At 50.0% G+C, this 62,947-nt stretch overlaps 1 protein-coding gene across 2 annotated transcripts; it reads left to right on the top strand.

Annotated features, from left to right (window-relative positions):
* Positions 1–7,649: 7,649 nt before the first annotated feature.
* Positions 7,650–31,617, top strand: TENT5C (terminal nucleotidyltransferase 5C). Of its 2 annotated transcripts, none has more exons than XM_068270996.1 (2): positions 7,650–7,810; positions 26,891–31,617. In XM_068270996.1, exon 2 carries the CDS (start codon positions 26,918–26,920, stop codon positions 28,094–28,096), a length of 1,179 nt encoding a protein of 392 aa, XP_068127097.1. In that variant the 5' UTR covers positions 7,650–7,810; positions 26,891–26,917; the 3' UTR covers positions 28,097–31,617. The 2 variants fall into 2 exon arrangements, with proteins under 2 accessions (XP_068127097.1, XP_068127098.1); XM_068270997.1 differs by lacking the exon at positions 7,650–7,810 and adding an exon at positions 16,928–17,005.
* The last annotated feature ends 31,330 nt before the right edge of the window (positions 31,618–62,947 follow it).

Below are 62,947 nucleotides of genomic sequence, written 5' to 3'. Positions count from 1 at the left end.
GGCAGGGATTGCTATGTATAGAGTGCTTGGGAGTAATCAGTAACAAGCTGCTCCCCATCCCCTTCTTGTACCTCTGACACTGTAGTTGCCATTGGCAGGGATTGCTATGTATAGAGTGCTTGGGGGTAATCAGTAACAAGCTGCTCCCCATCCCCTTCTTGCACCTCTGACACTGTAGTTGCCATTGGCAGGGATTGCTATGTATAGAGTGCTTGGGGGTAATCAGTAACAAGCTGCTCCCCATCCCCTTCTTGCACCTCTGACACTGTAGTTGCCATTGGCAGGGATTGCTATGTATAGAGTGCTTGGGGGTAATCAGTAACAAGCTGCTCCCCATCCCCTTCTTGTACCTCTGACACTGTAGTTGCCATTGGCAGGGATTGCTATGTATAGAGTGCTTGGGGGTAATCAGTAACAAGCTGTTCCCCATCCCCTTCTTGCACCTCTGACACTGTAGTTGCCATTGGCAGGGATTGCTATGTATAGAGTGCTTGGGGGTAATCAGTAACAAGCTGCTCCCCATCCCCTTCTTGCACCTCTGACACTGTAGTTGCCATTGGCAGGGATTGCTATGTATAGAGTGCTTGGGGGTAATCAGTAACAAGCTGCTCCCCATCCCCTTCTTGCACCTCTGACACTGTAGTTGCCATTGGCAGGGATTGCTATGTATAGAGTGCTTGGGGGTAATCAGTAACAAGCTGCTCCCCATCCCCTTCTTGCACCTCTGACACTGTAGTTGCCATTGGCAGGGATTGCTATGTATAGAGTGCTTGGGGGTAATCAGTAACAAGCTTCTCCCCATTCCCTTCTTGCACCTCTGACACTGTAGTTGCCATTGGCAGGGATTGCTATGTATAGAGTGCTTGGGGGTAATCAGTAACAAGCTGCTCCCCATCCCCTTCTTGCACCTCTGACACTGTAGTTGCCATTGGCAGGGATTGCTATGTATAGAGTGCTTGGGGGGTAATCATTAACAAGCTGCTCCCCATCCCCTCCTTGCACCTCTGACACTGTAGTTGCCATTGGCAGGGATTGCTATGTATAGAGTGCTTGGGGGTAATCAGTAACAAGCTGCTCCCCATCCCCTCCTTGCACCTCTGACACTGTAGTTGCCATTGGCAGGGATTGCTATGTATAGAGTGCTTGGGGGTAATCAGTAACAAGCTGCTCCCCATCCCCTTCTTGTACCTCTGACACTGTAGTTGCCATTGGCAGGGATTGCTATGTATAGAGTGCTTGGGGGTAATCAGTAACAAGCTGCTCCCCATCCCCTCCTTGCACCTCTGACACTGTAGTTACCATTGGCAGGGATTGCTATGTATAGAGTGCTTGGGGGTAATCAGTAACAAGCTGCTCCCCATCCCCTCCTTGCACCTCTGACACTGTAGTTGCCATTGGCAGGGATTGCTATGTATAGAGTGCTTGGGGGTAATCAGTAACAAGCTGTTCCCATCCCCTCCTTGCACCTCTGACACTGTAGTTGCCATTGGCAGGGATTGCTATGTATAGAGTGCTTGGGGGTAATCAGTAACAAGCTGTTCCCATCCCCTTCTTGTACCTCTGACACTGTAGTTGCCATTGGCAGGGATTGCTATGTATAGAGTGCTTGGGGGTAATCAGTAACAAGCTGCTCCCCATCCCCTTCTTGTACCTCTGACACTGTAGTTGCCATTGGCAGGGATTGCTATGTATAGAGTGCTTGGGGGTAATCAGTAACAAGCTATTTCCCATCCCCTTCTTGCGCCTCTGACACTGTAGTTGCCATTGGCAGGTTTTGGTGCGCCGTATCAGTTGTTATGTATAGAGTGCTTGGGGGGCCCAATTGTAAAACTTGCATCGGGGCCCAAAGCTCCTTAGCTATGCCACTGGTCCCCTGTAGCCTGTGAGGTGCCTCTGCGTCCTCTGGGCTCCCTCCATTCTCCCGCTGGCGGCTCCGTAAGCTGCGTGGCATGGCGGCACTGCTAAGGGGGGGGCTGGAGGAATCCCCAGGTAAGTGCAGCATGGCATTTTTTTTGTTGTGTTCACTTTAAAGCAGACCTCCAGTGTACATTACACACTCAACAGGTCCTCTTCTCCTATAAAGTTATAAATACCTCCCAGGCCTGCTTCTTGTGAACCAATCCCAGAGCTCTGCGTCCGCCGCTTTCTGGCGTGTAGCCCCGCCCCCTGCTGAAAAATGCTGCGATTTTTTTCTCTATGTCGAGTACAGAAAACCCCATGGCGGTTTTCAGCAAGGGGCGGGGCTAGGCGCCAGAATTCGGCAGAGGCGGAGTTCTGGGACTGATTCATGTGAAGATAACCGGCAGGTAATTATAACTTTATAGGATGAATATGTACACTGGAGGTTTGCTTTATTTACTATTTATTTATTGTATTTATAAATCACCAACATATTACGCAGGGCTGGACATTAGTTTAGGTTACAGACAATATTTAGGGGTGACATACAGCAATATGACAATACAGGAATACATGCAGACCAGATCACACAGCACAGTATTAGTACCAGGTAATGCTTAGTCAGTCACTGGAGGGAAGCATGGAGATCACACAGCACAGTATGAGTACAAGGTAATGCTTAGTCACTGGATGGAGCATGGAGATCACACAGCACAGTATGAGTACAAGGTAATGCTTAGTCACTGGATGGAGCATGGAGATCACACAGCACAGTATGAGTACAAGGTAATGCTTAGTCACTGGAGGGGAGCATGGAGATCACACAGTGCAGTATGAGTACAAGGTAATGCTTAGTCACTGGATGGGAGCATGGAGATCACACAGCACAGTATGAGTACAAGGTAATGCTTAGTCACTGGATGGGAGCATGGAGATCACGCAGCACAGTATGAGTACAAGGTAATGCTTAGTCACTGGAGGGGAGCATGGAGATCACACAGCACAGTATGAGTACAAGGTAATGCTTAGTCACTGGATGGGAGCATGGAGATCACACAGCACAGTATGAGTACAAGGTAATGCTTAGTCACTGGATGGAGCATGGAGATCACACAGCACAGTATGAGTACAAGGTAATGCTTAGTCACTGGAGGGGAGCATGGAGATCACACAGCACAGTATGAGTACAAGGTAATGCTTAGTCACTGGAGGGGAGCATGGAGATCACACAGCACAGTATGAGTACAAGGTAATGCTTAGTCACTGGATGGGAGCATGGAGATTACACAGCACAGTATGGGTACAAGGTAATGCTTAGTCACTGGATGGGAGCATGGAGATCACACAGCACAGTATGTGTACCAGGTAATACTTAGTCACTGGAGGGGAGCATGGAGATCACACAGCACAGTATGAGTACAAGGTAATGCTTAGTCACTGGATGGGAGCATGGAGATCACGCAGCACAGTATGAGTACAAGGTAATGCTTAGTCACTGGAGGGGAGCATGGAGATCACACAGCACAGTATGAGTACAAGGTAATGCTTAGTCACTGGATGGGAGCATGGAGATTACACAGCACAGTATGGGTACAAGGTAATGCTTAGTCACTGGATGGGAGCATGGAGATCACACAGCACAGTATGTGTACCAGGTAATACTTAGTCACTGGAGGGGAGCATGGAGATCACACAGCACAGTATGAGTACAAGGTAATGCTTAGTCACTGGATGGGAGCATGGAGATCACACAGCACAGTATGAGTACAAGGTAATGCTTAGTCACTGGATGGAGCATGGAGATCACACAGCACAGTATGAGTACCAGGTAATGCTTAGTCAGTCACTGGATGGAGCATGGAGATCACACAACACAGTATGAGTACAAGGTAATGCTTAGTCACTGGATGGAGCATGGAGATCACACAGCACAGTATAAGTACAAGGTAATGCTTAGTCACTGGATGGAGCATGGAGATCACACAGCACAGTATGAGTACAAGGTAATGCTTAGTCACTGGATGGAGCATGGAGATCACACAGCACAGTAGGAGTACAAGGTAATGCTTAGTCACTGGATGGAGAATGGAGATCACACAGCACAGTATGAGTACAAGGCAATGCTTAGTCACTGGATGGGAGCATGGAGATCACACAGCACAGTATGAGTACAAGGTAATGCTTAGTCACTGGATGGAGCATGGAGATCACACAGCACAGTATGAGTACAAGGCAATGCTTAGTCACTGGATGGAGCATGGAGATCACACAGCACAGTATGAGTACAAGGTAATGCTTAGTCACTGGAGGGGAGCATGGAGATCACACAGCACAGTATGAGTACAAGGTAATGCTTAGTCAGTCACTGGATGGAGCATGGAGATCACACAGCACAGTATGAGTACAAGGTAATGCTTAGTCACTGGATGGAGCATGGAGATCACACAGCACAGTATGAGTACAAGGTAATGCTTAGTCACTGGATGGGAGCATGGAGATCACACAGCACAGTATGCGTACAAGGTAATGCTTAGTCAGTCACTGGATGGAGCATGGAGATTAGGCAAGTTAGGTTCACTCAGATCCATAGGATGGGTGCACAGTAATGGAGGTGCATGATCAGGTAGGACACAAAAGGAGGAGGACCCTGCCCAAAGGCTTACAATCTAGAGGGAGAGGTAAGGACACGAAAGGTAGGGGACCAGAGTTCAGCTGCGGGTTTAGAGCACTTGTGAGAGGTAGTAGGCAAGAGTGAAAAGGTGAGTTTTGAGGGCTTTCTTGAAGATGTTGAAGGAGGGGGCTGCCCTAATGGGTGAAGGTAGGGAGTTCCGTAGTTTTGGAGCAGCTTTTGAGAAGTCCTGGAAGCGTGCATGGGACTGGGTGATGCGGGGGGCGGTTAGGCGAAGTTCATTGGAAGAGCGGAGTAAGCGGCTAGGTGTGTACCTCTGAGTAAGATCGGAAATGTAGGTTGGACAGGTTTTGTGGACAGATTTGTAGGTCAGACACAGTATCTTGAATCTGATTCTGGACTGGATAGGAAGCCAGTGGAGGGATTCATAGAGGGGATCCGCCGTGGTGGAGCGATGGGAGCAGTAGATAATTCTGGCTGCTGCATTCATGATGGACTGCAGTGGGGCTGTTCGCGTCATAGGGAGACCAGACAGCAGGGCATTGCAGTAGTCAAGGCGGGAAATTATGAGGGCATGGATGAGGAGTTTGGTGGTGGCAGAGGTCAGGAAAGGGCGAATCTTACAGATGTTACGAAGGTGGAAGTTGCAGGACTTTGTTGTGAGGTTTTGGATGTGGGGAGTGAAGGAGAGTGCGGAGTCCAGGGTGACACCCAGACAGCAGGCATGAGAGGTAGGGTGAATGGTAGTGTGGTTACCAGTGACATGCACATCTGGGAGGGTCAGTTTCAGTTGGTCCATTGTGTGGGAAATGGACTGAATTTGAGCTATAGGTGTGACCTGAGGCTGATTGTGGTGAGAAATGCTGCCTCACCCTTCCTGGACGTGAGCAGGCAGGAGGAGGTTGCTGAGGATGCAAATCAAAAAATCCAAAGAAGCTTTATTGGACCAAACACATTTAGCATTGCCAAAGCAAAATATTAGCATTAGCATAGTGTGTGTGTGTGTGTGGGGGGGGGGGGGGGGGAGAGGATAAGGGAAGGGTATAGGGGGTTGGGATATACAGTCCATATGGGTGTGGAGGATATAAGGGGCAGTGTGTGTGTGGGGGGATGTCTGGACTGCACCTGCTGATGTCAACTTTTTCTGTACAAAACTTTTCTCGCTCTTTCGGCTCTATTCACAAAGAGCCAAAATTTCTGCAAAATTTAACAGCTAAATTTCCACCAGCAGTAAACTCCGCATTTTTTCCACATTCACTAATATTTTCCACATGTTTTCCGCATGCGGGGAAAAAGATGCGGAAACAGCCATTATTCATGCGGGAATCATGCGGTAAAAAGGTCGCATGAAAAAGTGTTTAAAAATAAATAAATTTAAATCCAGCAAGCACAGCCCTTAAGCCTCCAGACTTAAAGTCAATGGGATGCGGAATATATCACCTACTACTTGTAGGTGATAAAAAAAAACGGTAAATAACGCCGAAATGATGCTCCTGAACAGTTTTGACAATTGATTTTTTATTGCGGAAAATACCGACTTTTGTCGAAATTTTTCCACATGAATCCCGCACTTTTACCACACTTCTTCCACATGCGGAAAAAACATGCGGAACATTTTAAGAAAGTCAACTTGACGGTGTTTTGCAAACTTCCCGCATGTACTTTACCGCATGCGGGAAGTCTTTGCGAATAGAGCCCAATTTGGGCTCTATTCATAAAACATTTGTGGCGAAAAAACTCCTGGAGGGAAAATACCGCAGCGGTATTTTAGACTTCTGGGTGGTAATTCATAAAAATCTTGCCAGCTGCGATGCAAGTGCGGAGATCTCCCGCTGAAAGCTGGCGGTAAGCTGTCGGAAGGCATGCGGAAACACTTACGCCGGCAGAGTCCCTCCGTGCACTGCTCTCTCTGGGAGGTCTGTCCCATTAGCTTGTATGTAATCCGCAGGCTTCTCGCTACATCAGAGGAAGCGGTATTTCCCGTCAACATACCGCTTCCTCTAAACTTTATGAATGGCCATTTTGTTACTTTTTTCTAGATAAATCTAGAAAAACACTGGAGAAGGCGGAAATTTCTCGCTCTGCTGGGGGATTGTAGATTTTCATGCGGGAACAGCTTTTATGAATGCCCACTTTGCTAAATGGACGGGAAAATCCGCTGTTTTGAGCAGAAAACTTGCGGTAAAGTTTTATGAATAGAGCCCGGTGGGCTCTATTCATAAAAAAGATGTGGCGAGAAAACTCCTGGAGGTAAAATACCGCAGCGGTATTTTACACTTCTGGGTGGTCATTCAAAAAAATCTTGAAAGCTGCGATGCAAGGGCGGAGATCTCCCGCTGAAAGCTGGCGGTAAGCTGTCGGAAGGCATGCGGAAACACTTCAGCCGGCAGAGTCCCTCCGTGCACTGCTCTCTCTGGGAGGTCTGTCCCATTCACTTGTATGTAATCCGCAGAATCAGAGGAAGCGGTATTTCCCGTCCACATACCGCTTCCTCTAATCTTTATGAATGGCCATTTTGTTACTTTTTTCTAGATAAATCTAGAAAAACACTGGAGAAGGCGGAAATTTCTCGCTCTGCTGGGGGATTGTAGATTTTCATGCGGGAACAGCTTTTATGAATGCCCACTTTGCTAAATGGTCGGGAAAATCCGCTGTTTTGAGCGGAAAACTTGCGGTAAGGTTTTATGAATAGAGCCCACAGAAGTGTAAAATACCGCTGCGGTATTTTACCTCCAGGAGTTTTTTCGCCACATCTTTTTTATGAATAGAGCCCAAAGTGGGAAAAAGTTACAATTTTTCTAACATAAAAAAAACCCTGAGCCTGAGCTACTTATTCCTGACAGCCTCCGGCCCCGCCTCCTTCACGCAGGCCACGCCCACTGTGTACCCGTCTCCCGGCAACCATTGACGGCGGCGGCGGAGGGATCTAGCGGAGTGTCTCTGTAAAGTAGTCCGCGGATGGCGGGGGGGGCGTGGCGCAGCGCGGGGAGGAGAGGGGCGGGGCGGAGGCCAGGGATCCCTGGGCGTTGGGGGAGGAGTATGAGGACAGGGGGCGGGGCGGAGGCGGAGGGATCCGGGGTGACGAGGCTGAGGAGGGATATAACGGGGGAGGAGGGAGGGGAGGGGCTGTCACAGTACAGAAGCTCCGCCCACTTCAGAGGGTCATCCCGGCGCGTGCAGAGCGGAGAGGCAGAGAGACCCCTCCCCCGACTCTGCTGCTGCTCGGATCATCTCCCCGGACCTCCTGTTACTGCTGCCCCCGGCTCCGGAGCGCCCCCAGCGGTGAGTGACCCCCGCCGAGCCCCTCTCTGTCCCCAGCATGTGTGACTGCCGGAGAGTCTACCACCACTACACACCCCTCTCTCTATAGCAGCACCTCCTGTCCTGACCCTGTGTGACTGCAACTATTTACACCCCTCCTTGTGTCCCCCTCTCCCTATAGCAGCACCTCCTGTCCCTTCTGTGTCCCCCTCTCCCTATAGCAGCACCTCCTGTCCCTTCTGTGTCCCCCGAGCCCCAGGATGTCTGCTGGAGAGTCTCCCACCACTCCATACCCTGCTCCTGTGCCCCCCACCCCTCTCCCTATAGCAGCACCCCTCTGTCCCTCCATCCCTCCCTTGTGTGCCCCCCCCCCCCCCCCCCCACATCATCTGTGTCTGCCACTATGATTGCCCCTATGCCCTCTCCCCTCCAGATCCCACCATGACCCCTGGTGTCCCCTAAGCCCCAGCATCTGTGTCTGACAGTCTCCCACCACTCCATACCCTGCTCCTCTGTCCCCCACCCCTCTCCCTATAGCAGCACCCCTGTCCGTCCATCTCTCCCCTCTGTGCCCCTGAGCTCTCTCCCTATAGCAGCTCCCCCCACCCCCTGTCCCTCTATCAATCCGTGTGCCCCCCCCCCCCCAGCACCTGTGTCTGCCACTACTACTAACCCCCCCCCCCCCCCCCCCCCCAGCAACTGTGAGTCTGCATCTACTACCAAACCCCACCCATCCCCCTATAGCAGCACCCCTCAGTCACTCCATAATCCCCTGCCCCCCCCCCCCCCCCTCTGTCCCCTCCACCACTCCATGTGTACCCCCAGCATCTGTCTGCCACTATGAATAACCCCCATGTGGCATTAAGCTCTATACCTTCCATATCCCTGCCTGTAATGTGTGCCCAGCTGTTCTCTACTGTGCAGATACAAGTGCCCAGCCTCCCAGCTGTGGTGGACTACATGTACCAGTGTGCTCAGCTGTGGTGGACTACATGTTCCAGCTTGCCTAGCCTATGCCAACCTCTTAGCTGTGGGGAACTCCATGCGTCAGCTTGCCCTGCCTCCCAGTTGTGGTGGACTACATGTACCAGCTTGTGTAGACATCTGGCTGGCAGATCATGCTGGCACTTGTAGTTCAGCTCCCCCTTCCATGCTCTTTGCCTGTGGCATGTGGGGAGGCAGGATGGGGTTAATCACCGCTGTGTATGTGTGACCCGATAACCCTTATCAGCTGGCTCTGCTGCCAGGTGGGCACTGTGCCTGGCTGTCAGTTGCTGGTAGTCACACTGGGGGAGCTGTGCCCAGCTGTATCAGCTGCTGGTAGTCACTCTGGGGGCAGCTGTGCCCGGCTGTATCAGTTGCTGGTAGTCACTCTGGGGGCAGCTGTGCCCGGCTGTATCAGCTGCTGGTAGTCACTCTGGGGGCAGCTGTGCCTGGCTGTCAGCTGCTGGTAGTCACTCTGGGGGCAGCTGTGCCTGGCTGTCAGCTGCTGGTAGTCACTCTGGGGGAGCTGTGCCCGGCTGTATCAGTTGCTGGTAGTCACTCTGGGGGCAGCTGTGCCCGGCTGTATCAGTTGCTGGTAGTCACTCTGGGGGCAGCTGTGCCCGGCTGTATCAGCTGCTGGTAGTCACTCTGGGGGCAGCTGTGCCTGGCTGTATCAGCTGCTGGTAGTCACTCTGGGGGCAGCTGTGCCAGGCTGGGCTCTCTAGCATGGGGGGGGGGGGGGTCACTGGTGCCAGCTGGGAGGGCAGGATCTGCCTGCTACCTCTGGACTCTGCCAGTCTGCTCTCTACTCTAGAACTCTCCTGTAACTTTCTCCATGCTGTAATCTGTCCCCAGCGGCGTCTCCAGGGAGTCAGAGGCTGGCAGCTGTCGGGCATTTGGGTGAAACCTCTGCCAGTGTGTTGGCTGGCTCTGTGTGTAAATGCTGGTAGATTATCTGTCTGCGTTTTTTTGGGATAAGCAGCACAGGCGACATCCTCGTCTTGCAGCTGTGTGTTCCTGCCAGAGGCAACAAACTCAAGTTAGTGATTGCTAAATGCCCCTCAATGCAGATGGCTCCACTCAGCGTAGAAATCTCTGCAAATTTCCCGTTTTTTTAATCCTTGAGGTTTTTTTATATATAATGCATCAATTCTTTAAACATTTTTAAAGAGAAATTGTAATTAGAGAGGGATATGAAGGCTGTCCTACTTTCAGTTCTATTTAATACCAGTTACCTGGCAGCCCTGATGGTCTGTTTGGCTGCAGTAGTGTTTGAATTACACCAGAAATAAGCATGCAGCTAATCTTGTCAGATCTGACCATGTCAGAAACGCTTGATCTGCTGCATGCTTGTTCAGGGGCTATGGCTAAAAGTATTAGATGGAGAGGATCAGCAAGATGGCCAGGTAACTGGTATTGTTTAAAAGAAAACCAATATGGCAGCTATCATATATCTCGTTAAGTTGTCCTTTATACTGTAACAAGTACCCTCTAACTGAAGTAACCCCTTCAAGTAAGTGTACAGTGTTAGGGTGACACAGGCTGTACCCCAAGGCCTCAATATATGGCACATTTAACACTAGGGTCACTTGATACGTTTAAACAAAGTATAACAAACCGTCTTTGAGAAGTTATTGAGGTGTTGTTGGGTTTGTTTTTGTTAGGAATTTTCAGAAATCTCTCACTGAGGTTGTGTATCCAGGAGTATAAGGTTGCACCAGGGCACACCATGTACCCTGGTGCAGCTACCACCTTGCACCCCTGGATGCACACACCCTCAGTGAGATTTCTGCTACCACCTCAGTAGTGGGCACAGGCTTTTGTAAAGGGGTATAAAGCATAATCATGGGGAGGGGGGTCAGTCTCTGATTCTTGAAGCCCAGGTAAAGGTGGCCCTATAGGTTTCCATCGCTACCCAATGTGGCACACGGATCGCTTGCTCTGCTCGGAATCTGGTCAGTGAGTTCGGCAGCACTGCACAGTACCGCCTCCCTCGTGTATGATCAGTACTATCATTTTATTTTTTTCTTTCACAAATTAAAAATTCTGATCACTGTGGCTTGTCCTAGAGAACTTGTAGATTCGATCAGTCTGCTGGTAAGATTGCTGCATGTGTGGCCAGCTTTAGTCAGACTGAGGCCCTTCTAGCTTTTTGTAAGGAGCACAAATGTGATGCATGTACCCCAATATTACTCAGATTGCTGAATGCCCCTTTAGGCACATGTGCTGAACCTGGCTAAAGAGAAATCTGACTTTTTTTTTAGTGTGTGTGTGTGTCACTGCCCTGTCCTCTGTACCTGTCTGCTGACCCCTTGATGACCCCCAGCCTGTCTCTGCTGACCTCCGGCCTGTCCTCTGTACCTGTCTGCTGACCCCTTGATGACCCCCAGCCTGTCTCTGCTGACCTCCGGCCTGTCCTCTGTACCTGTCTGCTGACCCCTTGATGACCCCCAGCCTGTCTCTGCTGACCTCCGGTCTGTCCTCTGTACCTGTCTGCTGACCCCTTGATGACCCCCAGCCTGTCTCTGCTGACCTCCGGCCTGGCCTCTGTACCTGTCTGCTGTTCCCTCGCTGACCCCTCCATCACCCCCCTGAGCTCGCTGACCCCCGGCCTGGGCTCTGTACCTATTGGGCTCTGTACCTGTCTGCTGTTCCCTCGCTGACCCCTCCATCACCCACCTGAGCTCACTGGCCCCCGGCCTGGGCTCTGTACCTGTCTTCTGCTCCCTCACTGCCCCCCCCGGCCTGGGCTCTGTACCTGTCTGCTGTCCCCTCGTTGACCCTGTCTGGTGTGAGGGGCCCCAGCCTAGGCTCAGTAGCACGGTCTGTACCTGTCTGCTGCCATGGAGAAGTCGCTGCTCTCCCCCAAATATTTCCCTGTAACCAGGCAGATTAGTAAGGGCCCTGGCCTGGGGCCAGCTGCCTCGTCACTGGAGCGCTGACGTCACGCCTGTCACCTAGTTACTGTCGGCACAAACTTTTTTATCAGCTGGGAACAGCGTGGCCCCTGTGCTGCCGTTTACTCACGCAGTGTGCGGCGCCCCACTTATCTGGGATTTCCCCCCTCGCGCCCCTGGGAGCTGCCACATGTGCAGAGGCCAGGCCCGGCTGAGGGGAAACTCTGCAGATTGTGACTCATTCTGGTGCTGATCATTGGAAGGTCTCGGTTTATGTCATTCTGCCCACAGACTTCCCAGACTCGTTTATATAGATTTGCCCTCCAGTCATCTCCAGACGAGCTGCATTTTCCACGCTGAGCTGAACCATCTGTGTAGCTGCTGGTTAATTAACCAGCTGCCAGCTAATCTGCAGCTGCTGGGTGTGACTGGCTGAGGGCTGCTGCACACCAAGAGCGCTTCTGAGTGGTTTTTAGAACGCCAGTGCTTTGAAAAGTTCTTGGCTAATGTATTTGAATGGGATGGAGCTCACGAGAGCGATGTTGGGTTTTTCTCCCAAACGCGGGTCCTGCAGCATTTCTGCTGATTTCTGAGGCGGTTCTACCTCAATGTTAAGTATAGGTAAGTGGAAAAAACGCTCTGAAAAGCACTAGATCAGAGCGATTTTCCAAGCGTTTTTGTTACAGAAGCTGTTCTCTACTGTAACAAAAATACAATCCGCTACACAAACGCTCCCAAAATCTCTAGGCATGGTTAGAAAATCGCTAGACACGTGCCTAGAAAAATAACTTCAAAAAGTGCTGAGCATTTGCGATCACACTAGACTTTTGGCCATATTAAGGTACACGTACATCTAGCGACTTGGTGGCCAATCGATTAGTGCATTCCTGATCGATGCGACCGATGTCGGGCCGAGCACGTCTATCGGACATGCTGCAAGATGTTGGGTCGAGTGTGTGCGGTTGGTATCGGTATAAGCAACTAAACCCTCGGCGGTTTCTCCCCAGTTTATAAAGGTGCCTGTCCTGCGTCGTCACGGTGCCTGTCCTGCGTCGTCACGGTGCCTGTCCTGCGTCGTCACGGTGCCTGTCCTGCGTCGTCACGGTGCCTGTCCTGCGTCGTCACGGTGCCTGTCCTGCGTCGTCACGGTGCCTGTCCTGCGTCGTCACGGTGCCTGTCCTGCGTCGTCACGGTGCCTGTCCTGCGTCGTCACGGTGCCTGTCCTGCGTCGTCACGGTGCCTGTCCTGCGTCGTCACGGTGCCTGTCCTGCGTCGTCACGGTGCCTGTCCTGCGTCGTCACGGTGCCTGTCCATCTTCTGAATCCCCCCGCACTTCCATTAGCCCTATACAAGCTACCAGCGCACATGTGGCATCACCCAGCAGCATGTATAGGGCTATTGGAAGAGCGGAGACTCTGCAGACGGACGGGCGCAGTGACACAGGACAGGTAGTGTATAAATGCACACATGTACAGTTAGGGCCTGTACACACTGCTGCGCTTTTAAAGTTGCATGCATTTTTAATTGTAAGGTCTCTTGAAAAATCATGAAGACCCGTACACACTGGTGCAATGTGATTTTTACTATTTTCATGAAGGCTTTGCGATTTTAAAAAACTCAGCACAAGCGCAGCAGTGTACAGGCCCTTATGCACTAGGGAGCAGCAGCGAGGCGGGTTAGCAGATTCCAGAGAGATTTCCACATTAAATTGATCGAGAATTAGTCTTCAGTGTATGGGCAGCTGACAGATCTCTCTCCAATCAGAGATTTGTGTCTTGGTCAGATCTGCCCATAAATCGCTAGATGTTGGTCTAATCAGGGCTGTGGAGTCGGTACAAAAACCATCTGACTCCACAGCCCTTTACAGATGGCCACCAGATTTTAACATCACAGATCTGTTAAAGGGATACTGTAGGGGGGTCGGGGGGAAAATGAGTTGAACTTACCCGGGGCTTCTAATGGTCCCCCGCAGACATCCTGTGCCCACGCAGCCACTCACCGATGCTCCGGCCCCGCCTCCGGTTCACTTCTGGAATTTCAGACTTTAAAGTCTGAAAACCACTGTGCCTGCGTTGCCGTGTCCTCACTCTCACTGATGGCACCAGGAGCGTACTGCGCAGGCACAGTATGGTCTATGCCTGCGCAGTACACTCCTGGTGACATCAGGGGAAGCGAGGACACTGCAACGCAGGCGCAGTGGTTTTCAGACTTTAAAGTCGGAAATTCCAGAAGTAACCCGGAGGTGGGGCCAGAGCATCGGTGAGTGGCTGCATGGGCACAGAATGTCTGCGGGGACCATTAGAAGCCCCGGGTAAGTTCAACTCATTTTCCCCTGATTTTCCCCCCCCCCCCCCCCCCCGTGTCCCTTTAAGAGGGATAGTTTACTGCCACATACTGTGCTCTATCTGGCGTGTGAAAGTACATATGGTAACTGTCATGTTTTAGTACACAAATGAGGACTGTACATGGGGAGGGCGGGGGTCTGTTGAGCTAGCCCCACATTGAACACTGCTGCCACCACACCTGACCACTCCCTTTCAAGCGAGCTCTGTGTGTGACAGTCTTGGTCAGAAAGTAATTGGGGCACCTTAAAGGACATTTTGAAGTGAGAGGGATATGGAGGCCGCCATATTAAAGTATTAGAGGCAGAAGAGCAGCAGGAAAGCCAGGCGATATGCATTGTTTAAAAGGAAATTCATATGGCAGGCTCCATATCTCACTTCAGGTGTGATTTAGGCCCCTTTTACACTTGTCCATTGGGTTACACAGTTGTACCACAGGGCAACGTAACAAGCAACAAGGCCTAGCCTACTTGCCATGGCGAGGTTTCTGGTGCGCCGCTGCAAAATCGGGATTGCATTACTATAGGATTTACACAGCAGAAGTCATTGGAGTCAATGGGTGAGGCATACATTTTCCCCGTGTTCCCCTTTTCATGTTGGCCGGCCCTGTGCTGTGCCTCACGTATGTACGGTCTGTGCTGCGCCCCCCACATTATCTAACTAGTGACGGGAGTATTTGGTTACCGCCATGCAGTGTTGCCCTTATTAGCAGAGCTGACCCTCTATATATAGCCGGGTCCCCTCTGGATATGCTTAGCCACACTTGCTAAAATAACCCTGTACAGCTCTGACGAGCCGGGTGATACCACTGTCCTGTGGGGGAGGGGGCGACCTGTACAGCTCTGGCAAGCAGATACCACTGTCCTGCACAGGAGAGGGGGGACCTGTAAAGCTGATGAGCTGGGTGATACCACTGTCCTGTGGGGGAGACCTGTACAGCTGACAAGCTGGGTGATTCTACTTTCCTGGGGGGGGGGGGGAGCAAATTCCATTGGGAAGGACCACCATCTAAAACTCCAATGACCGCAGTGCACCTGCTGAACAAATGGTTGTTACATAGACCTATCACTTATTGTAACTTTTCTACTTGTCTTTAAAGTACACTGAGGGCCCTTTCACACCAGAGGGCTTTTTCGGCGTTTTAACGCCATGGCTTAAGTTGGCGTTTTCCTAGGTAAAATGAAAGTCAATAGACTTTCATTTTACCTTTCACATCTAACGCTGCGTTTTGGAGCGTTGCGTTTCAACGCTCCTAGAAGCTTTTTTAGGGCTGACCGCAGCGTTTCTCATTACAATTGATACTAATGTATTGGCGTTAAACGCCTTAAAAACGCCAGCAGCCAAAACGCAGCGTTTTAGCCTTTTTACTGCTGCCTGTAGTGTGAAAGAGCCCTTAAAGTGACAAGAATACGTTGGCTGCAGTGGCGTAACAATAGTCCCTGCAAGGGATGCAGCCGCAGGGGGCCCTTAGCAGGAGAATCCTGGGGGGGCGGCTGCGTCTCTTAGGCCCTCCAGGGCTCTTTTTAGGGGCGGTGATGGAGGCTTCCTCATCCTCAGATTTAGCACTGGCAGCCTCTAAACATTGACATGGGGGTCTGCCAGTGCTTGATCCCTGAGGCTTAAGATGGCCACTCACTATAAAGTTTGATTAAAAAGTACTGGATTTTCAGAAAAATTGGCTTTCTTAAAACTTTTTAATATTCTATGAAAATTGAATGTCAATTTCTATCTCCAAGCAATTTTCTTACTAATTTTTTCATAATTGAAAAACTGGATCCTTTTATTGAAAATTAAGTGATTGTTGGTGGCCATGTTTAGGAGGATTGGGGGGGGGGGGGGGGGGGGGGACCTCATTGGTATCCAATGGAGACCTGTCTGGGATGTAGAGAAACTAATTTGTCACTTTTATGGGAAAAGCCAATTTTCTCCGGCTCCACCCTCCGGCGTGCCGGCAGCTCCACCCGTCCTCACCGGAGACGGAGCAATTTGTTGGGTGGTTTATAAGATGTGACAATTACATGTTTGTATTGCAATAAAACCCAGCCACCACCTGCCTGTAACCCTGGTGTCTCCTCGCTCTGTGGCACAGCACCCTGCAGGAAGCTGGCAGTCCTATGGCACAGTGCCCCCTGCTGGAAGCAGGCAGTGCTGCATCTGATAGAGCTGTGTGGTGACCCTGCTGTCTCCTGTTGCACAAGCACCCCCTGCAGGAAGCAGGCAGTCCTGCGTTGCTCTGATAGAGCTGTGTGGTGACCCTGCTGTCTCCTGTGGCACAGCGCCCCCTGCAGGAAGCAGGCATTCCTGCGTTGCTCTGATAGAGCTGTGGTGACCTTGCTGTGCAGTTGCTGTTTTCCCACCTAATCTGGAGATGGGCAGCCTGCTGTTACCATATGGAATATTGCACAGATCCCGCAACCTACACCAGCCCCAGCTGGAATACCGGGCAACTGCCTAGGGCAGCACGTCAGCTGTAGGGTCCCTCCACCCACAACTAAACAGGAGGAACGCTTGTAGATATTATCTATAAGCAACTCAAAACCTTACTACCAGCTGCTGTGTATGGAGATTTGCATAATGACCACAACTCTCCTAGCAGAATCTTTCTGCATGGGGTTTGTATGTTCTCCCTGGGCTCCTCCCACATACCAAAAACCTGGTCGTAAGCTTCTTTCCTAAATTAGCCTTTGTGTGTGGTAGGATTATAGTGTGAGCTCCTCTGAGGACAGTCAGTGACATGACTATGTACTCTGTAATGTACTGCAGAAAATGTCCGTGCTATATAAATGATATGTGGGGTCATGGTGGTGACGTGTTTCGTGCCATCTACTCTGAGTTGGGCAGATATTTTGGGAAGTTGCTGTCATACGGTAAGCGTATCCCCTGAGCAGAGCAGCCTGTACTATGATTTGGGTGACAGCTGTGATGTCAGGAGTAGTGCTAGGCTGGCCAGGATCTCCTGTAACTCCAGTGGTAGCAGAGTCCGAGGCTTGCAGGTATGTGAGTCGTGTCTGACTCTTTGGGACCCCTATGGGCCACAGCACGCCCCTCTATACCCTACTGCCTGACCCCCCCCCATGGGCCACAGCTTGCCCCTCTATACCCTACTGCCTGACCCCCCCCCCTATGGGCCACAGCTTGCCCCTCTATACCCTACTGCCTGACCCCCCCCCTATGGGCCACAGCTTGCCCCTCTATACCCTACTGCCTGACCCCCCCCCTATGGGCCACAGCTTGCCCCTCTATACCCTACTGCCTGACCCCCCCCCATGGGCCACAGCATGCCCCTCTATACCCTACTGCCTGACCCCCCCCCATGGGCCACAGCTTGCCCCTCTATAGCCTACTGTCTGACCCCCCCCCATGGGCCACAGCTTGCCCCTCTATAGCCTACTGCCTGACCCCCCCCATGGGCCACAGCATGCCCCTCTATACCCTACTGCCTGACCCCCCCCCTATGGGCCACAGCTTGCCCCTCTATACCCTACTGCCTGACCCCCCCCCATGGGCCACAGCATGCCCCTCTATACCCTACTGCCTGACCCCCCCCCCATGGGCCACAGCTTGCCCCTCTATACCCTACTGCCTGACCCCCCCCCCCTATGGGCCACAGCTTGCCCCTCTATACCCTACTGCCTGACCCCCCCCCATGGGCCACAGCTTGCCCCTCTATACCCTACTGCCTGACCCCCCCCCTATGGGCCACAGCTTGCCCCTCTATACCCTACTGCCTGACCCCCCCCATGGGCCACAGCATGCCCCTCTTTACCCTACTGCCTGACCCCCCCCCCATGGGCCACAGCTTGCCCCTCTATACCCTACTGCCTGACCCCCCCCCTATGGGCCACAGCTTGCCCCTCTATAGCCTACTGTCTGACCCCCCCCCATGGGCCACAGCTTGCCCCTCTATAGCCTACTGCCTGACCCCCCCCCCCTATGGGCCACAGCATGCCCCTCTACCCTCTACTGCCTGACACCCCCCCTATGGGCCACAGCATGCCCCTCTACCCTCTACTGCCTGACACCCCCCTACCCCCTATGGGCCACAGCATGCCCCTCTATACCCTACTGCCTGACCCCCCCTATGGGCCACAGCATGCACCTCTAAACCCTACTGCCTGACCCCCCCCTATGGGCCACAGCATGCACCTCTACTGCCTGTCCCCCCCCCCCCCCCACACACACACCATGGGCCACAGAACGCCCCTCTATCCTCTACTGCCTGACCCTCAGGAACCATAGCATGCTGGGCTCCTCTATGCTGTACTGCCCCTCGCTTGTCCCAAGCGTGCAATCTGATTGGGAAATGCTAGGTACTCTTAAAGGGAACCTAAACTGAGAAGAATATGGATTTTTCCTTTTTAAATAACACCAGTTGCCTGACTCTCTCCTGCTGATCCTGTGTCTCTAATACTTTTAGCCACAGCCCCTGAACAAGCATGAAGATCAGGTGCTCTGACTGAAGTCAGACTGGATTAGCTGCATGCTTGTTTCTGGTGTGTGATTCAGCCACTACTGCAGCCAAAGAGCTCAGCAGGACTGCCAGGCAACTGGTATTGTTTAAAAGGAAACCTCCATATCCCTCTCAGTTAACCAGCTGAGCGGAACACCGCCAGCGGCTGCCGCTCAGGCCCTGCTGGGCCGATTTGAATGAAATAAAAAGCAGCACACGCAGCCGGCACTTTGCCAGCCGCGTGTGCTGCCTGATCGCCGCCGCTCTGCGGCGATTCGCCGCGGCGAAAGAGGGTCCCCCCAGCCGCCTGAGCCCAGCGTAGCCGGAACAAAAAGTTCCGGCCAGCGCTAAGGGCTGGATCGGAGGCGGCTGACGTCAGGACGTCGGCTGACGTCGATGACGTCACTCCGCTCGTCGCTATGGCGACGATATAAGCAAAACAAGGAAGGCCGCTCATTGCGGCCTTCCTTGTTTATTCTGGGCGCCGGAGGCGATCGGAAGATCGCCTCCGGAGCGCCCTCTAGTGGGCTTTCATGCAGCCAACTTTCAGTTGGCTGCATGAAATAGTTTTTTTTTTTATTTAAAAAAAACCCTCCCGCAGCCACCCTGGCGATTTAATCAGAACGCCAGGGTGGTTAAGGTTCCCTTTAAGCTGATGGGACACTGTAGGGATGATTCCATAAGTGTGCTGTTTGCAATGCAATTTTCTGCAGTTTCTGCGCTTGCTGGATTTTTCATGTGACAAAGTATAGGAACGCAGGAAAATTGCAAAGTTGTGTCTGGGGTTTTTTTTTTCTCTCCCATCAGAAATCGCAAATGCATCTTAATCATGTCCTGACCACGTCCGCACCTATCCAAACTCTGACCTCATACTAGTGCTTCCAGCCCCTGCCTGATCACCTTCAGGTCCGGTGCCTGACCTTTCACCTAAGCTTGACCTTTTCAACCAGTCTCATGATGTGCTGGTTCACACAGGGACACCTGTAGTGAGCATAATCTGGAGGCTGCCATATTTATTTCCTGTTAAACAATGCCAGTTGCCTGACTGTCATGCGATCTGTCATCAGTGTCTGAATCGCACACCTGGAACAAGCAAGCAGCTAATCCAGTCACACTTCAATCAGAGCACCTGATATGCTGCATGCTTGTTCAGGGTCTATGGCTAAAGTTATTAGAGGCAGAGGATCAGCAGACAGCCAGGCAACTGGTATTGCTTAATAGGAAATATGGCAGTTTCCATATCCCTCTTGCAGTTGTCCTTTTTTAAAGGAGCATTTCAGTGCTTGGCTGATCGCTGGCGGTGACTATGAACTCTTAGGGTGAGCCATAACCCACTTTTATATCTGCCCTGCCGCCCCAACCCTGTGTGCTGTACCAGCTGCCTATCTGTTGGACGTGTCCAGATAATCTCTTGGCTGGATGTTGGGGGTCCCCTAGATAAGTGATCTGCAAACTTGGTTCTCCAGCTGTTACGGAACTACAAGTCCCACAATGCATTTGCCTTTATGAATCATGACTGTGGCTGTCAGACTCTTGCAATGCATCGTGGGACTTGTAGTTCCTTAACAGCTGGACGGCCTAGGGCAGATCACTGCACTAGGGGGTGTGTCCCTGCATTGTGGGGGAGCCTCCATCTGGAATGCATGCAGAGTGACTGCTGGGACAGAACGGGATCAGATGCACTCCTGTATTGATTGGCCCGGCTCTGAGCTGCATACAATTTGCATGCACGTTGGAATTGGGGCTGTGGACATCACTCATCGCAGAATTATTATTATTGCAGAATGCAATTGCCTGCAATTTTATGGCACAAATGTTCAGCTTTTGCGTTCGGGGGGAATGAGGATTGCATTGCTCATGAAACCCTGCATGCAATTTATGCAAATGCCACACCCTGCAGTGACCATTCCCTCCTAGGCTATTCAGCGGTGCGCGGTGTAAATGCTGCTCTGGGCTTGCCGCACAACCTATGTGGCAGGTTTGGTATTGCACTGAATGTTACCACAAAATGCGCACATTAACCTGTAGAGGGAAGCATGCTTTCATGGACCGTATGCAGCCGTAACATGCAGCGTGGCTTTTCAGTGCATTCCTGTTATCCAGGGAGCTCCATGCAGCATCCTACTATGGACATGGCCATCGGCAGTCATTGTTACTGACAGCAGAGAGATGAATCGCTCCAGAGTCAGCCAGCCCTTAATGCTAGCGGAGAGACAGAAGCCTACACCTGGGTCATATTGGAACCTGGTGAGAGTGGCTGAAGGGCTAGGAGTATAAGCCTTGTAATGTGGTGGTTGTGGCCACCTGTGCAGCTGTACTGGCAGTGTCTGTAGACAGGTCCTCTTCCCGATGGCGTGTGTGGTTCCTGGAAGACAGAAGCCTCCAGCTGCCGCTGTTTAAAACTTGAAGGGGTTAAGAATCTTTCCATAGGCTCTGGGCTGCTGAGTGACGTAGAGTTCTAAGCTCATTAAGACCTGACTGCAGGATTATGCTATACTTTAACCCTGAGGCTGCCATGATGGGACAGATTATGCTATACACTAACCTTGTGCTTGCTGCTGTGGCAGCCATGATGGGACATGGTGGTTGTGACTCTACAATGCGCCCCCGCCCCCCCTGCAGGTAAATGTCAGATTTTATAAGAAGCCAAAATGCAACTTAATTAATAAGTGCATGGGTTAATAGATTTTGATTGACAGCTGATTGGGGGAGAAAGGGCTTATGCTAGGGAATTATTTATTATATATGAATTAGTATTTATATAGCGCCGACATCTTCCGCAGCACTGTACAGAGTATATTGTCTTGTCACTAACTGTCCCTCAGAGGAGCTTGCAATCTAATCCCTACCATAGTCCTATGTCTATGTATGTATCATGTAGTGTCTGTATGAATGTATTGTAGTCTAGGGCCAATTTTAGGGGGAAGCCAATTAACTTATCTGTATGTTTTTGGAATGTGGGAGGAAACTGGAGTGCCCAGAGGAAACCCACACAGACACGGGGAGAACGTTCAAACTCCGTGCAGATAGTGCCCTGGCTGGGATGCGAACGGGAGCCCAGCGCTGCAAGGCAAGAGCGCCAACCACTACGCCACCGTGCTGCCAACTATTCGTTTTTCCGCTCTATTTCCCGTTAAATTCTCATCTTTTATCACTTTCCACTCCTATCAGAAATTGAGCGGTAAAACCAATTGGAAGTGAAATCTGACATGTCGGAAATTATATATCAATCTGCTGCAAAAACGGGCCTATTTACCTTGTGATCGGTGACTATAAAGCTTTTGACACTTGAGGTGAGAGTTATATGGTGGCTGCCATATTTATTTCCTTTTATCAATACCGGTTGCCTGCCAGACCTCCTCATCCTGTCTCTCTAATACTTTTAGCCACAGCCCCTGAACAAGCATGCAGCAGATCAGGTGCTCGGACTCAGGATTTGCTACCTTAGCCATATGCGCTTGTTCCTGGGTTTTGACTCGGACACGACTTATCAACAAAGATCAACAGGGCAGCCAGGCAACCGGCATTGTATACAAGGAAATTAATATGGCAGCCTCCATATCCCCCTCATCTCAGATTCCCTTTAAGGCAGTGGTGGATCATTGTGGCCAGTAAGACGTCTGCTTGGAATTGGATCAGTCAGATGCATTTCTTGCCCTTTCAGCTGAATACCAAACTGCATACAATTTGCATGCTAGTATGAATTTGTGCTTTACTGACCTCTGTACAACGCTCTGCAGCTGTTGCACTGTATTGCTCCTTCCCAGATTTGCTCCATGAAAACCTTACTGGTGTTACCCCAGTATGTAGCTTATTTCATAAACTGGTACTGTACAGCCCCGGAGAAGTGAATCCTGCATTCTACAATCTATCTGAGGATAATTCTGTAGCCTGACCCCTGGAACATGCATGGGACATAAGACATGTGATCTTTGGTTATAGCCTAGCCTTGGGTAGTGAGCAGACGGACTGTCGGCTGGATGGATCTGTGATGCTTGCTCCCATCTATAGACTGAAATACAGCTGTAGAGATTCCCCCACTTCCCCCTGAGAATGCTCAGACTTTACTTCATGAAATGACGCGCTGTGACGGTTCTCAGAACAAACTCATTAGACTAGTTTCGGCTGACCGGCTGGTTTTAGGTTGAGCATTTGCTGGTTCTGGGAAAGGGGCAGCAGCTGGATGGGTCTGTGCAGGTTATGATTCTGGGAATGGGGCGGTCGGGTCTGTGCAGGTTTTAGGATTCTGGGAATGGGGCAGCAGCTGGCCGGGTCTGTGCAGGTTTGCTGGTTCTGGGAATGGGGCAGCAGCTTGCTGGGTCTGCAGGTTTGCTTATTCTGGGAATGGGGCAGCAGCTGGTCGGGTCTGCAGGTTATGATTCTGGGAATGGGGCAGCAGCTGGTCGGGTCTGTGCAGGTTATGATTCTGGGAATGGGGCAGCAGCTGGTCGGGTCTGTGCAGGTTATGATTCTGGGAATGGGGCAGCAGCTGGTCGGGTCTGTGCAGGTTATGATTCTGGGAATGGGGCAGCAGCTGGTCGGGTCTGTGCAGGTTATGATTCTGGGAATGGGGCAGCAGCTGGTCAGGTCTGTGCAGGTTATGATTCTGGGAATGGGGCAGCAGCTGGCTGGGCCTGTGCAGGGTTTCTGGGAATGGGGCAGCAGCTGGTCTGTGCAGGTTAGGATTCTGGGAATGGGGCAGCAGCTGGACGGGTCTGTGCAGATTCTGGGAATGGGGCAGCAGCTTGCTGGGTCTGTGCAGGTTTGCTTATTCTGGGAATGGGGCAGCAGCTGGCCGGGTCTGTGCAGGTTATGATTCTGGGAATGGGGCAGCAGCTGGCTGGGCCTGTGCAGGGTTTCTGGGAATGGGGCAGCAGCTGGCCGGGTCTGTGCAGGTTAGGATTCTGGGAATGGGGCAGCAGCTGGACGGGTCTGTGCAGATTCTGGGAATGGGGCAGCAGCTTGCTGGGTCTGTGCAGGTTTGCTTATTCTGGGAATGGGGCAGCAGCTGGCCGGGTCTGTGCAGGTTATGATTCTGGGAATGGGGCAGCAGCTGGACGGGTCTGTGCAGGTTTGCTGGGAATGGGGCAGCAGCTGGACGGGTCTGTGCAGGTTTGCTGGGAATGGGGCAGCAGCTGGACGGGTCTGTGCAGGTTTGCTGGGAATGGGGCAGCAGCTGGACGGGTCTGTGCAGGTTTGCTGGGAATGGGGCAGCAGCTGGCTGGGTCTGTGCAGGGTTTCTGGGAATGGGGCAGCAGCTGGACGGGTCTGTGCAGGCTTGCTGGTTCTGGGAATGGGGCAGCAGCTGGCTGGGTCTGTGCAGGTTATGATTCTGGGAATGGGGCAGCAGCTGGTCTGTGCAGGTTATGATTCTGGGAATGGGGCAGCAGCTGGCTGGGCCTGTGCAAGTTTGTGGATTCTGGGAATGGGGCAGCAGCTGGCCAGGTCTGTGCAGGTTTTAGGATTCTGGGAATGGGGCAGCAGCTGGCTGGGCCTGTGCAGGTTTTCTGGGAATGGGGAAGCAGCTGGCCGGGTCTGTGCAGGTTTGCTGATTGTGGGAATGGGGCAGCAGCTGGCCAGGTCTGTACAGGTTTCCTGATTCTGGGAATGGGACAGCAGCTGCCCGGGTCTGTGCAGGCTTGCTGGTTCTGGGAATGGGGCAGCAGCTGGCTGGGTCTGTGCAGGTTTGCAGATTCTGGGAATGGGGCAGCAGCTGGTCAGGTCTGTGCAGGTTTGCGGATTCTGAGAATGGGGCAGCAGCTGGCTGGGCCTGTGCAGGTTTTATGAATGTGTATTTCTGAACACACTTCCTGCTGCACAGAAGGGCTGGCTGCCAGGTGGTGCTGCTATAAAAAGCTGCTGGGGAGAGGCGGCGAGGTACGGTATGTGCAGTGCGGGCAGCTGTCCGTGCCGGGTGTCCGTGCATGATGGCAGTGTATTGTACCTGCTGTACTGTGCCTGGCACATGCCAGCCTGCAGGAGGGTACCAGGGATGTGACCATACACTGCCCAGCACATGCCAGCCTGCAGGAGGGTACCAGGGATGTGACCATACACTGCCCAGCACATGCCGGCCTGCAGGAGGGTACCAGGGATGTGACCATACACTGCCCAGCACATGCCGGCCTGCAGGAGGGTACCAGGGATGTGTCCATACACTGCCCAGCACATGCCAGCCTGCAGGAGGGTACCAGGGATGTGTCCATACACTGCCCAGCACATGCCAGCCTGCAGGAGGGTACCAGGGATGTGTCCATACACTGCCCAGCACATGCCAGCCTGCAGGAGGGTACCAGGGATGTGACCATACACTGCCCAGCACATGCCGGCCTGCAGGAGGGTACCAGGGATGTGACCATACACTGCCCAGCACATGCCGGCCTGCAGGAGGGTACCAGGGATGTGTCCATACACTGCCCAGCACATGCCAGCCTGCAGGAGGGTACCAGGGATGTGTCCATACACTGCCCAGCACATGCCAGCCTGCAGGAGGGTACCAGGGATGTGTCCATACACTGCCCAGCACATGCCAGCCTGCAGGAGGGTACCAGGGATGTGACCATACACTGCCCAGCACATGCCAGGCTGCAGGAGGGTACCAGGGATGTCCATACACTGCCCAGCACATGCCAGCCTGCAGGAGGGTACCAGGGATGTGTCCATACACTGCCCAGCACATGCCAGCCTGCAGGAGGGTACCAGGGATGTGACCATACACTGCCCAGCACATGCCAGGCTGCAGGAGGGTACCAGGGATGTGTCCATACACTGCCCAGCACATGCCAGCCTGCAGGAGGGTACCAGGGATGTGTCCATACACTGCCCAGCACATGCCAGCCTGCAGGAGGGTACCAGGGATGTGACCATACACTGCCCAGCACATGCCAGGCTGCAGGAGGGTACCAGGGATGTGACCATACACTGCCCAGCACATGCCAGCCTGCAGGAGGGTACCAGGGATGTGACCATACACTGCCCAGCACATGCCAGCCTGCAGGAGGGTACCAGGGATGTGACCATACACTGCCCAGCACATGCCAGCCTGCAGGAGGGTACCAGGGATGTGACCATACACTGCCCAGCACATGCCAGCCTGCAGGAGGGTACCAGGGATGTGACCATACACTGCCCAGCACATGCCAGGCTGCAGGAGGGTACCAGGGATGTGACCATACACTGCCCAGCACATGCCAGCCTGCAGGAGGGTACCAGGGATGTGTCCATACACTGCCCAGCACATGCCAGCCTGCAGGAGGGTACCAGGGATGTGACCATATAGCATGCCCAGCACATGCCAGGCCTGCTGGGGGAGGTAAAGGGGACCATACACTATATATTGTCAACTTCTAGGTGTGGGGAAGTGGCTGGGTAAGCTATTAATACACTCACAAACATTATATATGGTAACTGGTATGCATGTTCAAAGAGATTGACGCTTTTATTTTTTTTTTTTTATTCATAAAACTGGTATGTGCACCCAATCGTTTCAATTTTAAATGGCCAATTTTACCTCTATGTAGTATGAGAGCTGCACGATCTGCTCATAGTAGTCAATGCCGCCTGACCCTCCTACTACATGGAGGCAGTAAAATTGGTCAGTGATTGGCCAATCCTAATTGAAAGTGTGCCAGGCCTTAGTCGTCGTCAGTTGTGGATGAGTTAATATCTGCTCTGTGGCAAGAAGCCGGTATTGCTGCTCCTGGTGTAACCATGGCTCTTTGGGACCACAATGCCTGTGTTTTGGGAGAGCTGTGTGGGGACCAGGTGGTGTGAATTTCTCATGTCTGGTTTATGTGCTGGTTCTAGTCTAGTGTTCATATTGGTGTAGTTGGCATATTGGAGGTGCCATGACCTTTTATAAGGTACAAACACAGAACATTTATATCGTGCTTTTCTCCTGGCGGACTCAAAGTGCCAGAGCTGCAGCCACTAGGATGCGCTCTATAGGCAGTAGCAGTGTTAGGGAGTCTTGCCCAAGGTCTCCTACTGAATAGGTGCTGGCTTACTGAACAGGCAGAGCCAAGATTTGAACCCTGGTCTCCTGTGTCAGAGGCAGAGCCCTTAACCATTACACTATCCAGCCACTATGGAAAAGGTACACATTGAGCAGCACTGGGAAACTGCCAACTGCTGCTGTGACCGGATACAGGGCTCCTGACCATCTGCCCCACACTGGCCCTATACACAGCTACACATGGCTCTTGGCCTAGTAAAGTTTTTACAAAGTTTGCATAAGGCACCCCACAGCCATAAATACAAGTAGGAGGGTCCTTTGATTCCCATGTATCAGGGCTTCGTATGAATGCCACGACTGGACAGAACTCCTTAGGTTCAGCTCAAAGTGCTACTAAAGACTTTAAATAACCAGCGAGTGTGTGTATAGACCATATTAAAGTTTGTTGTAATGTTTCCTTTTTTGTCTTTGCAGTGATTCTGGAGAAGATCTGTCCTAGCCATGGCAGACCAAGGAAATAACAAAAACTGCTCTTCCAAAGCCTGTAGCGTCTTGACCTGGGAGCAAGTAGATCGCCTGAACAGCTTCCTGACGGAGGTGGTCCCCATCCATGGACGTGGAAACTTTCCCACCCTGAAGATGACCCTGAAGGACATTGTGCAGTTGGTCCGCAGCAAACTGGAGGATGCTGGTATCAAGGTCAGGGATGTCCGGCTCAACGGTTCTGCGGCCAGCCACGTCTTGGTGAAGGATAACGGTCTTGGCTATAAAGATCTGGACTTGATATTTGGTGTGAACGTGTCTTCAGAGGCAGAGTTCCAGCTGATGAAGGACGTGGTCATCGGTTTGCTTTTGAACTTCTTGCCTGATGGGGTCAACAAAGAGAAAATTAGCCCTGTGACCCTAAAAGAGGCCTACGTGCAGAAAATGGTGAAGGTGTTTACGGACAACGACCGCTGGAGCTTAATATCCCTCTCCAACAAAGATGGAAGGAACATTGAGCTAAAATTTGTCAACTCCATCCGCCGGCAGTTTGAGTTCAGCGTGGATTCTTTCCAGATCATCTTGGACTCTCTTCTCTTCTACCATGACTGCTCTGAGAACCCCATGTCTGAACACTTCCACCCCACGGTTATTGGGGAGAGCATGTATGGTGACTTTGAAGCTGCGTTTGGCCATCTTCGCCACAAGCAAATAGCCACCAAAAATCCAGAGGAGATCAGAGGTGGTGGCCTCATGAAGTACAGCAATCTGCTGGTGCGTGACTTTAAGCCGGCAGATAAGGAGCAGATAAAGTCTTTGGAGCGGTACATGTGCTCCCGGTTCTTCATAGACTTCTCGGATATCTTTGAACAGCAGCGGAAACTTGAGTCCTACCTCCAGAACCACTTCATTGGTGAGGAGAAGAGCAAGTATGACTACCTTATGATCCTGCGGCGAGTGGTGAACGAGAGCACGGTGTGTTTAATGGGACACGAACGCAGGCAGACCCTAAATCTTATATCTCTTCTGGCCCTCAGGGTGTTGGCAGAACAGAACATTATTCCAAATGCCACCAACGTCACATGCTACTACCAGCCTGCACCTTATGTCAGTGATGCCAACTTCAGCAATTACTACATTGCCAACACCGCTGTCTCCTACAGTCAGTCCTATCCAACATGGCTTCCTTGTAGCTAGAAGCTCCCTACTCTGACTGTGGGACGGTGGACCCTTGACTTTAAAAACTGTGGACAACTGTTGACCCGTGCTGAAATGTGGCCAGGGCCCAATCTCTTGCAAAATATTTGGCTCCTGTGCCCTCTGCCTCTTGTCTGCACCAACATGAATGTGATATTTGTATCTGTTACCTTTATTACTGTGAGTCTAACTCCTGTCCAGTTAAGCAATGGTGGTCTTGGTCTGTGGACCCTCTATGGAGATGTGAAGGCCATGGCTTTTTTTTTTTTTTTTTTTTTTTAAACCATTCAGTGTTGACCCTTTAGGCAAGCTGAACGCTAACAGGGTGATATTGAACTCTGTAAATGGCTTGATCTAAAATTATTTGTTTTTGGTTTTTCCCCCAGTCTTATAAGGGATTTGGGCTTTTGTGGGTCTCAGACCTTTTTTTGAAAAAAGAAAAAAATCATTCGAAAAAAATATTAAAATTGGAGACATTTTTGTTGAGGAAAAGTGAAAAAAAAAAAACCTGAAAAAATGTAAAACAAAAAAAGAGAAAGTATTGGAAAGTGATTTTTGTGTTGTAGGTGAGGGTTCGTCAGAGCAGGAGTTTTTTTTTGTTCTATGCAATATATATATTTGTTGCATTTATTTATGTTTGGAAGAGTGTGCCTTATTGCCCCGCCCAGTGCTAAGTATTGCTCCGCCCTCTTTAGGGGGTTTATTGTAGGACTGCGCAGGGGACAAGTCTAGATTATATATATATATTCTTTTTGAATCTTGGAAAACTGCCCAATACTGGCTTTAGTTTAAGGGGTTTTTTATTTTTTTTTTCCCCTCTGGTGTCACGAATGATAGTGTAAAAAAATTATTATATAGAGGTGTTGGGTTAAGCGTGTAATTTACTGAAAAAAAAATTAAAGCTAAAATTTGCACTCTGTGGGTCGTGGAGCAGATTTCGATTTAAGCTGTGAATCTTCAATTGTGGAGGTGGTGGAGGAATCTCTGTGCACAACATTTACATTTTATTTTGCATGCCCATTAACCTCTTTGCTCACTTCATTGTTTTACAGTCTGATGCGATAAGTCTGACTTGTCACACTTTTTTGCCATAATGCAGGCCTGGCTTCTGTGCCCGCTAGGTTTGGGTCATGCTAGGCAGACTTGGCAGATTTGGCTTCCTTGCCCGATAGGTTTGGGTCATGCTAGGCAGACTTGGCAGGTTTGGCTTCCTTGCCCGATAGGTTTGGGTCATGCTAGGCATAATTAGCTGGCTAAAAAAAACATTCCTTATTTTGAGTGGTCTTCTCTGAACTAAATAGTGCTCAACCTAAGTAGTCCATCTGTTTGGGGTATCTGGCAATAACCAGCCAGCCAGAGTCTCCTGCCTCCCCATAGCTGTCTGGTTATTGCCATAACCCCCAGTTGTCAATCTGTTTGGGGTAGCTGTCCATAGCTGACCACTGTTCTGGTGCTAAAATTCATCCTTTCAGATGTGATCATGTTGCATCTGGTAATCAACACAAGTAATGCTGTTGTACATTCAACTTCAAAACACCCCCCACCCCATTTGCCACCAACGTTGTAGAAGTTTGGCATATTTCATACATCATGTTCTCACATGAAGTTTGTCCCACCAGCCTCTGCCCAAAACCAGCCGTGACTCACGTTTGGCAGCTGGCAGATTACAGGGACAAATATTTAGTGTGCCTTAATATCACCACTCCTCCAAATCCCGCTTCCTGGTAGGCTGAGGGGCCTCATGTGCAGTCTGCGCTGGCCTGAGTAGAACTTTCTAATGAAGTTCTCAGGTTTGTGAAGAGATGGGTCTGTCCAGAGAGCCTCACCTACAGTCGCTACCCGATCATTGGTGCCACAATCTGCTGCAGGACCTGTGACCACACTTTGGAGGCATCCCTGACAATTTTGGTGCAAGTTTTTGGGCTATCACCTCATCCGATGTCCCTGGACCAGGCATGCGGAGGCTGGAGTGTTGCGCTCATGCCCTGCATGCTTGTTCCAGGGCAGCAGCTTGCTGGGGTGACAGCCCTGGATGTTACAATCTCTAGCTGGAAGCACCATGCTACTAGACTAGCCTTCAATCAAGCTTGCATGCAACTTGTAAGCGGCTTGGAAATGGGTCAATCAGACAGGTAGTTGATGTGATTTGTCCCTCTTTCTGGCTGCCTACAATTTGTATGCAAGCTGCAGTTGGGCTCTTGCAGGCCATCCTTTATACTTCAGCTCACTTTATTGCTGAGTTTGGTATCTGGTCAATTCTGCATGCTGCCTCCACCTACTATTCTGGCAGGGAGTGGCCAGTAGACAAACCTGCAGTCCATTGTGGGATATCAGAATTGGAGATTGTCAGAGATGAAGTTCTGGGATGATGAAGTATTCTGTAAATTCATCCAAATTGAAATTGATTGGGTCCTACCAGTGTGGAATTCAATAGGTCAATTTTCAAGCTACATAAAACCACAGGCACTAGTCTACTTTAGGGCCCCCACGAGGAAATCCCATAGGGAGATTCCACTAATGTGATTGGCTTGACCCTCTCGAATCTCTAGGTTTCAGATCGGTTGTAGTAAGCGATGCCCACATTACTTGGCCAATCACAACTCTTTGTGCTGTGATTAGAGAACTGTTCCCTATGAGGTTTCCTGCTGGTTCCTCTAGACTAGTGCCATTGCATAGAACATGTGCATAATCCTGCATTTACTCATTTGCATCTAATCAACCATCCCTGGTCAAGTGTACTCTTCTGTGAGGTGCCTACCAGTACAGAGGGTCTCCTGCTGTGCCTTATAGGACTTTGTTAGGAACTTATTATTTTGGAAGGGATTGGCCAATCGCAGACCAATTTTTCCACCTCCATGTAGTATGAGGGTTTGCTCATTCATACTACATGGAGGTAATAAAATTGGTCTGCGATTGGCCAATCATAATTGAAGTGTGTGTATAAGGCTTGACTTGCCACCTCCTGCAGTAAAGCAAAGTGCTGTCAAGTCTGTCCTCACAAGGGATGATTTGCAATGGTCTTCCATTAGTCCAAAGGCCAACACCTGTCCTAACTTCCTCCACTACTCAGGTCTTCTCTGCTTGGACATCTGCAGGCCACCTCCAAACCTCAGGGAAATGCTGGCCTTTATATTGGAGGAACTTGTGTAGACTCTCAAGCCTATAGATTGCAGATAACTGGGAACTCCTTTTCCTGTCCCTCTCCCCAAATCCTTCTTGGTTTTCAGGTTTATACACCTGAAACTGGGAGCCTGTGCAGCAGGGGGCTGTCAATCTGTCTATGCCTGCCCCCCTGGGGTTGCCTCTGGCCAGCTTTGTTCCTATTCCAGTCTGGTGGTGATGCCTCAAACCACCTGTACCTCCCCACCCCAACTGTTCCAGTCTCTCCAGGCCTGCAGGGATTCCTCCAGCCACTTTCACATGAACCTGTAACATTGCCAAAGCTCCAGTCATAAGTGCTCAGGAATGTTTTACTCCATGTATCTGTGCTGCACACTGAAAATAAATCTTGACCTATTGGACTCCTGTCTGAGTGCTGTTCTTATTTCTGGGACATGGGGGGGGGGGGGATTGTAGATAAAGCCCTCTCTGCTTTTGGCACAACCACCTGCTGGCCTGGAACAAGTGTGGCGATTGGATGATTTAATTGGTGGCATACTTGTTCCATGGGGTGGGGTCGCTGGGGGGAGGGATTTATGCAAAGATAAAAATTGCAGCCGAAGATGTAGATATTTAAAATTGAGCTACATCACTTGGTATTGGGAAGGGTTGGTCACTGAGATGCAAATGACTGAGTTGCTGCAGGATTATGCAAATTTCATTCATTGACTTTCAGTTGGGCCATTTTCAAGATGCATAGATTTGCACAGTCCTGCAACAACTTAGAATTATTTGCATCTAGCGTTGGTGGCTTCAGGGCCCGTTTCCACTTGTGTGGTGGGAATCGCCACGGAAAAAATCTGCATGCGAATGTATGCAAATTTTCATGCAAATTCGCATGAAAAACTATGTATGCGAATTTAACCATGGCAGTACCTGTGTGCTTTTCCATTGTTTCTATGTGAATATGCATGAAAATGTGCATACCAAAACCACATGCAAATTTCCTTTTAACCTCCTGAGCGGTATGGACGAGCTCAGCTCGTCCACCGCCGGAGGCTGCCGCTCAGGCCCTGCTGGGCCGATTTTCTTCAAGCAGCAGCGCGAGCTGCGGCGCGAGCAGCGGCGAAAGAGGGCCCCCCTAGCCGCCTGAGCCCTGCGCAGCCGGAACAAAAAGTTCCGGCCAGCGCTAAGGGCTGGATCGGAGGCGGCTGACGTCAGGACGTCGGCTGACGTCCATGACGTCACTCCGCTCGTCGCTATGGCTACGATCTAAGCAAAACAAGGAAGGCCGCTCATTGCGGCCTTCCTTGTTTATTCTGGGCGCCGGAGGCGATCGGAAGAACGCCTCCGGAGCGCCCTCTAGTGGGCTTTCATGCAGCCAACTTTCAGTTGGCTGCATGAAATAGTTTTTTTTAATTAAAAAAAAACCCTCCCGCAGCCTCCCTGGCGATCTCAATAGAACGCCGGGGAGGTTAAATACATTGTATGCGAATCGCATAGCGGTATACGAATTCTGATGGCTCTGCCATGCAGTTTTTATTTTTTTATTTTTTTCCTGCACAGAAAAACTCAGGATTTCTGACAAGTGGAAACAGGCCCATCCACTCGTATTGGTTATGTGAATCTGCATGCAGAATTGCTGTAGTGGAAACAGGCCCTGATTAGTAGTGAGATCTGCAGCAATCGGACTGTGAGAAACCTCCAGATGGAAGGTGTCAGATTCTGGTCCCTGTGTGATTATGATTAGGACTGTGCTTTCACTGATTGCTCTAGATCAGTGATGGCTAACCTTGGCACTCCAGCTATGACAAAACTACAAATCCCATCATGCCTCTGCCTCCCCGAGTTATGCTTACAGCTGTCAGAGTATTGCAATGCCTCATGGGACTTGTAGTTTCACCATAGCGGAGTGCCAAGGTTAGCCATCACTGCTCTAGGTAATAAAGGGAACCCGATGTGAGACCTATGGAAGCTGCCATATTTCTTTCCTTTTTAAATGATGCCAGTTGCCTGGCAGCCCTGCTGATCTTTCTTGTCAGTAGGGTTTAAATTGCACATCAGAAACAAGCATGCAGCTAATCCAGTCTCCCTTCAGTCAGAGCACCTGTTCTGCATGCTTGGTCAGGGGCTGTGGATAAAGTATTAGAGGCAGAGTATCAGCAGGACTGCCAGGTAACTGGTATTAAAAGGAAATGGCAGGTTATATAACCATCTCACCTTGGGTTCCCTTGAAATATAAAGTAGAACTTCAGCCAGAACTGTATTCAAGAGGATTTTACTGAGCCTCTCGCCCTCCTGTACTGACTGATGGGATAGCCGTGTGTGTGTGTGTGTGTGTGTGTGTGTGTGTGTGTGTGTGTGTATATATCACACACTCACACACACTGCCAGTTGCCTGGCTCACTCACACACAACTAAAGAAAAGCTCAGCAGGACATACACATGGTGCCAGAGCCTTGGAACAAGCATGCAGCCATAGTCACAGGATCTCATCTGCATGCTCATTTCTGGGCCAGTGACTTCTAGTATTAGAGGCAGAGTGTCAGGACAGAAGTCGGGCTACTGACATTGTTACAGAATGACAAAGGCAGCTTCCATACTCCCCTCATTACTGAAGCCCTGGTCAGTGTCCTAGGTTCCATCCTGGTGCAGGGCATGCTGGGATCTGTAGTGCTTGTGACCCGGTTCACTTGCCCAGAAGAGCTGGAGCCTTCAGAGTTGATGCGTAGCAGCAGACGAGGGGTTAATCTGCCTCCGGGCGCCGTGATGGAAAAACAAATACCACGGTGGCTGAAAAAAGCACAGCAATGCTCCTGTTTGCCCAGAACTGTTGTCAGTCTGCAGAGCTGTGACAGCTGTCACAACCGCTGCCTGCGAGCTCCTGCCTGGTCAGAGCTGTGACGGCCCCCCAACTGCTGCCTGCGGGCTCCTGCCTGATCAGAGCCTACCCCAACCACTTTCTGTGGGCTCCTGCCTGGTCAGCTGTGACAGGGTCCTCCCACAACTGCTGCCTGCGAGCTCCTGCCTGATCGGAGCCTACCCCCCAACTGCTGCCTGATCAGAGCCTACCCCCCAACTGCTGCCTGCAAGCTTCTGCCTGGGCAGAGCTGTAACAGCCCCCCAACTGCTGCCTGTGGGCTCCTGCCTGATCAGAGCCTACTCCCAACTGCTGCCTGCGAGCTTCTGCCTTATCAGAGCCTACCCCTCCAAAACTGCCTGCGAGCTTCTGCCTGGTCAGAGCTGTGACAGGGGCCTCCCACAACCCCTGCCTGCGGGCTCCTGCCTGATCGGAGCATACCCCCCCCACCAACGCTGTCTGCAGGCTCCTGCCTAATCTGAGCTGTGACAGGGCGAACACTAGGAATCCAGCGCAGGCGATTTGGGGGCAGCCGGCTCCACCATAGACTGTAATAAAAATGACGGCGCACAGGGAGTAACCGGTGCCGTCAGAAGATGGCGCTGAAGTTACTTTTCAAACAGTTATTTGGCTGCCAGCAATAGCTGGAAGCAGAATTTCATTGTTCTCCCCTCCCCCCCCATTATCCAGGTGGACCTGGAGGGGGAATAGTAATTAACCTCGCTGGGACTTGTGCAGGAGCAGGATAAGCCATATATCGGCTGTATCCTGTGGCGATTTCTCTCGTACAGTGATGGGGACCCCCTCACAACTGCTTCCTACTGGCTTCAGCCTGATCAGAGCTGTGACATAAACCTTGTGTGGAGGTGACAGTTCTGTGACCCCCAGCAATATGGGAGCTGTCACGGCTGAATTCTAAGTATGCAAGCTCCAGGGTGGTTGTGAGGCTGGCAGTGATCTGTGCTCTACTCGCACTGAAATCAACATAACTGCTTTTACACTACATGCTAAAAAAAAATGTAAGCAGTTAAAGCCTGACTGAACACAGGACTAGTTCATCTCCTCATAGGGGATTCTCGGGTATTTGTTTTTTCAAAGTATTTACTGAACAGCAGTTTAACTGCCAAAACATTAAGCTGCCCACCTCCCTACTCACTTGCACTCTATTTTGGCAGGTAGACTTACCAACTGTCATTCAGGGACTGTCTTTGTAAACCAAGAAAATTCTGAGAGCCCCCATGAAGAGATGAAAATAAAAAAAAATACATATATCCAGGCACATCGCCTCTAGTTAGGACATTAAATAAATTATTAGGGAAAGGGAGGTGCTGAAGGGGGTGTGGCTAGAAAACAGCAAAAATCTATTAACCCTTCGCACTCTTGCATGCAAATGTTCAAACAAATGCATTCACAGATTCACTCATCCAGGCACCACTGTTATCCCTACAGCTAAATTAAAAGCCAGGGTTTTAGTTCACAGAAGAATGCATTCTTATGCTTAATCACCTATACTGCGCAGAAGTACCCAGGTAAACATAGGTGTCCTAACTCTGGCCCTGTAACATGCATAGTGCAGACATGCAAACACAATCATTGCATCAAACCTATCAATGGATTAGGAGCACACATCCTGCCGTCCTCTCCTGGGACAGATAGCGCATCTTACCAATCGCACAAGGGAGCTAACGTAATGTATCCATGTGCACCATGCGCATACACCAGCATAAGCTGTGTGCATGCTGACAAATACATACAGGGGAAGGAGGGAGTGCACTAAATTGGACCCTAGCCACAGGGGTCAGTAACAAGAAAAAAATACATATATCCAGGCACATCGTATGTTTATCTGGGTACTTCTGCGCAGTATAGGTGACTAAGCATAAGAATGCATTCTTCTGTGAACAAAAACCCCGGCTTTTAACTTAGCTGTAGGGATAACAGTTGTGCCTGGATGAGTGAATCTGTGAATGCATTTGTTTGAACATTTGCATGCAAGAGTGCGAAGGGTTAATAGATTTTTGCTGTTTTCTAGCCACACCCCCTTCAGCACCTGCTTTTCCTTAATAATTTAATGTCCTAACTAGAGGCGATGTGCCTGGATATATGTATTTTTTTTCTTGTTACTGACCCCTGTGGCTAGGGTCTAATTTAGTGCACTCCCTCCTTCCCCTGTATGTGTTTGTCAGCATGCACACAGCTTATGCTGGTGTATGCGCATGGGGCACATGGACACATAACGTTAGCTCCCTTGTGCGATTGGTAAGATGCACTGTCTGTCCCAGGAGAGGACGTCAGGATGTGTGCTCCTAATCCATTGATAGGTTTGATGCAATGAATGTGTTTGGCCCTGTAACATGCATAGTGCAAACATGCAAACACATTCATTGCATCAAACCTATCAATGGATTAGGAGCACACATCCTGACGTCCTCTCCTGGGACAGACAGTGCATCTTACCAATCGCACAAGGGAGCTAACGTTATGTATCCATGTGCACCATGCGCATACACCAGCATAAGCTGTGTGCATGCTGACAAACACATACAGGGGAAGGAGGGAGTGCACTGAACTAGACCCTAGCCACAGGGGTCAGTAACAAGAAAAAAATACATATATCCAGGCACATCGCCTCTAGTTAGGACATTAAATAAATTATTAAGGAAAAGCAGGTGCTGAAGGGGGTGTGGCTAGAAAACAGCAAAAATCTATTAACCCTTCGCACTCTTGCATGCAAATGTTCAAACAAATGCATTCACAGATTCACTCATCCAGGCACAACTGTTATCCCTACAGCTAAGTTAAAAGCCGGGGTTTTAGTTCACAGAAGAATGCATTCTTATGCTTAGTCACCTATACTGCGCAGAAGTACCCAGGTAAACATAGGTGTCCTAACTCTGGCCCTGTAACATGCATAGTGCAAACATGCAGAGTTAGGACACCTATGTTTACCTGGGTACTTCTGCGCAGTATAGGTGACTAAGCATAAGAATGCATTCTTCTGTGAACTAAAACCCCGGCTTTTAACTTAGCTGTAGGGATAACAGTTGTGCCTGGATGAGTGAATCTGTGAATGCATTTGTTTGAACATTTGCATGCAAGAGTGCGAAGGGTTAATAGATTTTTCCCATGAAGAGATGGACTAGGCCAAAACCTGTCATATTTTAACGGCTTACTTTTTTCACTGCAGGGGTGCTTTAACTTTAAGATATGATTGGGGTATCTGAAGTACTGGTAACTACAGCTTGCATGCAAATTTGCAGCTTGGAACTGCACTGGATTGGCCCGTTGGCAAGTTTTATCTAACTTGCATTAAAAGTGCATGCAAACCAGCATTATCAGTATCTCGGTGATTGGAGACTGGCAGTGTGCTGAAAGTAACAATGGCTCCTGCTCTGCTGACTCCTGCAGCAAGGTGAGTCGAGGTGCATAATCTGTATTCCTGACGGGTTACCGTTGTCATGGCTGCTCAATGCAGATGTATTCCTGACGGGTTACCGTTGTCATGGCTGCTCAATGCAGATGTATTCCTGACGGGTTACCGTTGTCATGGCTGCTCAATGCAGATGTATTCCTGACGGGTTACCGTTGTCATGGCTGCTCAATGCAGATGTATTGCTGACGGGTTACCGTTGTCATGGCTGCTCAATGCAGATGTATTCCTGACGGGTTACCGTTGTCATGGCTGCTCAATGCAGATGTATTCCTGAAGGGTGACTGTCATGGCTGCTCAATGCAGATGTATTCCTGACGGGTTATCGTTGTCATGGCTGCTCAATGCAGATTGTATTCCTGACGGGTTACCGTTGTCATGGCTGCTCAATGCTGATGTATTCCTGACGGGTTACCGTTGTCATGGCTGCTCAATGCAGATTGTATTCCTGACGGGTTACCGTTGTCATGGCTGCTCAATGCTGATGTATTCCTGATGGGTTACCGTTGTCATGGCTGCTCAATGCAGATTGTATTCCTGACCAGTTGGGCCACATTTACACTTAATCAGTTGCTCTTAGGCTAGGTTTCCATTTGTGCGGCGGCATGCGTCTTGCGAGCCGTGATGCCGGCACAGCTGTTGCCTCTCGCAGCTGAATCCCTCTAGCCGTGCTATGCGTGGCTATGGGATTCGGACAGCTACGTACAAAATTATGCTGCAGGGCCTCAGATTTTTCCTCGGACACGAATTCGGATGGCTCTCATAGACTTCTATAGGCTGCTGAAAGCCATCCGAATTCGTGGGCGGGGAATCTGCCTGGATTTGCAGCAGTGGAAACCCGGCCTTAGTCATTTTGAAAGTAATGCCCATGTTTCCTAATGGCTCAGTTCACACTATACACGTTTTACCTGAAAGATTTTTCATAATGCACTGCTTGGGAGAAGAGAGAACCCGTAACGGCTGATCAAAGAGAAACTATGACCGAGAATTGAACTTCATTGAGAATTCAATTCGTTTTCACAAATAGATCAGGGGGTGCTGTATGGCTGATATTGTGGTGAAACCCCTCCTACCAGAAACTCTGAGGACCATGGTGCTGGCTGTTTCCTGTCTGTGAACCTCGTTGCATTGTGGGGAATAACAGCTGTTTACAATTGCCAAAAAAGCAAGCAGCAGCTACTTCCACTGATATTACCAGCCAGCATTAAAAATGTTGCCATGTGATAAATCAGGGAGAGAAAAGATTTTACAACGGGCACAAATACTGACTAAATCATTTATACATAATTATTTTAAACATTAAGCTTTTTTTACATTATTTTCACTGGAGTTTCTCTTTAAGTGTAAATGGGGCCTTACTGTTGTCATGGCTGCTCAATGCAGATTGTATTCCTGACTGGTTACTGTTGCCATGGCTGCTCAATGCAGATTTTGTTTACTTTTGCACTAATTTTAAGGCCTGAGGCTGAAAAGGGGACAACAGTCTAACGTTGAGTTACAAATGGATGTTCAATGCTTGTGTAAAATGGAATTTGCATGCAGAATGTGGGCACATGAGCCTGAAGAGGGCAATATGGCACAATGTGGGTTATTCCTGATCACCACCTGTGGTGCCAGTATTACTGCTGGACACAGAAGCAGGGTGGCATGGCCAGCATATGGACCATAATAGGTGCAGGGATGCCTGGAAGACCACCAGATTTCATTACTCTCCATTAGGCCTGGCCCTGATTAGGAGAACTCATGGAGAAGCATGTGATCAGCTGATAGATTTGTAAGGTTCTGATTTGCTAGTACTGATCATGTGATAAACCAGGAAGTTATCACAGCAAATCAGAGGCTTACAAATCTATCAGCTGATCAAACTGATCACATGCTTCTCCATGAGTTCTCATAAGCATTGCCATCTGTACTCTCCAGAGATGGGAAGTCCGGATCTTTTAAATGATTCGGATGATTCGAATCAGATCATTGAAAAGATCTGGATCTTTGAAACAAATCTTCGAATCATTTTACTAGGGAAGCATTCTGGGGGTGAAATGACTAGCAGGGCAGGACTTAAGTTAAGTGCAGCTGTTTGGAGCAGAGTGCAGGAGGATCACATTGCACTGCAATCACAGTGCCTGCCCTGTCATTCTGGCCCAGCACGCTGTCTGCAAAGTTACTGAGCTGAGCCAAAAGTTTCTCATTTGTTCATTGTACACAACTACGGAACAGACAGCCTATAATGAGCAGCACATTGCAGCCAGTATGTGTGCTCTACACATATCTGGCAGTGGCACCCATGTCCCCTCTCTCTCTCATCTACCTGTCCCTGTGCAAGGCTGCCTCCCCTCCAACAGAGCGATCCATCTCAGCTCTGCTTCCAGGACCCCACCCCCCCCCCCCCTGCCTGCTGAGAGGGGGGGGGGGGGGGGGGCGCGTGCCACTCCTGGCCCCACCCCCTTTGTGAATCCGAATCGTTCATGATCCGGACAACACTAGTACTCTCCCATTTGGCCAACCAACATGTTCACAAGAGAATATCTGTCTGTATGGAGTCTGCAAAATGCCTGGAATGAGAAACTTACAATGACCAGATCTTGAGTGTTGCTAGTTAGTAGAGCCATATCTGTGGTCTCATCTAAAGGTCTGTACACACGGTAGATTAGTCACTGCAGACGAGCAGCGTCACGCAAACTACTTTACCCCTGACGGATGCAATGAGTCTTTCAAACTACACCCACAAAGCCGTATGCTGAATTACTGTCATTACAAAAAAACACCTGTGGGTGAAAGTGACATTTTTCTCCAGCATGCGTGTGTTTAATCTACACTGTACACACCTGGCCACCTGCCTGATGCCTGCCAGCAACTGTTGCCTTACACCCTAGGTTCTCAATGTGTGGTATGTGTACCCCAGGGGGTATTTCTGATGGTTCCAGGGAGTACTCAGGCTTGATATACTTAAAGGGGAACTACAGCGAAAAACTGTAAAATTTAAAATATGTGCAAACATATACAGATAAGAGGTACATTTTTACAGAGTAAAATGAGCCATAAATGACTTTTCTCCTATGTTGCTGTCACTTACAGTAGCCAGTAGAAATCTGACAGAAGTGACAGGTTTTGGACTAGTCCATCTCTTCATAGGGGATTCTCAGAGATGTATTTATTTTCAAAAGCACTTAGTGAATGGCAGTTGTTCTGTCCAACTGCCAGAAAACTGTGTAGGGAGCAGGGAAGCTGGCCGGCATCATTGGTTAAATCCTTTTTAGGGAATAGCTTTATAAAGAATAAAAGCCTTGCTGAGAATCCCTTATGAAGAGATGGGGCTTGATTCACAAAGCGGTGCAAAGTGTTTGCACGCCTGTGAAAAGCCCTTTATCACGCCTAAACTCAGTTTAGGAGTGATAAGAAGAAACTCGCGCGATGTCCCGCGCGCAAAGTTTTGCGCGCGTAGCGCACCGCGCTGCGCGCGCAGTGTGCCCTGCTTCGCGCGCAGCGTCCATTGAGCCCTATGGGACTTTGCGCGCGCAGCGCGGTGCGCTACGCGCGCAAAACTTTGCGCGCGGGAGCTTCGCGCGAAGAGCAGCACAAATCGGTGATAACTCAGCTTTGCACCGCTTATCACGCCTAAAGTCTTTTAGGCGTGATAACTGAGTTATCACCGCTTTGTGAATCAAGCCCATGGACTAGTCCAAAACCTGTCACTTCTGTCAGATTTCTACTACCTACTGTAGCAACATAGGAGAAAAGTAATTTATGACTCATTTTACTCTGGAAGAAACATACTTCTTATCTGTATATGTTTGCAGATATTTAAAATTTTACAGTTTTTCGCTGTAGTGCCCCTTTAACCAAGAATAACGAATTTAGAGTTTTTTAGAAAATTATAAATCTTATTTGTACTACACCAAATTAGTATTTTAGCTAAATAAAAGCAATAGTAAATGCTTTGAAATTGTTTAGAACCAATGATCATGCACTATGATTAAATATATATTTGTCAAGGGGTACTTGAGATAATGTTTACTATGCTGGGGGTACTTGGTGAGTACAGTGTTTAAAAAGGGTACATACCAATAAAATGTTGAGAAACCCTGCTTTAGACGATCTGCTGGGTGGATCGGGCAAAATGCACAATATTGGTTGCTCGACATTGTTTGGCTACTTTTTCACAAAAACTCTGGCCCTAAACAACGAACTGTTCCTTGGATGTTTCCAATACCTTTTGTATACTGTGTACATAGCTTCAGTTTCTTTATTAGCCCAATCGGGCGCGTAACTAGGCCCCACGGGGCCCTCCTGCAGATTTTCAGAGCGGGTTCCCCCCCCCCCCGGGCTGTTTTGTGGGGGCTGGAGGGGTGGCAGCATGAGGTGAAGGCCGTGGCCACAGTCGGCGGGGAGAGGGGAAGTTCCCTTCCTGTCCCTCACCTCGGGGCTCTCCCCTCTGCGCTCCCCTCCAGCTTAAATGTGTGTCCGTGGGCAGCGGCGGGCAGGAAACCGATACATACCTTCCGTGCGCTCCAGCCTGCGTTCCTCTCGCTAGCCTCTAACGCGACTTCCTGTTATACCGGAAGTCGCATCAAAGGCTAGCGAGAGGAACGCAGGCTGGTGGAGCGCACGGAAGGTAAGTATCTGTTTCCTGCCCGCCGCTGCCCACGGACACACATTTAAGCTGGAGGGGGGCGCAGAGGGGAGAGCCCCGAGGTGAGGGAGAGGGGGGGAACTTCCCCTCTCCCCGCCGACTGTGGACACGGCTTTCCCCTCATGCTGCCACCCCTCCAGCCCCCACAAAATGGCCCCGTGCGGGCCCCACGGGGGGCCCTGCCCCCCCACCCCCGCAGGAGCAGGTGCTGCAGGCCCTATTGTTACACCAGTGAGCCCAATGTCTCACTTTCATCTTGGTACCCATTTTACAGCACATTTGTCCCATCCTGGGTTGGGCAGAAGTAACTCGTACCAAGCAACTCAAACCTACCAAGTTCTTGAGTCGAGGTAGTCACAGGAAATAACGTTCATGTGACCTGGAGCATGTTGACTTTTCCTTTCTTGAGATTGAAGTCTGGAGAAGCTTCATACAACCTGGATTATCATGACAGGCTTTCACTGTATTGTCCTCGGATATCTCTGAATGTCCGGGATTACTGTGAGATCGTGAAGAAGGTTTAATCTCCCATGACTGGTCTTCTCCTGCCCTTGATGGGGTGATGCCAGCCATTGGGTAGCCATGCCTTGTTTCCTGAAAGGATGATGGCACAGATGGACCTGTCTTGTTAATGTCAGACGATGACGCACTTTGCCTTAGATGCTCCGCGGGGTTATCTGGAGTAGTTAGCAAGCCTCTATCATCCAGCCTGACAACAATAAGCTAGTTAGTGCTTCTCTAATGCCAAGGTTGGAGCAATGGCAAGTCTGTGTGGAAAGTTCTACAAAGATGTCAAACAAACCCTAATCTCTGAGGGTTGGGGAGGTTGAAGTTCAGCCAAAAACTTCTGTTCTGCCTGGAAACTCATCAGGACCATTCATCACGGCAACTGAGGACATCCCGGCCATTCTCCAGTCCAATCCGATTCCTGCTGAACCTCACTGGTTCACGTCCAAGCCACTTATCTGCGTGAAATCTATTAAAATTTCCTCAACCATCCCTAATCTCCAGGGATACATTTACCTGCTATAGCTCAGGCTCAGTAAAACACTTATGGTAGCTATAGTGGTGGGTCTCTGAGAGATGGCTGGATGTTATCACAGGAGGATAAAGCTAAACTGGTGTGATTAGTCACGAGATTGAGAAGTCCATCACCGTGAGGGTATTTCTTGCAATATGCCAATTTTAAACGAGGCACTTGAAATGAGCAATTAAAATCTCTTGTGTAGCTCATGCTTAAAGCTGTGTACTCATCGCCTGCAATGATAGTTTCAGAAGACACTTACTTTGCTAAGGAATGTTGTACAGACAATGCTGGGGTCTTGCCAAATTCTGCCCAGCAGAGAACAGATGAGGATGACGGGCAGCACACCCTGTAGGCTGCATGGAATACAGTAGTAGATGGCCAAGGACTCTCCAGCTCAGTGGCTTACTAATAAGATGGGTCAAACTATTCGCCCGGCAAAATTTATGCGGTGAACAAGGGGCATTCGTGTTTGCCCCCTCAGGTGAATACACGGCGTGTTCAACCCGCCCCCTATACATCATAATTGAGCTAAACTCTGACCCCTTACCTCACAGTCAGCAGGCACATGGCAGCCAATCAGCTAGCACCCTTCCCTGGACCCACCACCGCCACCTATCAGAAAGCCAGCAGCACAGCAGCCATTTTGCAGTCTGTGTTTGGCTTCTGTGCTAGGCAGATCAGGGAGAGTGTGCTGTGACAGGGAGAGGGTTAGGTAGGCCTGTGATCTGTGTCCTCAGTGCCGATTCTTGCTGCTACCACAGTGTCCTGACACAGGGAACAATGTACCATCCCCTTCTTAAGGATGGTACATTGTTTTTCTTGCCATTGTATTCAGGGCCAGTTCTGGACTTTTTGCTGCCTGAGGCAAACTTGTGAAGGTTCCCCAGCCCCAAATTGGAATGATCGCACAGCGCCAGACAACTTACATGTTATAGTTGCGGCGTCAATCGCAAGCGTACTGAGCCTGCGCTTGACGGCGCAAAGGTGAAGAAGAGTACGGGTTGCTGGGGGCCGACTCTGAGACAGGCCTGGTGCACACCGAGCGGTTTTTGAAGCAATCCGCAAACCGCTTCCGCCTTGGAAAACGCATGGCTAATGTATTTCAATGGGATGATGCACACCGGCGGTTTGCGGTTTTTAGCGGTTTGCAGAAGCGTTTCTGCCTCAATGTAAAGTATAGGAAAAGCTCAAACCGCTCTGGAAAACGCCAGATCAAATCGGTTTGCCAAGTGTTTTTGTTACAGAAGCTGTTCAGTAACAGCTTTTACTGTAACAATATTTGTAATCTGCTACAAAAACGCTCCAAAAAACGCTAGGAAAACCTCTCTAAACATGCCTAGAATCGCTCTGAAATCTGCTCCAAAAACCTCTAGCGTTTTGAGGATCTGCTAGCGGTTTTGGGGTGCACTGGGCCTCAGCCGAAAATGAAACTAATCAGCGGCGGGGACCGGAGGGCACAGGGCGGCTGCAGGGGCTTGGGGAAGCTCCAGGTAAGTTACATTTTTTTTTGCTGTGGGTTAAGGTTCCCTTTAAGATCTGAAACAGTCTTGTACCCACCTAGTATGAATGTTTCCCTACACAATCTGCTCATAGCATTCAATATCTGTTGACTCTCATACTACATGGAGGTGGTTCAATTGGTCAATGATTGGCCAATCATAATTGAAGGTGTGTAGTAGGCTTCATAATGGTCATACTGGCCGCCATCTCTCTATCTTCCTTGAAGTGTGAGCTTCTCTGCCAATGTCAGACGGTCGTGCTCTGACTGCGCTGGATGATTCCCAGAATAGCAGAGATGCCCCCGGGAGGTGCCGTCGCCTAGTTGGCGAACGCTCAAAGCTTTGGACTGGGCAGAGTTCCAGATCTCACCATTGGAGGAGTCCCACCTCATTAGCGTGGAATGGACATTGTTGTGTGAGCGGTCTGCTGGCCCCACCGTGCCTCGCGTCTGCCTGGCAGTATTATTATCATTGGCATAACTACGAGGAGGAATATCAGCGCTTGTGGTTAATGTTTGAAGGAACGTCATGGAATGGCTGGGCCTCTGCTTCTCGGAACTTCCCTGGACCTGCAGCGGTTGGCCGGTTGGACACACAGGAGAAGGTTTCTGGGCTGGAGGCTGGATTGGCTGAACTCTGGCAGTGTGGAGTGAAGTTTGGGCCCTCGGTGACCCGGTCACGATCCTCTCGTGTATTCAGGTCATGCTGTATTGTGCTTGTTTGGTGACACAGGCCTCCTGCCAGGAGCTGCTTGTAGGACAATAATAACTCATGTATTGTCCCTGGCCACATGCTGAGACTTGTAGTCCCTGCTGCTGCCTCATATATGGACTGATAAAGAAAAGCTCCGCTTACACTAAGAAGAGAATATTTTTTTTAAAGAAATGCCGCTATCGTAGAGGTTTTAGTCATTTAAAGGAGAACTGTAGAGAAACGTGTATGGAGGCTGCCATATTTATTTCCATTTAAGTTATACCAGTTGCTTTGCTGTCCTGCTGATCCTCTGCCTCTAATACTTTCAGCCACAGCCCCTGAACAAGCATGCAGCAGATCAGGTTTTTCTGACAATTTTGACAGATATGACAAGATTAGCTGCATGCTTGTTTCTGGAGTGTGATTCAGCCACTACTTCAGCCAAATATATCAGCAGGACTGCCAGGCAACTGGTATTGTTTAACAGCAAATAAATATGGCAGCCTCTGTATCCCTCTCACTGCAGGTGTGCTTTAATGTCACAAATGATCTTACCATCTGTAGCTGGCATACCTCCCAACTTTTTCAGATGAGAAAGAGGAACAATTTAAGACACACCCCTAACCACGCCCCTAACCACAGCTATTCCACACCTCTAACCACACCACCACCACAACTTTAGCACATAACACTAAGAATTAATAAGCAAAATATGTAATTTTAGAGTTCAAACCACACTGGTCCTTTCTATCATCATCAGTTTTTCTTCACTTTAACCTTTAAAATAAGAAATATATCAGTTTAAAGGGGAACTGAAGTAAGAGGTGTACGGAGGCTGCCATATTTATTTCCTTTTAATCAATACCAGTTGCGTGGCAGCCCTGCTGGTCTATTTCTCTGCAGTAGTATCTGAATAACACCAGAAACAAGCATGCAGCTAATCTTGTCAGATCTGACTTCAAAGTCTGAAACACCTGATTTGCTGCATGCTTGTTCAGGGGCTATGGCTAATAGCATTAGAGGCAGAGGATCAGCAGGGCTGCCAGGCAACTGGTATTGCTTAAAAGGAAATAACCATGGCAGCCTCCATATCCCTCTCGCTTTAGTTGTCCTTTAACTTTATTCCCATCCTTTAAAGTCAGATCTGACAAGACTAGCTGCATGCTTGTTTCTGGTGTTAAGGTGCCCATACACTCGTCAGATTGGCAGCAGATAGATAAGAAATGCATCTGATGATCTATCTGATGTGTTTTTAGAATATTTTTTACCAGGATAGAATTCCAATAGATTTCAGTTTGAAATCTATTGAAATTCGATGTGATGGCATTTTTTTGCCATCAGATTTCCATTAAGGCCAATGCAAAATGATAAGCAATCTCATCAGATCGACCTAAATTTTCCACCCTGCAAGTTCGATGGAAATCCATCGAAATCGATCGAAATCGGCCGTCGATCGGTCGATTGGCCAACCGATTTGCAATCGATCGATCAGGATCGATCGGTCGGCCAGAAAATCGGCTGAGTGTATGGGCTGCTTTATTCAGATACTACTGCAGAGAAATAGACCAGCAGGGCTGCCAGGCAATTGGTATTGATTAAAAGATAATAAATATGGCAGCCTCCGTATACCTCTTACTTCAGTTCCCCTTTAAGAGCCAGTTAAACACATTTTCAGTAGTAAAATACATATATTTACACAGATCTGTACATCAGTCCTGAAGGAGGGACACGTGAGGAAGAAAGGGGGACAGGGCTCCCAAAGAGGTACTGGCCCTCCGAAAATGGGACAGTGGGGAGCTGGCTAAGAATTTCCAAAAACAATAGCTCAAAGTGCTCTTGACTGTAACCACGACAACAGTATTCCGTACACTCTCTTTGAAGACACTGTTGGCAATTGCCACCTTGCTGCAGGAGTCATAATCTGCATGGAGCAGGAGCCATTGTTACTCCTTTTCACCACCTGGACTAATAGATGTATTGGGAGAAAAACTGCAGCAGCTTGTGCCCCAAGAGCAAAAGGTGGGGCTGTGTATGGATGTCCAATAAGATCCTGATGAGTTCATGCAATTTTATGCAAATTGATGCAGGTTGGAAATGGACCAATCAAATGCTGAATTTCATTGACAACGTGGTGTGACATGCTGGAGGAAGTGGGCCCCCGTGACTGAACCCTCTCCCCCTGCTGCTACATAGATTGTTGTCTAGCGAGCTGGTGAGTAACGGTCTTCACCCGGGGGCCCCTCCCCCTCCAGCAGGCAGTAGATATTTGTCCTTCGGCGGGAGGGCGGCCATCTTTTCTTACATAAAAAAGACACCTCATAAAGGTGGCCATACACTGGCCCGATTCGCGGCCGTTTCGACAGCAGATTCGATCCTGGGATCGAATCTGCTGCCAATCGTTCGCGCTAAACGCACCCGCCAATCCGATTTCCTCCCGAAATCGGATCGGTCTGTCGATCGCGCCGTGCGGGAAATTACCCTCGATCGCCCGCGGGTAGGGTGCGCGTCGCTAGCGGCGGCCGATCCGATCAGGTATACATTACCTGACGCTGGCTCCCGGGCATCTTCTCCGCGCTGCACCACTCTGTTCCGGCTCCATCCCGGCGCTTCCTGTGTCACTGCAGTGACCAGGAAGTGAAGAGGGAGCTCTATTTGAACTTCCTGGTCACGGAGTGACACAGGAAGCGCCGGGATGGAGCCGGAACAGAGCCGTGCAGCGCGGAGAAGATGCCCGGGAGCCAGCGTCAGGTAATGTATACGGGGGGGGGGGGGGAGGGGGGGGACAGGCGGCAGGAGCAGCTCAACAGATTGTGATCGGTTTCAGGCTGAAATCGATTCACAATCTGTTTGCAGTAAAGGCAGCCATACGATCCCTCTCTGATCAGATTTGATCAGATAGGGATCTGTCAGCTGGTCGATCTAATGGCAAATCGACCGGTGTATGGCTACCTTAACTCACCTACTCCAGGTTCCCATCGCTGCCTCTTCCATCCTGTCCGCTCTCCCGTTCTGCCGCAGTGTCCTCACGTAAATGCCGACATCTTCCCAGCAATGGCGCTGACGGCACTGTGAATGGCAGGGTGTAGATGCCAGTATATAGGAGAGGACACTGCGGCAGAACAGGGAAGCTGACAGGACGGAAGAGGCAGCGATGAGAACCTGGAGTAGGTGAGTTAGGGTGAATTAACCCTTTGCACATCACATGCGAATGTTCAAACCAATCTTCCAGGCACCACTGCCAGGGCTGTTTCTTGGGCAGTGCAGGCAGGGCAGTCGCCCTGAGCGCAGACCAGCAAGTAGAAGAAGGGGATGCAGGCAGAAGGACATAACCGCTAGGAAGCTGGTGACGCGCAGTGCAGCCAAATGGAAGAAGAATATTGCCAGTGCGATCACCTTCCTTGACTCCTCCCAGGCTGCCTGCGTCAGACATCACGTCATCATCATGTCACCACCGCGCGATGACACCTGGTGTCCTGTAGCGGTACTGCAGGCTGTCAGTGCTCGGCGCCCATGGAGGAGTCGGCTTTCCGGGCTCTCTTCACCTGTGTGTTTTCCTGGTCCCTGCTTCCTCCTGGATGAGCGGCTGGTCACTAGTAAGTAGGCAGATCTACTTGTGACCTGTGGCTGTGTGACTGTCCCTAAAGAGTAAGGGTTCGCGAGTCCACAGGGGGTGGGGGGAAGGGGGCACAATTTTTAAACCCTCACCCTGGGTGCAATTTAGCCTAGAAACTGCCCTGGCCACTGCTATCCCTACAGCCAAGTTAAAAGCCAGGGTCTTAGTTACAAAAGAATGTATTCCCTTGTGTAGTCACCTACACTGTGCAGAAGTACCCAGGTAATTATAGGTGTCCTAACTCTGGCCCTGTAACATGCACAGTACAGACATGCAGACATTCATTGCATCAATCCTACCTCCCCAATGTATCCCCCCGTAGCTGAGCCTTTGTGGAAGCAGCGGCAGACGTTGGCACTGATGCTGCGGTTTAACGTTTCGGATGGCACTCTTGGCATAGGAGGTGACATGGGCTTGGCACAGGCGCAGTGCATGTTGTATGAACATAAAGCTGGCAGAGCAGGTGCCAATTAGAGGTACGGCTGCATGGAAACTGAGGTGTATAAAACCACAAGCATTTAAAATGGGTGCCACGGGAATTCTGGGGCCGATAGCCGCAAGTATAGTATCAGTAAATGACAGTTATTCTAATATGAATCTCTGCATAATTCTGATAGAACATCATCAATATTTACAGAGATTTTCAGGGGCGTAACTAGAAATCACTGGACCTCCCTGCAAAACTTTTGATGCGGCCCCCTCCCTCTGCACACTGAATAGAGACTGTCTACAAATCTTTGTCTACAAGACTGTATGATTCCGTATAAGTGACTGAGCAGATGCCGTCATTAGAACAATTGTGCAGAGAGCAGAACATTTTTTCACTTCTTGCCCTTAGTTGTTAGTCTCTCAGGACAGGCCCCCCTGTGGCTTCTGGGCCCCCCCTGGGGATGCATCCCTTGCAGGACCTATTGTTACGCCCCTGGCAATGTAACTTGTGATTAGTCACAGATGAGGGGGAATTACACAAGCTAAACTCTCTAAATACACACAGGGTGCATTTCTCTGTTTTCCTTTGTCCTGTGCAAGAGTTCCACTTTAAGTGACAGAGGGTTGGATCTGGTCCCTGATAGAGGGAAAGTTGGGAGCCGGGGATTCCCTCCAGGAAGCGGTATGGAGAGTCGGGATGCGGAGGAGGAAGGAGAGAAGCAGGATCCAGGAAGCAGCTGTTTATCATACAGGTGTAGCGCTGTTTGCTGAGGTGTGAGGCACAGCTGACAGAGGGATAAGTAGGGACGCGTCTCTGTGTGGCCCGGCAGATCTTATCACCGGCGATGCCAATCTGCAGAGCAATCCTAAGCAGCGTTTTGGCCCGGGTTGCTGGAAGACTCGGGGGGGAGGAGGATTACTGTGAGGGTGGGCATTGGGTTTAGACAACACACGATAACAGGGTGAGATGCTATGGATCCATTCTGGTGGCCCTCTTTGTATTCTGCTCCGGATTCCACATTTTCTGGCTTCATATTTCCATACGTATTATGCCTGGTGAAGGGGCTGGACAGACACAAAACAGGGATACTTAAAGGATACCCAAAGTGACATGTGACATGATGAGATAGACACGTGTATGTACAGTGCCTAGCACACAAATAACTATGCTGTGTTCCTTTTTTTTATTTCTCTGCCTGAAAGAGTTAAATATCAGGTATGTAAGTGGCTGACTCAGTCCTGACTCAGACAGGAAGTGACTACAGTGTGACCCTCACTGATAAGAAATTCCCCTTTTTACCTCTTTCTTGCTCTCAGAAGCCATTTTCTGCTAGGAAAGTGTTTTATAGTTAGAATTTCTTATCAGTGAGGGTCACACTGTAGTCACTTCGTGTCTGAGTCAGGACTGAGTCAGCCACTTACATACCTGATATTTAACTATTTCAGGCAGAAAAAGAAAAAAAAGGAACACAGCCTAGATATTAGTGTGCTAGGCCCTGTACATACACATGTCTATCTGATCATGTCACATGTCACTTCGGGTATCCTTTAACTATCTGGGAATTGGGGAAGAACATCTGAGAGTTCCCTTTTTAGTAAATGGGCTCCCTGGTGTCCCCATGAGCCCCCTAATAGCTTTCTCTACATGTATGGGGGTAATTATCACCATCTCCCCAAGCATCAGGGGGTGATGAGACCCTTGTCATGGATGGGGGTGTGACAGGAATGGGGAGGCCTTGCCACGCCTTTCTTATAGAGCCACCCTTGGAATGTACCATGTAGGCTGGTATTAGCTGGGGGCACCAGGGCCCACATGCTTGGGCTTAGCATTTCTGGCTCCTGTCTGGGACGGAGATCACTCACCGCCCATCTAAAAGCCATCAGAGGTTCATCTGTTGTATAGGTGAGGGTAGGTAGAAAGGATTCAATCTGCTGGAAGTATCCTCCTTATTTCATGCAATCCGGAACGCACTTGCACGCGTGTCCATCGTATAAAGGCGCGCACGCACGCGCACACAGACACACAGACACACACACACGGCGAGCATGCGCAGAGCACATCATGATCAGGAGGCACACACACCACAGCTGTGCACTCAGATGAAAGAGGACCGGTGTGGGTAACAAGAGCATCATGGAGTGACGGCGTGGGCACAGGACGGCTGCAGGGGGCTGGCAGAAGACTCAGGTAAGTTAAAGCGTTCTTTCTCATTTGCTTTAGGTTCCCTTTAAATCTACTTTTTAAGTTTTTACTGTTTCATTGTCTCTGCTCAATGACACATTCATTGAAGTATGCCAGAGCTAAAATATATGAACTATTGACCCTTTATATCTATCCCCTGCCCTCAGAAGCCCAGTTCTCTGCCTGGAAAGTGTTACATGACTGTAATTCCTTATCAGTGAGGGTTATGCTATTAAAGCCCCACCCAGAAATTGTCACTTGCTCACCTGATTTTTAACTCTTCCAGGGTGGTGCCATTGTGGTCCTCGTGTAACCCCGCCCCCCAATGTTCCGGCACTTTCTTGGCCGCACCTGCCCTAGGCTCCACCAGCTGCCACCTTTCCTGACCCTTCCTCCAGGATTTGGGAAGACAATGGCAGGCGGGAGACATTCTGTTCTGTGTGACGGGACAGACGTCACACGGAGTCACCTCTATAAAAGTGGCACAGCCCTGAGGGAAGCAAACAGTGATGTGTGTGCCCTGCTATTTGCTCTGCCTAAAACCCACACAGATTATGAGAAGATCAGCGATAATTCAAACAAAGTGTCGCCGCGCCCTCCGGCCAGCCGCGTTCCCTGACTTTCCACCACTCCGTGCCATGGAAAGCCACCGCCGCTGCCAATGTCACCCTGTGACGTCACAACGCTTCCCAAAACGTGTCATCTACCAGGCTCATTCATGAGGCTCCCCTCCGGGGCCAGAGGCCAGCCTAGTGTGACCCTAGCACTTCCCTGTCTATGGGCCCTGGCCATGTAGTCTCACTCTTTCTGCTGCACTCTCCATGGTGTATAATTAATTAAATGACTGGGCTGTGCCTTTACGAAACTTTATTATTATTATTAACCCAACAGGAGCTATAACACTTCAAAAAGCTCACCTAAATCCATAACATGAACTGTAAAGTGTTGCAGAAAATGTCAGTGCTATACAAATACATAATAAACATGCAGCCAGCAGAGTCACACCTGGAACCACCATGCAGCCAGCAGGGTCACACCTGGAACAAGCATACAGCCAGCAGGGTCACACCTGGAACAAGCATGCAGCCAGTGGAGTCAGACCTGGAACAAGCCTGCAGCCAGCAGGGTCACACCTGGAGCAAGCATGCAGCCAGCAGGGTCACACATGGAACAAGCACACAGCCAGCGGAGTCACACCTGGAACAAGCACGCATCCAGCAGTCACACCTGCAACAAGCATGCAACCAGCAGAGTCACACCTGGAACAAGCATGCAACCAGCAGAGTCACACCTGGAACAAGCATGCAACCAGCAGAGTCACACCTGGAACAAGCATGCAGCCAGCAGAGCCATACCTGGAACAAGCATGCAACCAGCGGAGTCACACCTGGAACAAGCATGCATTCAGCAGAGTCACACCTGGAACAAGCATGCATTTAGCAGAGTCACACCTAGAACAAGCATGCATTCAGCAGAGTCAAACCTGGAACAAGCATGCAGCCAACAGAGTCACACCTGGAACAAGCATGCAGCCAGTGGAGTCACACCTGGAACAAGCATGCAGCCAGCGGAGTCACACCTGGAACAAGCATGCAGCCAGCAGAGTCACACCTGGAATAAGCATGCAGCCAGCGGAGTCACACCTGGAACAAGCATGCAGCCAGCGGAGTCACACCTGGAACAAGCATGCAGCCAGCAGAGTCACACCTGGAACAAGTATGCAGCCAGCAGAGTCACACCTGGAACAAGCATGCAGCCAGCGCAGTCACATCTGGAACATGCATGCAGCCAGCGCAGTCACACCTGGAACAAGCATGCATTCAGCAGAGTCACACCTGGAACAAGCATGCAGCCAGCGGAGTCACACCTGGAACAAGCATGCAGCCAGCAGAGTCAAACCTGGAACAAGCATGCAGCCAGCAGAGCCACACCTGAAACAAGCATGCAGCCAGCGGAGTCACACCTGGAACAAGCATGCAGCAAGTGGAGTCACACCTGGAACAAGCATGCAACCAGGGGAATCAGACCTGGAACAAGCATGCAGCCAGCGGAGTCACACATGGAACAAGCATGCAGCCAGCGGAGCCACTCCTGGAACAAGCATGCAGCCAGCAGGGCCACACCTGGAATAAGCATGCAGCCAGCAGGGCCACACCTGGAACAAGCATGCAGCCAGCGGATTCACACCTGGAACAAGCATGCAGTCAGCGGAGTCGCACCTGGAACAAGCATGCAGACAATTGAGTCACCTGAACTGCGCATTGGTTGTTAATTAAAGTGAGATAAAACTCTGACATAACATTCAGTAAAAATGTGTTTTCCTATTTTTATTACCCATACAGTTACCATGTTTGCTTTTGTGCACAAAGGAATGTAAACAAAAGATAATGTTATCAGCTGTTCAGATGCAAAGCGTGGAGTTTTCCACTGAAGTGCTGTGGTTAACCATTGAATGCTCTTCTGCTCACTTTTTTGTGGTTGTCGATTTTATGCTGTAAATAAACTTTTAGAGCAAAGAGGAAATGCCGCGTTTTAAAACACATGAACACCTCAGAAAGCATTGAAGATCAGCAGTACAGCACTCTGGCGCTGTTCACATCTGGCACCAGCGATTTACGATTTTGTGTGCGATGTTTGTCCTCTTCCCGATGCTGCGGTTTTTGCAAAGCGCTTTTATAAACGCTTTTGCAGAGCGGTTGCGTTTTTTCACTTCCTGACAAACTTTGACCCAGAAATGAATAAATACAATGTATTTATTCATGAAAGTGCTGGGGAAATCGCTGTACAAAGCGCTTTTTCAAGCGTATTGCCATTTCCCTATACCTTCCATTGACGCAAATCACCCCAAAAATGGTCCAGGCAGCACTTTGCTGAGCGGATCGGAAACTAACCGGTCAGATGTGAACTCTCTCATAGGGAATCATTGCACAAGCGTTTTGAGTGCGATTTTCAATATCGCCAGCGCTTGAATAAAGGCCAAAAACGTGTGAACGAGGTCAGAGGAAAGCTCTTTTCAGGCAGTGTTCCTCTTGCCGTCAGTCCTCCTCGCCGTCCCTGGTGTTTCCGTCACCTCCGCCGACTCTCCGCACTGTGCCGGATTTGTGCCGACGCTGAGACACTTTTAATTAAATAATCTCTTTTGTATAAAACAGGCAGAGAGCAAATCAATCATGAATGCCTCAAATAACCCAGGTGTACGTATAGAAAACACCGGAATATAGTGCATAAAACTGCATACACCGCCATATAAGATCGAGGGAAACAAACGATGAACTATCCTTCTACCATCACACACAAAAGATCGATGGCAGAAGAGGTCAAATCAAAATATATCAGTTTATACATTTAGTCATACAAATCGTTTATTCACTCGAAATATATCAGTTCAGAGGTCAAATCGAAATATAACAGTTCACAGGTCAGATCGAAATATAACAGTTCAGAGGTCACATGCGTTTTTAGGCATTGGCAATGCAGTGTTGGACTGGGAGCTGGAAAAGCTGAGGAAATCCACTTGCTGGCCAAGCAGCAGTAATCAGGTCAGGTGTTGCTGCTCACAGTGAAGACTTGCTGCAGGTTTCTATTAGGCGTGATAACACAGGGTTACTGTTGCTTGGCCAGCAGGTGGATTTCCTCACAGTGAAGACTTGCTGCAGGATTCTATTAGGAGTGATAACACAAGGTTACTGCTGCTTGGCCAGCAGGTGGATTTCCTCACAGTGAGGACTGGCTGCAGGTTTCTATTGGGAGTGATAACACAGGGTTACTGCTGCTTGGCCAGCAGGTGGATTTCCTCACAGTGAGGACTGGCTGCAGGTTTCTATTAGGAGTGATAACACAGGGTTACTGCTGCTTGGCCAGCAGGTGGATGTCCTCACTTTTTCCACCTCCAGTCAGACACTGGGCATAGGCACACTCCTTCAGTCCCCAGTGCCACCTCTGTTCCCCTGTGTGTCCCTCTGTGCCCCCTTCTGTTTCCTTGTGCCACTTTCAGTCCCCATGTGCATCCAGAGATGGATTAAGGAGAAATGGTGCCCTAGGCAAGCAACGGCTTTGGACCTACCCCCTTGATGACCACCTAGCTTTTTTGTAATTGGGAAAGCTGGGATACCAAAAACTATATCCTTAATGGTGCGCCACAAAACCAATAATATAACCGTGTGTGAACAAGGATATATAGTAGAACATATTTTTGAAGAGACAAAAAAAAGTTTCAAGATGATCTTAAATTTTAATGTATCAAAAAGTTATTTTGTAAAAACAGAATTCACACATCTTCAAATGGATTCATCCAGGGGCGTAACTAGGCCCCACCGGGCCCCCCTGCAGAATTTCAGAGCAAGAAGTCTGCGATGGAACGCACGGAAGAAGGTATGTATCTGCCCGCCGCTGCCCGCTGCCCACACTGTAACTAGCTGGAGGGGAGCGCAGAGGGGAGAGCCCCGAGGTGAGGGAGAGGGGGGGGGAACTTCTCCTCTCCCCGCCGACTGTGGCCAAGGCTTTCACCTCATGCTGCCACCCCTCCAGCCCCCACAAAACGGCCCCGAGCGGGCGCAGGGGCTGCAGGGCCTATTGTTACGCCACTGGATTCATCTTTGTAAACAACATCCCATTATTAGATACAGAAAACATATGATGAAGTATGCAATTGTTTAGAAAGGCGGCAACGTCAACTTGTTTCGGAAAAACCTTCTTCAGGTCTTCACAAATAATTGAAATAATCTGTAATCTTCAGGGCAAAAACATACGCAATGGGCACCATCTAGGCAAAATCAAGCCAGGAAACACAACTTAGGCTACCATTGGACACAGCACATAGGCAAGGTAGACCAGGAAAGAGTGTTCCGAAACAAGTCGACACCTAGCTTTTTTGGCAAGATTAGTTGGGGGCTAGCATAACCTGGGCCTCTAGACTCTCTCCATGCCCTAGGCACTTGACTAAGTTGCCTTGTGGATGATCAGACTGTGTGCATCCCTCTGTTCCTCGTTCTGTCCCTTGTTGTGCCTCTATCTGTCCCCCTGTGCCTCCTTATGTTCACTTGTGCCATGATCTGTCCCCATCCCCTTCCTACACTCCCCCAGCTTAGTGTGTAAATGCAGAGCATAGTGCAGCAGAAGCTGTGCTCTCACCTCCCTGCTGGAGTCCAGCGCTGTGCCTGTGTGACCATCCTGTCTGTCTCCTGCTCCCTCTAGTGCTGGCACCTCACTCTCCTCATGTGGTGTGTAATCACGCTACATGTGGTAGGATATGCTGGGCACGAGGGCGAGTGGTGAGCAGACAGGTGGGAGCACAGCACTGGACTCCAGCAGAGAGGTGAGAACACAGCTCCTGCTGCACCATACTCTGCATTTACACACTAACCTGGGGGAGTGCAGGAGGGGGATGGGGAAACACAGAATGGTGGCACAGCACTGGACTCCAGTGGAGAGGTGAGAGCACAGCTTCTGCTGCACTATACTCTGCATTTACACACTAAGCTGGGTTATAGCAGGAAGGGAATAGGGACAGACAGGATGGTAACACAGGCACAGTGCTGGACTCCAGCAGAGAGGTGAGAGCACAGCTTCTGCTGCACTATACTCTGCATTTACACACTAAGCTGGGGGAGTGCAGGAAGGGGATGGGGACAGACAGGATGGTAACACAGGCACAGCACTGGACCCCAGTGGAGAGGTGAGAGCACAGCCTCTGCTGCACTACACTCTGCATTTACACACTAAGCTGGGTTATAGCAGGAAGGGAATGGGGACAGACAGGATGGAACACAGGCACAGTGCTGGACTCCAGCAGAGAGGTGAGAGCACAGCTTCTGCTGCACTATACTCTGCATTTACACACTAAGCTGGGGGAGAGCAGGAAGGGGATGGGGACAGACAGGATGGTCACACAGGCACAGCACTGGACTCCAGCTGAGAGGTGAGAGCACAGCTCCTGCTGCACCATACTCTGCATTTACACACTAAGCTGGGGCAGTGCAGGAAAGGGGGTGTGCAATGAAATGACTGAGACAGGATCAGCGGTTCAGGATGTTACCATTTACTGGTGACTAACGTAGAAGAAGCAGTAAGCTTTCGGCTATGAAGCCTTCGTCAGGAATCAGTCTGTAGAAGGCAGATTAGCCGAAAGCTTACTGCTTTTCTTCTAAGTTAGTCAGTAAATGGTAACATCCTGACTCAGAACTTCTTGCTTCTAGATGGCAGAAGATTATATTATTTTATAATATATTATATTAACCAACAGGATCATTAAACAATGCAGAGGAAGTACCGCAGACTTAGCGGACAGATCATTAAATCATCGTTCCTAGACCTGCACACACTGCTGACGATAAACGATTATCTGCCGGAGTGATCTGTCATGTCAGTCGTTCAGAATGCCCGCACTTCATCGCAGATTGCTGGTTTGTCGTTCTCTTCAGCTGTCGTTTGTGCTTCAGATTTTTTCTATGATTTCTTCTCCCCGAGTGTACAAGAGGTGTCCAGACTGATACACAATGGGTCATGGCAGGCAGAGGGGTCACCTGTTTAAAGGGAACTCCAGGTGAGAGGGAAATGGAGGCTGACATGTTTGTTTCCTTCGAGGGTAGACTCACAGTAGGACGTTGCGTTGTGATGAGATGTTAACCACTTCAGGACCACAAGCTTATCCCCCCCCCCCCCCCTCTTCCCCAAAGACCAGGCCATTTTTCACAAAAATGGCCATTGCAGGTTTAAGGCCTTGCTGCAGGGCCGCACAACTCAGTACATCCCCACCAACAGAGCTCTCTGTTGGTGGGTTTAGATTACCCCCAGATGTTTGTTTATTTTTACATAAATATTTATCTTATTATTTTTTTAACCACTTCGGTACCAGCAGCCTCTGCCCCCTTAAGGACCAGAGGCTGCTGGTACGCTAAAACGCCGCATCCCGACGAATCGCCACAATAATCCGTCGCTCCCGCCGGTCACGCCGCTCTGTCCCTGCCGCAGGCTGCTCTCTCTTCCGTCTCTGTGACGGCAGAGCGCTGTACGGCGGTCAGGAGCCGTTTTCATAGGCTCCTGGCCCTGTCACTCCATGTAAGCCAGTGGCAATGGCTTATAGTAATGACATGGCCAGGAGCCTATGAAACCGGCTCCTGCCCGGCTCACAACGCTCTGCCGTCATAGAGGCGGCAGGGCAACACATTGCGGTGAGTAGAAAGTGGCGGGAATGGGCGAGGACGCGCGGTGAATGGTACGTAGAGCTTACGTCCAGTCAGAACCGCAGCGCCACCCGCCCGACGTAGATTTAAACTGCGTCGGTTCACATTCGGTTAATACATTTCCCTATTTATTATTTTAAATCCCCACCCTCCCTCTTTCCATCTCCCTATCACTGCCGATCGCTCCTGTGTCCCCCAGGGGGACAGCCGTGTCACATGGCTGTCCCCAGTACAGCGCTGCAGTAGATCTCAGCGCTGTACTAACTAAATAGATGGCGGTCTAACAGTCTCCGAGCGGGGATCACCGCTGGGAGACTGAAGGCGAAGCAGATGCATGCGATATCCTGCAAAACCCAGCCCCAGGGCTTGACGCCAATTGCCGTTAGGCGGTCCTGGATTGCCGTGACGCGGTCGTCATGTAGTTAAGGTCGCAATGCAGCATTGCAACACAACGCAAAGAAAAGGTGGTAACGCACATTTATTCTGTGTTACCGTCGCATACAGTAGGTACAGTGAAGCATACAGGCAATGAAAAGCATGCTTCCCTGTACCTGGCGACATGTGCTTTTAGAGGTAACACACTGCAGCAGTGCGTTACCATGAGGGCCATTTCACACTGGGGTGGTGCATCAAATTGCGGCACTGCTACCGCAACCTAATGAAGCCCTATGGAGAAGGGTCATGCTTCCCACATTGCGGAAAGCTGCGCCGGAAGTCCCTAATCTAATGCGATCGCAGAAATACGTTACCGTGCGGGATCCGCAGCGATCTGCGTCGGCCCAGAAGTCGTGTTAGTCTATGGCGACCCGGGTTTTTTTTTTAAGTTGACGTTGCGGCATGCATGCGCAGAAGCATATTTTTACAATACGTTTCTGTGCACTTCCGCACACCCTGCAGCAGGAAGTGACCGCGGGCGATCATCACTTCCTGCGTGGCTGGTGGACAGACAAGGAACACCGCGTAGTAACTGCCCTTAGTGAACTGAGGCCTACCTGCATTGCCGTGCATAGACTGCACTGTCAAACTAGATGTGCTGCGCAATGATGCGCTTTCACACTGCCGCATGCATGTTTTTCAGCAAAGCGCACACTGACCCATTCACTGTAGTGAACCAGATCAGCAGCACACGGCGGTGCAGATAGCGTACAATTCCACGTTGCCGTCTAATCAGTGGCGTAGCTAAGAAGCTGTGAGCCCCGGTGCAAGTTTAGCATTGGGGCCCCCCAAGCACTCTATGCATAACAATTGATGCAGCGCACCAAAACCTGCCAATGGCAACTACACATACCTCCCAACTTTTTGAGATGAGAAAAAGGGACACTTAAGCCATGCCCCTGCCACACCCCTGGCCACGCCCCCACCACATCCCTAGTCACACATACCATAAAGATTTCATAAGAAAAATATGTTGTTTTATCATTCAAACCACACTGGTCCTTTCTATCCTGGTTCATTTTCCTTCATAGTAACATTTTAAAATTAGTAATATATCAATTTAAAGGATGTGAATAAAGTTTAAAGTCAATCAAACACATTTTTAGTGTAGAAATATATATATTTATTTAGAAAGAGGGACAAAGTCCTGAAAGAGGGACAAATGAGGGTGAAAGAGGGACAGAGGGACAGGGCTCCCAAAAAGGGACTGTCCCTCCGAAAAAGGGACAGTTGGGAGCTATGACTACAGTGTCAGAGGTGCAAGAAGCAGGGGATGGGGGACAGTGTGTTAATGGTCACTACTATTCAAATCAACTGTATAGAAGTGATTATTATCATCACAGGACCAATAAAGAGCTAATACTGTGTTTGAGGGGTGGGCCCCTCAGGGCCCCTCTAGCCCAAGGGCCCCGATGCAGTCGCTACCTCTATTGCTACGCCACTGCTTCTAATGACATTCCCATCTGCGTTTGACAATGTGAATGAGACTTTAATCACATGTGGGTGTTCCTTTTTTAGGAAAGTACAGTTTTTGTATTAGATTAAATGAGCTTAAAAAACAACTTAAATGGCAAAATTGAAGGAGGAAGTGGTGGTCTTACCTCCCTCAAGCAGACACGACAACGACTGCGATTCAGACAGTCAAACACATTTATTAGGAACTCCAAAAAGAAATGCAACGCGTTTCGCAGGTTCAACCCCGCTTCATCAGGCAATATAGGGAGGAGTATCAAACAATCTGCACAAGGATTCAAGTTAAGCGCCTCTGTCAGCTGTGTCTGTATTCTCTTTGTTTGGTGTGATATTTGGCGTTGGGAGTCGCAGTATTGTTTGGCGATTATGAATAATTTATGAGTTACAGCCCCATTGTTAATTGTTAGCTCCGGGATCACCTTGCTGAGTGTTGCGGCTCTGGCCGGAGGGGGACCCGAATTCTTTGTCTTTTGTTGAAGTCAATTTACATTCACACCGGACTCAAAGCTGGATAAACACCAGGGTGGCAGAAATATCCTGGTGGCGGAATCTATCCAATCGAGAATCTCATCCAATTCCTCATCATCTGCAACGTGAAAGGAAAACTACAACAGATAGACAACACAGAGTCCGCCGGGAAGGTCATTGCGAGGTCTGTAAAAACAGCACAGTTGATTTGGGCGCAGCTGGCGCCACCACAGGCCGTAATAGGAATTACATCTATAGCGGTGCTCAGTGAGTAATTTGGGTGCCGTCAAAAGACGGAGCACAAATTACTATAAAAACACTAATTCGTCCGTATCCATGGCAGCCTGGAGGGGGATAGTAATGAACGCTGCCGGGACTTGTGCAGAAGCAGGGTAAGCTGTATATCGGCTTTACTCTGCGCCCAAATCTCCCGGTGGCTATTTCCTAGGTATGCAGGTCTATGCAGTCACGCTGAGCAGAGCATGCAGATATCAGGGTGACCGCACAGTCTGCTCAGACAATGACCAGACAGGTGCACAGGTGTTCAGTAAAAGGACATTCATGAGAAACTGCGCACAGGAAAGGACGCTGGAGGAGTACTGGATGCCAACTGTGAAGTATGGCGGTGGTGCTGGGATATTCCAGAGCTGCTTTGGTGGTGGGAGATTTCTACAGGAAAAGGGGGTGGCAATTGCTTCATTTCTGTAGGTAAACATGACGCTGGTGTACTGGAGTCACCAGACATATAAAACATGTAATTATCTAATTTTTCTGGCCAGGTCGGGCTGGAAATGCTATTATTGGCTGCATTACATTCACAAAAGGCATTCTTGCTTTATAGATTACCTTCCGATGAGTGTAAATTCCTGTGACGCAGGCGGAAAATGGGGGCGGAAGGTCCCGACTGTTGGGAAATATCTTTTGTTGTGTGTTTATAAACTGACTTTCTGTCTTCTCTCAGGTTGTCCCCTTTCATGTGTGAATGGACAGTCAGCAACGCAGATCACCGCCGCCCTCACCCCAGGCAACATGTAGGGCGAGACGAGCTGAGCGTGAGGATGCTGACTACAAGGGAAGGAATGGGGGACCCGGAGAATGCAGAAGGCACCTATAGCCAGGGCAAGGTCCTCCAGCACCCAAGGCTGAGACACCAAAGTGCCCCCCTCCATCCCTCCCACCCCAGCCGTCACACACTGATTGCTATTACACTAAGAGGCCCCTCCCCATCCCTCCCACCCCAGCCGTCACACAATGATTGCTATTACACTAAGAGGCCCCTCCTCCATCCCTCCCACCCCAGCGGTCACACAATGATTGCTATTACACTAAGAGGCTCCTCCTCCATCCCGCCCACCCAAGCCGTCACACACTGATTGCTATTACACTAAGAGGCCCCTCCCCATCTCTCCCACCCCAGCCGTCACACACTGATTGCTATTACACTAAGAGGCCCCTCCCCATCCCTCCCACTCCAGCCGTCACACATTGATTACTATTACACTAAGAGGCCCCTCCCCCCATCCCTCCCACCCCAGCCGTCACACACTGATTGCTATTAGACTAAGAGGTGCCCCAGGGCCCCAACACCTTAATCTCTAGTTATCTGGCTTGCAGTCACTGCCATGTATCCACTTTTCTTATTTCTCAAACACAACAGGGGAATGATAGCTGAGTGAGTTGTGCACCCCTCCTACACTGCGCCCTGAGGCTGGAGCCTCTCTTGCCTCTGCCTCGGCCCGGCCCTGCCCACAGCCTCTAGGGGGCACTAGTCAGGACTGTGGGGGTCCTGCTATCCTGCAGAGAAAAGAGGGGAGCTCGCCGCATGGGATGAA

Source organism: Hyperolius riggenbachi, chromosome 2 (assembly GCF_040937935.1).
Source record: "Hyperolius riggenbachi isolate aHypRig1 chromosome 2, aHypRig1.pri, whole genome shotgun sequence".
In the NCBI taxonomy this organism is placed as follows: Eukaryota; Metazoa; Chordata; class Amphibia; order Anura; family Hyperoliidae; genus Hyperolius; species Hyperolius riggenbachi.
This window is presented reverse-complemented; position numbering and strand designations above follow the sequence as displayed.

What these genes read in the sequence shown, in the direction of transcription:
- TENT5C (XM_068270996.1), top strand. Translation starts at nt 26,918, where the DNA reads ATGGCAGACCAAGGAAATAACAAAAACTGCTCTTCCAAAGCCTGTAGC.